Below are 72,089 nucleotides of genomic sequence, written 5' to 3' on the forward strand. Positions count from 1 at the left end.
TTGTCTGATAACGTTGTAGAAGAAGAAAGTGGAGTCTATGCAGAAGAACCAGGGAATCGCAGTATTACAATCCGAATTCACAAGAGGTTTGGACGTCATGAGATCGAATAAGGCAGAAGGGTTAGATGACATTTCATCGGAATTTCTGAAATGATAGTCGGAAGTAGCAACTAAACGACTATTCACGTTGGTGTGTAGAACGTAGGAGGCTGGCGACGTATTAGAAAATATCATCCACACAGTTCCAGAGATACCAAGCACCGACAGGTGCGGAGATTATCGCAAAATCAGCTTAACAGCTCATGCTTACAAGTTCCTGACAACAAATATACACAGGAAAATGGAAAAGAAGATTAAGGTCCTGTTAGACGACGATCAATTTGGCTTTAGCAAAAGTTAAGACACCGGCGAGGCAGTTCTGACGTGGCAGGTGATAATGGAAGGAGGGCTGCAGAAAAATCGGTTAACGTTCGTAGGATTTATCGACCTGGAAAAAGCGTTCGACAAGGCAAAATGGTGCGAGATGTAGGAGTACGCTACAGGGAAAGACGGGTAATACACAATATGCGCGTGAACCAAGACGGAACAATAAGAGTGGGAGACCGAGAACGAAGCGCTCAGATTGAAAGGGGCGTAAGACAAGGATGTTTACTTTCGTCCCTACTGTTCAGTCTATACATCTAAGAGACAATGACAAAAATAAAAGTTTAAGGGTGGGATTAAAATTCATGGCGGAAGGATGTCAATGGCAAAATTCGCTGACGTCATTTCTATCCTCTATGAAAGTGAAGAAGAATTAGAGGTTCCTTACAATGGAAAGAGCAAGCTAACGGGTACAGAATACGGACTAGGAGTAAATCGAAGAAATAGTGAGAAACAGCAGAAATTAGAACTGCGAGGAACTTGACATCAGATATCGGGATCATACCTGACAATCTTCAGGAATTCTGCCATATAGGCAGCGAAATAACTCATGACGGACGGAACAAGGAGAACATCGGACTAACACTGGCAAAAAGGGCATTCCTGGCCAAGAGAAATTTACTTGATCAAATATAAGCCTTAATTAGAGGTAGAAATTTCTGAGAATATACATTTGGAGAACAATATTGTTTGGTAGTGAAACACGGACTGTTCGAAAACCGGAACAGAAGAGAATCGAAGCATTTGAGATGTGGTGCTACAGAAGAATGTTGAAAATTAGGTGGACTGATAAGGTAAGGAATGAGGAGGTTCTCCGCAGGATCGGCGAGGAAAGGAATATATGGTAAACACTGACAATAAGAAGGGAAATAATGGCAGGGCCTTTGTTAAGACCTCACGGAATGACTTCCATGGTGCTGTAGGGGAAGACAGACATTGGAATACATCCAGCAAATAATTGAGGACGTAGGTTGTAAGTGCTACTATGAGATGAAGAGGCTGGCACTGGAGAGGAATTCCTGGCGGGCCACGTCAGACCAGTCGGAAAACCGATGACAAAAAAAATCTCTAATCTGTGTCATCCTCTACAGTTTTTATGCTCTACATTTCTTTCAAGTAATACGCAAATTTTTTCTTGATGTCTTAACACATGTGTCATACTGTATTTTCTTATATTTACCATGTGTTGCTCTCGTCGGCGATTCTGCGGAGAATCTCACTCCTTATTAGTCTAACTACTAATTTTTAAAATTCTTCTAAAGTACTGTATCTCAGACATTTCGATTCTCTACTTTTAACCACAATCGTTGAAGCACTACCATACGAATCCGCCCGCTGGATTAACGACGAGGGCCAGTGTGCCGGCCAACCTGGATGTGGTTTTTAGGCGGTTTTACACATCCCTCTAGGTGAATACCGGGCTGGTTCCCACGTCTCGCCTCAGTTACACGACTCACAGACATTTGAAACACATCCGCACTTTTGCATGATTTACACTAGACACAGACAGATGGGGTACTCTGATTCCGTCCTGGGGGGTACGGGGTGGCGGCAGGAAGGGCATCCGACCACTCCTTCAACTTAACATGCCAAATACGATTTAACCACGCCAACACCGCACAAAATGCGGTACTAAGGCGCAAGCGATAGAATAGTTGAATCACTACCATACAACGCTGTTCTCCAAATGCACACTCTCAGAAATTTCTTCCTCAAATTAAGACAGCTGTTTTAAAAAAATAAACTGGTAGCCAAGATCGCAGGAATTCTTTTTATTCCACGATTACCGGTTTCGGCGAAACTAAAGCTACAATCATCGGATCTTAGGACACATACAGGTTACAACATCAAGGCTAACAATGGTGATATTAATAGTTCACGCAGGCACTACAAAATTGTCATACGTAGCACTTAGGCGTCCAAGAGAGATGACATTATAAATGTTAAGTGTCTCCACCACACACAAGCGCAAACTAGGTACTACTTGCGATTGTGTGTGATGGAGACACTTAACATTTATAATGTCATCTCTCTTGGACGCCTATGTACTACGTACGACAATTTTGTAAAGCCTGCATGTTATAGGCAACTATTAATATCACCATTGTTTGCCTTGATGTTGTAACTTGTATGTGTCCTAAGATCCGATGTTGGCAGCTTTAGTTAAGCCGACACCGGAAATCATGGAATAAAAAGAATTCCAGCGATCTTGGCTACTAGTTTATTGTTTTACAACCAACTAGATCGCTCCCACATGAGCACAATGTGCTCCATACAATATAAGACAGCTGTTTGATAGTAGATTACTTCTTTACCTTTCTAGTCTGCTTTCTCCTTGATTCGCCCGTCACATCTTATTTTGCTTCTAACGTACACTTCCTACGTCTGCTTTGTTGTCTCAAATTTTGTTGTACAGTTTATCACTAAACTCATTTTTCCTGCTCTCCATTTCGCCTTTCTTCGCTTTAATCTCAATCAACAGCTTGCTCACCAAACGATTCTATTCAAGATATCCTGCAACACTTCTTTATCTGCGATGAGAATAGCAATTTCTTTCAGAGAATCTTATCATTGATATCCTTTCACTGTGGATATAAATCCCACTCCTGATGTTTTTTTTTTTTTTTTTTTTTTTTTGCTTCCGTCGTTGTTTCTTCTATGTACAGACTGAGTAGTTGGGACGACAGACTATACCCTTTTTAATCCGAGCACTTCAGCCTTTGTCTTCCAGACTTATTTTTCCGTCATGGTTCTCGTACGGTTTGTATGTTACAGGCCTTTCACTATATCTTACACCTTTTTTCTTAAGAAGTTTGAACATGTTACATAACATTGTCTCACAAGTTATTGATGCCTTCGTGGCCTAGGGGCAGCGACTTTATTTAGTAATCAAACGGTCCTGGATTCGAAACACGACACCTCTTAAATTTTCATTAATAATCAGGCAGACTAATACTTTATCGATGTGATACGTGTTATCCATGATACAAACTTCCAAAATAATGTAAAAATTCACAATCCGTTATTTCTTCCATTTATTAATTTTGTTTCCTTTCTTAGTAGATTTTTTAATTTGTCTGCAAAGAATTTTCAGTAACTGTGTGATAACTACTTAGTTATGAAAGAAGAAGATTATTATATTCCCCTAAGAAGACCACTGCTTTGAGTTTATTTTTGTACCTGAAATATCCTTCTCTGTCATTTATAGCATTTAAACTGCTTTTTGTTCCATTGTACTGCGAACAGTTTCTATTATTTTTAATGTCTGTATGAAAATTATTTCGTAAACACAATGACGTATCAATAAAGTGTTCATTAAAATATTCATTAAAACACTGTTGCCCTCCAACTCTCTCTGCGGAAGGTCTCGAGGTACCGGTGCTGGTCAGATGAGTATAAGGTAATATCAGCAGCAGCAGAAAGTGCGAAAACGGGAGTGGGGGATACATTACGTAAAGGGAGATGAAAATCTAATAGTCATGGGGGACTGCAAGCAATTGTACGGTACGGGGTAGAAGAGAACGTCACAGGAGAATTTGGGCTTGACACAAGGAATGAGAGAGGAGAAGGACTAATTGAGTACTGCAATAGATTTCACTAGTATTACTCTGTTCAAGAATCACAAGAGGGGGTGGTATACTAGGAAAAGGTCGGGTAGTACAAGAAGATTTCATTTAGATTACATCATGGTCAAACAGAGACTCCAAAATCAAATACTAGATTGTAAGGCGTACCTTGGACCAGATATATACTCAGATCACAACGTCGTAGTGATGATCAGTGGGTTGAAGTTTAAGAGATTATTCAGAAAGAATCAATATGCAAAGAATAGAGATGCGGAAGCACGAAGAAACGAAGAGATACGCTTGAAGATCTCTAAGGCTATAGATACAGCAAAAAGGAATAGCTCAGTAGCCAGTACAGTTGAAGAGGATTGGATTTCTCTAAAAATGGCAATCATAGAAGTTGGAAAGAAAAACATAGATACAAACAATGTAGCTGCGAAGAAACCATGGGTAACGAAATACTTCAGCTGATCGATGAAAGAAGGACATACAAAAATGCCCAGGGAAATTCAGGAATACATAAATACAAGTCGCTGAGGAATGAACTAAATAGGAAGTGCAGGGAAGCTAAGACGAAGTGGCTGCAGGAAAAATGTGAAGAAATCGAAAGAGAAATGATTGTCGGAAGGCAAACTCAGCATATAAGGAAGCCAAATGGTAACATTAAGAGCGTAACGGGAATTCCACTGCTAAATGCAGAAGGCAGAGAGGATAGGTGGAAAGAGTACATTGCAGGCCTACATCAGGGGAAAGATTTGTCCGACGTTATAGCAGAAGAAAGAGGAGTCGATTTAGAAGAGCTAGGGGATCAGAAGTTAAGACTGCTTTGGAGGACTTAAGATCAAACAAGGCAGAAGAGACAGACAACATTCCATCAGAATGTCTAAACTCATTGGGGAAAGTGGCAACAAAACGACTGTTCAAGTTGGTGTGTAGAATGTATGAGTCCGGCGACATATCATCTGACTCTCGGGAAGTCCGCAGCTCGTCGTCGTGCGGTAGCGTTCTCGCTTCCCACGCCCGAGTTCCCGGGTTCGATTCCCGGCGGGGTCAGGGATTTTCGCTGCCTCGTGATGACTGGGTGTTGTGTGCTGTCCTTAGGTTAGTTAGGTTTAAGTAGTTCTAAGTTCTATGGGACTGATGACCGTAGCTGTTAAGTCCCATAGTGCTCAGAGCCATTTGAACCACTTTTTTTGACTCTCGGAAAAATATCCTCCACACAATTAAGAAGACTGTAAGGGCTGACAAGTGCGGGAATTATCGCACAATCAGCTTAATAGCTCATGCATCAGAGTTGCTGACAAAAATAATACATACAGGAATGGTGAAGAAAATTGAGTAGGTGTTAGATGACGATCAGTTCGGCTTTAGGAAAGGTAAAGGCACCATAGATGCAATCCTGACGTTGCGGTTCGTAATCGAGAAAAATAGTGGTAAGCTACAGGGATAGACGGGTAATATACAATATGTACAAGAGCCAAGAGGGAATAACAAGAGTGTACGACCAAGAACGAAGTGCTTACATTAACAAGGGTGTAAGACAGGGATGTAGTCTTTCGCCCCTACTGTTCAATCTATACGTCGAAGAAGCAATGATGGAAATAAAAGAAAGGTTCAGGAGTGGAATTAAAACACAAGGTGAAAGTATATCAATGATGACATTGCTATCCTGACTGAAAGTGAAGAAGTATTACATGATCTGCTGAACGGAATGGACAGTCTAATGAGCACAGAATATGGATTTAGAGTAAATCAAAGAAAGACGAAAGTAATGAGAGGTATCAGAAATGAGAACAGCGAGAAACTTATCAGGATTGATGGTCACGAAGTGGATGAATTTTCATGAATTCTACTACCTGGGTAGCATAATAACCTATGACGGACGGACCAAGGAAGCCATCAAAAGCAGACTAGCACTGGCAAAAAGGGCATCCCTGGCCAAGAGAAGTCAAACATAGGGTTTAGTTTGAGGAACAAATTTCCGAAAAATGGTTCAAATGGCTCGAAGCACAATGGGACTTAACATCTGAGGTCATCAGTCCCCTAGACTCAGAACCAGTTAAACCTAACTAACCTGAGGACATCACACACATCCATGCGCGAGTCAGGATTCGAACCTGCGACCGTATCAGCCGCGTGGTACCGGACTGAAGTGCATAGAAATGCTCGACCACAGCGGCCGGCCGAAATTTCCGAGAACGTACGTCTGGAGTACGGCATTGTATGGTAGTGAGACATGGACTGTGTGAAAACTGGAACATAAAAGATGCGAAGTATTTGAGATGTGATGCTACAGACGAATGTTGAAAATTAGGTGGATTGATATGGTAAGGAATGAGGAGGTTCTGCGTAGAATCGGAGAGTTGAGGAATATGTGGAAAACACTGAGAAGGAGAAGGGACCGGATGATAGGACATGGTACTAGAGGGAGCTGTAGAGGACAAAAACTATAGTGGAAGACCGAGACTGGAACACATCCGGCAGATAATTGAGATTGTAGGTAGCAAGTGCTATTTTGAGATGAAGAGGTTGGCACTGGAGAGGAATTCTTGGAGGGCCGCATCAAACCAGTCAGAATGCTGATGAAAAAGAAATAAAAGCCCTGACATTGTCAGTATGGGGACAATATGCAACGTATGATAATTGAAGAAAACTTCTCAAGCCAAGATCGCTAAATAGCATTTCTTTGGATGACCCGTTATCCTGACATCACTGAATCTTATGCTTTAAAATATTACATCATATCGTCCATCAGTGTTTCAAGTCGTTTCACATTGCATATTCACTCCACTATAATGAAGATCACCGTAAAGCGGCACGTCAAATGTAAACATAACTACTTGGCACCGATTATGAGAGCTCATGTGCATCACCAGCTGGTGACTGTCAGCGAAGTGACGTTAACACAACGACCGCCACGTACGTCCGCCGAGTGGCACTGTCAACTACCCCTCTGATTCTCTTACCTTTCAAAAAGTCATAATTATTACTCCATTCTTCTGTAATTTTCTATTTTAAGAAACGGGTTGTTGTCACATTTGTACGCCCTTGTTCTCTTCAGGGCTTTGTGGATGATTTTTTCTGAAAGTGATACACTCTATTTAGACGTTTAGTATTCACTTCCCCCAATTACTTCAGGAATTTTGAAGTTAATCAGTATTAAACAGTGTTGACGATAGGTCCTGACGAATTTTAGTGCAAGCCGAAAACTACGTAGAAAAATGACATCAAATGAAAATTGGGCACAATTATTGGCCGTTTTAATGCGGACACGAAGTGAGGGTTAGAGTTGTTAACGAGGGGGTGGTGGGGGTGGAGGGGCGGCTCTGCAGCAGCCGCATTAAGCCCTGCAGGATACTGGCAGCCTGGGGCAGCCGCCCTGCCAAGTAGGTCACGCCAGTTCCACCGTCGCAGCTGCTGCATACTGCCCTTGCGACGGCAGCCCACAGGAACCTCGGAACAGCGTCTTTGCGGGAGTTGGTAGTGCAAATGTTATTCTTTGGTATAAACTGCGAAACAATGTAACTACACGAGGTTTCGTGGTAAATGTACCAGTCTCGTTACACTTTATCATAATTAAGGCGAGGCCAAATCCTGCGACCCACTGAATTTGTCGAACTTGGGCCTACTAGGCGGGAGCAATTCGAAAGGAGCTCCTGTGAAGTTTTTTTTGGAAGAATCGAGGTCAAAAATCATGACGCAGGATACGTTTCGGACCAGGTGAAAACATTAGAACGCTCGAAAAGAAAGAGTATTATTTACTCATACCAGACCCGAAGCCTAATATTTTCAGAAAAATCCAAGAATCTGTGATTTCGATTCGTTGCAGACATAATCAGTCCGGACAAAAAATTAGTCACACGAATCATGATAGCCTTGATAATGCCGCAATTTCTTCGAGTAGACCACATCCAGATGAAGTCATTTTGGGAAACAGGTCCCGAACAGCTTGTAAAGTTCGGGAATGTTAACTGCTACGTTTCATTTGTTGTTCCAAGTTCCAAATAGCACCAGACGGCCGGCCGCTGTGGGCGAGTGGTTGTAGGCGCTTCAATCCGGGACCTCGCTGCTGCTCCTGCCGCAGGTTCGAATCCTGCCTCGGGCATAGATGTGTGTAATGTCCTTAGATTAGTTAGGTTTAAGTACAGCAGTTCTAAGTCTAGGAGACTGATCAAATCAAATGGCTTGGAGCACTATGGGACCTAACTTCTGAGGTCATCAGTCCCCTAGAACATAGAACTACTTAAACCTAATTAACCAAAGGACATCACACACACCCATGCCCGAGGCAGGATTCGAACCTGCGGCCGTAGCGGTAGCGCGGTAACAGACTGTAGCGCCTAAAACGGCTCGGCCACCCCGTCCGGCTAGGGGACTGATGACCTCAGATGTTAAGTCCCATAGTGCGTAGAGCTATTTGAACCAAGTCGCAGACGCTTTCTACGAGAATCAGTGCGGCTGATTTAGCCGGCAAGTCTAGGTGCGGTAAGGTGTCCCATTGTTCGTCAAACCAGGAAAGTATGAGCGCAACTCCGTGAACACGACTGTTGTCATATTAGAAGAGAGGAGTGGTCACAGCGAATTCATCATGAAGATGTAGACGAAAGAGCAATACTTGGTCGACGACAATGTTGAAATAAACATTTCGGGTCATGTACTAGGTATCTAAATGAGTGGAGCGAAGTCATAACGCGGAAAATACCCCCAAAACACCACAGAACCAATTCTAGCTTGGACTATGGCCTCCACACACTGCAGATTAAATGTCTCATTGGACCATCGGTGCATTCGACACATTGAATCATTTGAATAAGAAGCTCAAATATTCAAATGGCTCTGAACACTATGGGACTTAACTTCTGAGGTCATCAATCCCCTAGAACTAAGAACTACTTAAACCTAACTAACCTAAGGACATCACACACATCCATGCCCGAGGAAGGATTCGAACCTGCGACCGTAGCGGTCGCGCGGTTCCAGACTGTAGCGCCTAGAACCGCTCGGCCACAACGGCGGACGAATAAGAGGCACAACGTACCTCCAACGACATACTGCCCAGCTCTATGCGAGCCTTTTTCGAGGTCCCTTGCATGCTGTCTGCTTTGTACCGTTCGCTTGAAATATGTCTGAAGTGGATCTGCATTCACTGACATTTGCTGTCGCGACTGAAACCGACTGTCGTTGACAAGGCGACCTCTCTTCTCCGCTCCCTGTGGTTTCGTTCTTCTGACGAGCCGCGAGGAGTGGCCACGCGGTCTAAGGCGCCAAATCACGGATTACGCGGCCACTCTCGCCGGAGGTTCGAGTTCCCCCTTGGGCATGGGCATGGGCATGGGCGTGTGGGTCGGTCTTAGCGTAAGTCTAGAGACCGGTGACCTCAGCAGTTTGGTACCTTAGGAATTCACACACATTTTTCTTCTGACGATCACTTTACTTACCCCATATTACATGGCTGCGAGTGGTACATCCTGCCTTGCAGACAAACATTTAGCAGTCCGCGGTGACACTTGAAAAACTGCAGAGCTTTAGTCAGGCCGTGATCATGGGCACATCCATACACGGCAGCTGCTTCCTGTCACTCTGTCACGTCAGTTCGTCAACCCAGCGAACGAATGGCACATAGCCGACACACTACTTCACTGCTTTGAGTTACGTCAGCAGTGGACAGTCGCACGGCCGTCTGCTACGAGTGTCGTCCAGTAGATAGTATCACACAATGTTTTTCTCGGAACATGTTTATTCTTAAAATAGAAAATTTTATGAATTAAGTTATATTGCAATATAATAACGGGACAAGTTTTCAAACGACAGCTAGTGTCTTAGTACAGTACTACGGCCTATATTTACGAATAAAGAGCAGACCGAGTAAAACTCCGAGGGTAGGGAACAAACCAGAAAATAATAAGGAGGGCAGGTAGACAATGACACAAATCACCACGAGGATTAAAGAATGTTACTCCCCTTTATTAGCAAATAGTTCAATAGATCTACGGTGCATCGCAGCGGTTACTGAGTGGTGCCGATGAAAGCCAGGTAGAAGAGGGCATCCAGGCCATCAGCGGTCGTCCAACACGAATGTTGCCAAACAACCGATGGGATGTCAGCCTGTTGCTTGTAGCCGGCGCTGACCCCGGTGAAGTACTCCTTTATCTTCGCTCTGCGCAGGCCCTCCTTGGCGCAGCCCGTGGTTTCGGCCGCTCGGACCTCACGACCACCTCTTGTCGCGACGCTACCACCAATCCCCAAACTTCGTGCCCCCACTATCGGACCAGAAAACGCTGTATATTGAAAGACGTATACATTGCCAGCGATGGGCGAGGCATGACAGAATCTCTGACCAGAGAGTAGTTTATCGTTAGCTGTTGCTAGTCTGCGCTTGACCGCGCGAGTCGACAGCAGTAGTAGTAGTAGTCTTCAGTCCAGTAGTAGTCGTCAGTCCGTGCTAGTCGGTAGTAGTCGGCAGTCGGCATGCGTCGGCTGTGTGCTCTGCTCGCGACTCTGGTCAGGACTCTGGCGAATGAGTATTGTTGTAGAAGGTAAAGAAGCAGCCTTGCGCATATTTAATGATGTATGTTAATTGTAATTTAATTTGTTCCAAAAAAATGCCCCAATAATAATTTTATAACATAAAGCAACTCTTTTAAAGAAAAGCATTCATTTCAATTTAAAGAATTTCCAATGCATTATCATTGCATTCAAAAATAAAAAACATAAAATATACGCCAGCATTGCACGTAGCTGTGTCGAAAAATGAGTAATTAAGAGCAGATGTAGTTGCAGTTTTGTTGAGGTAAGAATTTTTGCTTTTTTATTCAGAATACAGGGCCGAAGGTCAGCGCTGCTGTCCTTATAAAATTTATCAGGTTACAGAAACTTTTTTATTATTTTTGGTGTTTAGGAATTTTTCTATTTCGAACTTGACATTAAATGAAAAAAAGAATTTTGTGGGAATATTAAGTGTGAATGCATTCTTTGCATAGAGACTATAAGTCGGAGCCAATTTTGTTCAGAGGTTACATTAAAATCAATTTTGTTCAAAGGTTACAATATTTAAAAATTCATTTAATTTTATAATTGTATTGGGAGGTTACATTTGGCTCACATTTTCATTTTTCTTACTTTGTGGGGAGGTTACACTTGGCGACATCCGGCCAGGATCGTATTTCTTTTGGAATCTTCTGAGAAGTAGTCATATATCTGCTCTTATTTACTTAAACGTAGTTTGTATCTGGCGCAACGCATTTACTAATTTGTCACTTTTTCTTTCACAGATCATCGGCAATTTGTTGCTCTTTGTTGTATTTTTGTTTGTTACATTTTTGGATTGTCTTTGTTTCATTTGTGAATAATTTTGATTTGTGAAAAACGCCGCGAAAAACTGTTAACAGTACATCGCGATGTATAATGAGTGAAATAGCCGACTCGAATAATTTCACCGATAGTACTTGCAACACTCAGTGTAATAGTGACAGTCCTCCATTTACAGACAATCAGTGCGTACCGACCACTAATAATGATTTTTATCTTAACGATGAACAAACGAATTCAATTGTGTCCTCTGTTAATTTGACGACAATTGATGACGCGGGACGTTCTGTTACAATTAACGCTGCCCAGCTTGATACACCCGGTTTGCAAAATTTACGTAATGAACAGATAAATTTTTCCAACGAAAATGAACAATGTACTCAAAGTACGGCAGATTTATTTGATTCCGAGGTAGTGACTAATAGTGCACATCCGATTAGCAAACATTTTCAAGAATCACAGAATAACCAAATGGTAACCGGTACAGAAAACGTGACAAATGCACATACACAATCACACAGCACAGAGAATGCAGCAGCTACTTTTGGCTTGGATAAAATTATGGCAGTATTGCTACAGTTTAAGAAGGAACAAAACGAGAATTCCAAACAACAGAATGAAAGACAAGAGAACAATCACAAACAACTTAGTGAACAGATCAAACAACTTAATGAAAAACATGACAACCTTAATGAAAAATTAGACAATAATTCCAGACAGCTTAGTGAACAGATTACAGCCGTTGCCGCGCAGTGTCATGATACTAAAGAACAATTACGTGAGGAAATTGAGGCTTGTGCTAGGAAAAGTAGTGAAGAAATTACATCTATTGCTCAAGAATTAAGGGATATGCAAACAGCTACAACAGAATCACTTAGAGGCGAAATTGGTGCAGTCGGTAAACAATGCTCTGAAAAAGCAACACAGTTACGCGACGAGTTTAAATTAATGACAGCAGAACTTTCGCGCACACTGGATGCAAAAGTAGACGCGAAATTCGACCAACAGAACAGTCAAATTGACGAACGTTTTAACCACCACCTACAAAACAGTGATACGCGTTTCCGTAAATTTATACAGGAACACAATAAAGTAAAACGACAAGTCATGGAAAAAATTACCGCACAGAGACAGGAAGATAAACGTAAATTGTTTACGAAAGCAAAAACATACGTAGACAATAATATTGCTACAGTTTCAGAAAAAATTAATACAATCAAACAGTTGAACACAGAATTGCGTTATGAAATTTCCGATCTTAAATCAAAAACAGATACACAGACAGTAGACTTTCAGACAGTGACAGACAGACTCGAACAATTAGAACTAACACAGGATTCCGATGTCATCAAAGCTGACGTTAAAAAATTGAGCGAAACCACACGTAAAATACAAAAACAAATTAATGCTTCTGACACTAAAAACGATGATCAGGTAAAAATACTGACTGAAAAATATGATGAATTGGCCAGTCGTATTGACGTTATTGAAAGTAATAATGATAGCAAATCAGACGATACTTCACCGATTTCGTTTAATCAAACACCTGAATTCCAAACTTTACAGCAGACAATCAGTGAGATAGATTCGTCTAATAATACATTACGTAGAAAATTGTCAACTTTACAGCAAGAGGTAACACAGATGAAAAATGTTTCAGCGTTTAATACATCACAGCAGACGCTACTTTGCGAACATTTGTCAGACTCACACAGCCAGTATAATTTAGGTAATTTACAGAGAGTACGTGAGTTAGATACCGAACAGTCACAGACAAATAGATTCTCATACAATCGTGAACCTGTTCAGACGTACAGAGACGATAATTTTGATTACAAACATTTTCTATCAGTGAGAAAATTTAAAGTATTTAAAAATGACAGAACACAGATCCACCCTTTGGATTGGATACAACACTTTAGCTTTGCTTTTCCACCGACTTGGCCCGTAACACATAAACTTGAATTTATTTGCAGTTTTTTGGAAGGCGAACCGGCAACTCGTATGAGACCGATCGCGAGGCAATGCTATTCGGTAGAAGAATTTCAGAATGCTTTTCTGTCAGCGTATTGGTCGAAGACGACACAGCGCGGAATTAAGGATCAACTAATTAGTTTACCGAATTATGAGAACTCAAATTTTCCCAGTGTCACGCAATTTTTTGAGCACATGGTCCAACAAAACCAGTATTTAAGTGAACCATACAGTGAATCTGCACTTATACAATTATGCATTACTAAATTACCACGATCATTACGAGTGTCTCTTTTAACGGGTCAGCAAAAAGAAAATATTTCGGCATTCAGAGACCTGTTACAGCTTTTGGAAGTGCAGCAATCGGATTATTCCTTTATAAACAAAAATTTTTCATATAATAACCAAGGTCAACAAACATATAGCAATTACGATCAGCCACGCAATTTCAATAGCAAAGGTAATAGACGCTTTAGGAACGATAACCACCAGAACTTTAATAACAGACAAAATTTTAATTATCAGTATCGTCAAAATTATCAGCAACAACATATTATCATGAATGAACCAGATAGTAGGTATCATCCAGAACGTAATACGTCAGGAAGAAATAACAGAACAGTACAAATAGTTGAAATGCCACAGCATCCTCCTGAAAATAATAACACGTCAGATAGAATTTGACTAGATACAGTACAGGTTGCATCTTCCAGCAACGTAAGCAATACTTCAGATACACAGAATCTTGTTCACGAAAATGTTATTACTTTTGACGACATCCGAGACACTCTTTTGCAGGAAAGACCAGTTGTTCAAAAAACCATTTCACACCCTGTTATCGAACTAAAAATTGGATTTCAGCAGTAATCGATTCTGGATCACCTATGTCAGTTATAAATGAAGAAACTTTCAACGAGTGTAACAAACAGAATACCTATCCTACGCTACCAGTAGGCAAAACTAAAGTAAAAGGAGCAGTATCTAGTAAAGGAGTAGATTTAAAATTACAGACACATTTATCATTTTGTATTGCAGGTCATACATTTCACTCAAATTTTTGGATTGTTCTCTTATTGACAACAGACTTTATTTTAGGTACGAATTTTCTGGTACAACACGACGCGATTATTGACTTTCAAAATTCCTATTTCATGTTGAAGGATGAAAATGAACAACTGGCTTTAGAATTTCGGCACTCATTATCAGCAGAAGAACGAACTATTAATCGTACAGAGGTCATTTCCGCATCACGTAACTTAGACTGTCATTCCACATTGTTCACAGATACGTACGTACACAATTATAATACTCCAGACGAAGCTGACTATGACGTTACACAGATGATTTCTGATAAAGTTAAACAGGGCAGTGCAAATACAGACGACGAACGCACGCAACTACACAAAATTCTTTTACAGCAAGCTCCAGTTTTCGACAACATTCCTGGTACTATGTCCGGTTTTATGTATGAATTTCAAGTTAAACAGCACGACACATTTAAAGCCAACCATTATCCCATTCCATATATTCACAGAGAACAAGTTAAGAAAGAATTGCAAGCTATGCTTGACCAAGGAATTATTGAACCGTCAGTTAGTCCGTACATAAACCCGCTCCATATTCTTAAGAAAAAAGATGGTTCACTTCGCCTCGTACTTGATTCGCGTCTCATCAATGACATTATTATTAATGAAACAGATCGCCCACAGACACTAGAAGAACTTCTACATAAATTTCATGGTACTGCTATTTATTCCACATTAGATCTGAAATCGGGATTTTGGCAAATTCAACTCCATCCAAACGGCAGAAAGTACATGGCTTTTCTCTGTTTTGGTGACTGTTACCAATTTTGTAAATTACCATTCGGTTTAACTATTTCTTCAGCAGCTTTTATTCGCGGTTTGAATACAATACTTCCTACAGAACTTAAAGACAGAATCACAACGTACGTAGACGACATTCTTATTGCAGAAGCTAACTGGTCTGAACACAATCTGATTCTTGAACAACTGTTGCAAACTTTTCGTGCACAAGGACTCACAGTTAATCTCAGTAAATCGCACTTTGGTAAAACTTCTATAAAATTTATTGGACATGTAATTTCAGCAGAGGGCATTACGCCTGACCTGGAAAAACTTCAAGCTTTACGTGACATTACTGTTCCTACGACGAAGAAACAACTACGCAGCTTTTTGGGAGTAATTAACTTTTTTCGTAAATTTATTCATTACTCTGCTTTAGACACGCCTAGATTATGTCAATTGACAGGTGAAAACACTATTTGGTCCTGGGATAGGCAACCACATTCTGAATTTGTGAACCTGAAAGAAGCCTTGTTGAATGCACCACTTTTATCGCACGCAGATCTTACTAGAAATTTTTCCATTGCCACCGACAGTTCTAACACCGCTTTAGGCGTACATATTTTTCAGGAAATTGAAGAAGATGGTTGTACAGTAATTAAAAACATCGCTTTTGCAAGTCGCATTCTGTCACCTGCTGAACGTAATTATTCTGTTACAGAACTGGAAAATTATGTGTTGTTTGGGCATTTACGAGATTTCGGCATTTTCTTTATGGAAGACACACTACCGTTTACACAGACCACAGAGCGATACAGTTTTTACTTTCGGCTAAATTTACACACGACAGATTAAGTAGATGGAAACTTTATTTGCAGGAATTTAATTTCACAATTGTTCACATTACTGGCACACAAAATATTGTAGCAGACGCACTATCCCGTCCTCTCAGCAACAATCAGCAAGACATCGCAACCAACTTCTGCAAAGCAAATTTCAGCGTCATGTACATTCAACAAGTTGCATTTGAAAATTTCATTTCGTCGTCATTACACGACATAGCACAAGAGCAAAGTAAAGACAACGTGTGGGAAGAAATTAAACACCTTTGGCAAGATAAGAATAATGTTACCATTAGAAACCATTACACTTGTCCGCAATAATATTCTGTTTTGCCGCTCACATCCTGACAGCAACAATTGGTTATTATGCATTCCTGATGAGCTTGTTAACAAATTAATCTGGTATACTCATTTAAGTTACGCACATTACGGAGTGAGAAAATGTTTTTTTATACTGAAACAGAACTGTTATTTTGCCAACATGGAGAAAAAGTATTCGACGAGTTTTAGCGTCATGTAAAATCTGCCAGAAAGCTAAGTCAGACACGACTTCACATGTTCCTCCATTACATCCCATTGTACCTGTTAAATTGAGACATATGGCCGCTGTAGACATTTTTGGTCCAATTCCCAGAACTAATAGAGGTTTTTGCTACATCTTTGTCGCTGTTGAACTCACTTCAAAATTTGTTACCTTCACTCCGTTACGCAAAGCTACTGCTAAAACTGTTTCGAAAGCATTTGTAAAACATTTTCTATTTCATGTAGGGCATGTGTTGAAAGTAATTTCCGACAATTGATCACAGTTTCGATCTGCTATATGGACACGTATGTTACGAGCTAGAAACATTTCTCCGATCTATATATCCAGGTACCATGCTTCTTCGAACCCTTGTGAACGATTAATGAAAGAAATTGGTAAACTGTGTAGAATATACTGCCATAAGAAACATATTGATTGGGACACACACATACTCTCATTCCAGGATGTAATTAATTCCATACCAAATGAATCTACTATGCTATCTCCGTCTGTTATACTGAAAAATGTTGAACCACCTAACAAAATTAAAGAATTAGTAACCTTTCCTACATCTCGTCGACTACGACACCATGAAATAATTGATATTGCGCTGAACAACATCAAACGTGCCGCAGAGCGCCGGAGAAGACAGCAAAAACAGGTTTGTACACGTCGTGACTTTCACATTGGACAGAAGATATTAGTACGTACACACTATTTATCCAATAGAGGAAAAGGTAGGTGTAGTAAATTTGAGCTTCTATACGCAGGTCCATATCGGATTCGCAGCATTCCTCGCCCCAATGTAGTACACGTAGAAACTTTGAGAACCAGAAAAAGGAAGGGCAATAACCATGTCTCCAACATCAAACCTTTTATTGAATGAACATACTTTATGATTTATCACACTGTAATGCCATTTCCTAATTTTTTTATGACCACTTATGCAATTATATTCACAAGAACACTTACTGATGATTATCGTATTTTTTCTTGGCAAGTGCCCGGCAAGGTAAGGTTAGCAGGTCGCTCTTCTTGTCGTTACACATCAGACCGTGCATATTTTTCCAGATGAATTTATACATTTTATGACCACTTATGCAATTATATTTATGTGACTTCTTACTGATGATTGTCGTATTTTTTCTTGGCAAGTGCCCGGCAAGGTAAGGTTAGCAGGTCGCTCTTCTTGTCGTTACACATCAGACCGTGCACATTTTTTCAGATAAACTTACGTATCTTATGAATAATTATGCAATTTTATCTAGTGACATATTAATTTTATTAAATTCTCTCTCCATTAAAGTCTGCAATTCTCGCCTCTATTAACTACACAACATACAAGCTGAACACAAAGAAGGTCACATTTCTTGTCATCATTTTTTATGTATGTATGATTGTTTTCCTGTTTTGTTTGTATGCACTATGAAATATTTAAGATATAACAAACACCAGTTGACTTTAATATTTTTGCCCTATGATATCTCAACAACGCGACTACTTTACTTTTTTTGCTGCTACATTGTGATACACTGTGTACAATTTTGCCTCAGAACACTGTCTATGTTTTTGACATGTTACTTTTCTGTCATGCTATGCTGTATGCTCAATTATGTTACTACAAACCAGTTTTTATTTAATGGGTATATGATTTAAATGCAAGACATTACATTAATCTTTGTTCATGATTTTCAGAAAGCAATAACGTATATATATATATATATATAGGTTAAACAGACATGGGAATTTCACCTTCGGAATGAACGAAAGAAGATGCAATAACTCGTGAGGAAGAGTAAATGGATCAGAATTAACGAGCATTAACAAGAATATACTATACACATCGTAGAATAGCAGTCTTAACTAATTTTTTCTTTCAGAATACGAGGCGATTGATGCAGGCTGTCAGACAGAACTACACATCTTAGTTTTAGTGAGGAAATATGCTAGAAATAAGGAATAGTTGTATAATGAATAATGAAGTGACTTTTTGCAGATGATAATGAATGGTGATGAATAATGATGAAGAATATGCTACTATGGATAATGAAGTTTTTCTTTACAGGTGATAATAATAATGGAGTTATGATAATATGGATAATGAAGTTTTTTTTTCTTTACAGATGAGGATAATGTTGAAGTTTATGTATTTATGCTATATAGTTATTTAAGTATTTGTTGCAGTTCGTTTTGACAGTATGTCTTATATCGCATAGTATGATGACTGAAGGTTTTGGAAAGGACAGCTAGAGAACATATATATTTTTTATACACATTTCACTATCTATTAATTCGAAGTTCACTACTTTTCAGCATAATATGCGTTTCTTCTTTCAGTTTCATAATCCGTTTTTGTATATTTTGCAGGAGAAATTATTCATGAAATTAATGTGCTATAAGCAGTTGTTCATTAAACCTATGTCATTTATGTATGTGATCACATATACTCAACTTGTTTCATAACCTTGCTACAGCTGACTCATGACGAATGACGTTACACATCTTCATTTGCAGCAACAACTCAAAAGCAAATATTGTTATTAATTATCGATCCCAACGCAATGCATTGCTAGCACAAAAAAAGGTGCTTTGTAACTGGCCAATGAATGCCACTGATTATTGTAATAAAATGACCTATGATGCCACTGATTACTATAATTAGATTACTTATGTATAAATGCTATGCCAATAATTAACTCATTTTGAATGATGACCTCTGAATAATACACAAAAAAATGCTTTGTAACTGGCCAATGAATGCCATTGATTACTGTAAAAAGATGACCTATGATGCCAATGATTACTATAATTAGATTAATTATGTATAAATCCTATGCCAATAATTAACTCATTTTGAATGATGACCTCTGAATAATACACAAAAAAAATGCTTTGTAACTGGCCAATGAATGCCACTGATTACTGTAATAAGATGACCTATGATGCCAATGATTACTATAGTTAAGTGAATTTTGTAATACTATGCCATTTATTAGCTCCTGTTTTGAATGATGATTTCTGATGGTTTGTAGCTAGGCAATGAGTGCCAATGTTGTGTGTAAACAAACGATTTATGAACATTATTCTGTAATACTACATACATGGTACAGAAATGTTCAGTAACTGGGCGATGAGTGCCACCAATTACTCAAATCAGTTGTTAGACTAGTGTAATTCTCAATGAAGACTAGTATGTGACTTAATGTCCTTCACCTTCTGACCTAATTACCAGAAATTACTGCAATATCCATTTGTCCTGTCTATCCTCATGATCATGGAGCACTATACTTGGTTTTTGCACTAATTCTACGTTGGTGTACTTTACAAGAACGTGGTGTTGACACGACATGCTGTCTACCACCTTGAGCGATGGAGATATTATAATAGTCCCACTGTTTGGTGTACCTAATGTACTACCAAAATGATAACATGGAATATTACTACGACATTTCAGTTTCTTGGCTACACTGATTAATACTTCAAGGAAAAGAACTTCAGATTGTCTCACTTGGTGTTGTGCTTCTGTAGAAAGATACGGACTTTCAGTGCAGCTGCGTGCAACCTAAAGTGCTACAACCATGATGCGATCCTTCCCTTTCCTATCCTAATTCTTGTAACATTTGTTAACATGATTTCTATTCATTGCATATACATTTTTGTGATTTGCTGATATGTTCTGAACTACAGTGCATGTGCACTTTTTATGTCATTTGCTAATATGATTTGTACTCATTATGTTTATTCATTGTCTATACATTTGTGATTTCCTGATATGTTCAATACTACAGTGCGTGTGCACTTTATGTCATTTTTGTTAACATGATTTCTACTTATTGCCTATACATTTTGTAATTTCCTGATATGCTCTGAACTACAGTGCGTGTGCACTTTTTATGTCATTTGTCAATATGATTTGTACTCATTATGTTTATTCATTGTCTATACATTTGTGATATGTTCAATACTACAGTGCGTGTGCACTTTATGTCATTTTTGTTAACGTGATTTCTACTTATTGCCTATACATTTTGTGATTTCCTGATATGTTCTGAACTACAGTGTGTGTGCAGTTTATGTCATTTTGTTAATGTGATTTGTACTCATTCTGTATAAATTTTGATGTGTTGGCATTTGTGCCGACACCTTGAAGATAGAGGAGGCTGAAATGCACGCTAACTAACGCAGACGGGCGTGAAGTCTGGAACAGGATAAGTTGTGAAAGCTATAGAGAAAAGTATGCAGCGTAGGTTATACTTAACTTTTATTCCATCATTGTGGTACATCGCTATTTTTGACGATACAAGTGAGACTATCTCCAGATATGGTTAATGGCGCCTTGCTAGGTCGTAGTCATGGACTTAGCTGAAGGCTATTCTAACTGTCTCTCGGCAAATGAGAGAAAGGCTTCGTCAGTGTAGTCGCTAGCAAAGTCGTCGTACAACTGGGGCGAGTGCTAGTCCGTCTTTCTAGACCTGCCATGTGGTGGCGCTAGGTCTGCAATGTCTGACAGTGGCGACACGCGGGTCCAACATGTACCCGCGGCCGATTTAAAGCTACCACCTAGCAAGTGTGGTGTCTGGCGGTGACACCACACTGGACCGCGGCCGATTTAAAGCTACCACCTAGCAAGTGTGGTGTCTGGCGGTGACACCACACATTTTGTCATTGCTTGATATGTTATGTACTCAGTGTATGTGCACTATATTTTATTTCATGTTCTGCACTTATATATATGTATATATTCTGTGATTGTAAACTTAGTTAAGAAAAATTTGTTGCTCATGGCAAATCCAATTGACTCACCATCGCTGCCAAATTTTTGCCCCCCCCTCCCCCCCCCCCAGTGGAGGGTTATGAAAGACGTATTGCCGGCGATGGGCGAGGCATGACAGAATCTCTGACCAGAGAGTAGTTTATCGTTAGCTGTTGCTAGTCTGCGCTTGACCGCGCGAGTCGACAGCAGTAGTAGTAGTAGTCTTCAGTCCAGTAGTAGTCGTCAGTCCGTGCTAGTCGGTAGTAGTCGGCAGTCGGCATGCGTCGGCTGTGTGCTCTGCTCGCGACTCTGGTCAGGACTCTGGCGAATGAGTATTGTTGTAGAAGGTAAAGAAGCAGCCTTGCGCATATTTAATAATGTATGTTAATTGTAATTTAATTTGTTCCAAAAAAATGCCCCAATAATAATTTTATAACATAAAGCAACTCTTTTAAAGAAAAGCATTCATTTCAATTTAAAGAATTTCCAATGCATTATCATTGCATTCAAAAATAAAAAACATAAAATATACGCCAGCATTGCACGTAGCTGTGTCGCTAATTGAGTAATTAAGAGCAGATGTAGTTGCAGTTTTGTTGAGGTAAGAATTTTTGCTTTTTTATTCAGAATACAGGGCCGAAGGTCAGCGCTGCTGTCCTTATAAAATTTATCAGGTTACAGAAACTTTTTTATTATTTTTGGTGTTTAGGAATTTTTCTATTTCGAACTTGACATTAAATGAAAAAAAGAATTTTGTGGAAATATTAAGTGTGAATGCATTCTTTGCATAGAGACTATAAGTCGGAGCCAATTTTGTTCAGAGGTTACATTAAAATCAATTTTGTTCAAAGGTTACAATATTTAAAAATTCATTTAATTTTATAATTGTATTGGGAGGTTACATTTGGCTCACATTTTCATTTTTCTTACTTTGCGGGGAGGTTACAATATACAGGTGTTACAAAAAGGTACGGCCAAACTTTCAGGAAACATTCCTCACACACAAATAAAGAAAAGATGTTATGTGGACATGTGTCCGGAAACGCTTAATTTTCATGTTAGAGCTCATTTTAGTTTCTTCCACCTAAGCTCAATGGAGCACGTTATCATGATTTCATACGGGATACTCTACCTGTGCTGCTAGAACATGTGCCTTTACAAGGACGACACAACATGTGGTTCATGCACGATGGAGCTCCTGCACATTTCAGTCGAAGTGTTCGTACGCTTCTCAACAACAGATTCGGTGACCGATAGATTGGTAGAGGCGGACCAATTCTGTGGCCTCCACGCTCTCCTGACCTCAACCCTCTTGACTTTCATTTATGGGGGCATTTGAAAGCTCTTGTCTACGCAACCCCGGTACCAAATGTAGAGACTCTTCGTGCTCGTATTGTGGACGGCTGTTATACAATACGCCATTCTCCAGGGCTGCATCAGCGCATCAGGGATTCCATGCGACGAAGGGTGCATGCATGTATCCTCTATAACGGAGGACATTTTGAACATTTCCTGTAACAAAGTGTTTGAAGTCACGCTGGTACGTTCTGTTGCTGTGTGTTTCCATTCCATGATTAATGTGATTTGAAAAGAAGTAATAAAATGAGCTCTAACATGGAAAGTAAGCGTTTTCGGAGACATGTCCACATAACATATTTTCTTTCTTTGTGTGTGAGAAATGTGTCCTGAAAGTTTGGCCGTACCTTTTTGTAACACCCTGTATATCGGCAAGCAAAGACCTTCTAAGTGGACAGCCTACAGATACCAACACTTCCTCCTGGATATTGGCAATGGAGCCGCATAAGGAGTAGTCTATACTACACCTGAGGCAGAGGCGCCAGACAGAACAGTCTACTAACTCAACGGCGCCACATCTCAAATATCAGTCAACATTTCTTTACATGTACTATTTTTCTACACCCTCTTCAACATGTTCCATGCACTTATGCCACGCACTTACGCACGTTGGTAAAAGCTCTTGCCCATGTTTTCACTACATGAATTGTGTTTCCGAAACTTTGAACATCACCATCTTGACTTCGTGTTTCGAGAAAAAAAAGTACACTTGCAACATATAAGCCCCAGTAATGTACCCAGTGCGAAAATTTGGCCCATAATACTGATAGGACGCAGTTATGGCCTTCCGAATGTACAGCTTTCAAATTCTGCAGGTGGCGGTCATCGCCAATTTTCAAATTTCTCCGATACTACTTATATCTGGTAATACTGTCCGTAAATTATAACTGTCTTATTGGCCAGATTGTGTGCGCCATTAATTAGAGCAACGTTTCAAGTAAGAGTTCTCATGATTATAGCAAGCTTGATCATGGTGCTCTGGCATATGCATACCTTTTAAAATTTTTTGGCTAATTGTACTTATTTTGGTGGGCAGCACTCTGTAATTTTGTTATAGCAGTTGTTTTAACGTTACTAGGGTATCTGGGAGGGTCTGTTACCTGTTTTTGAATTTTTCATGTTTATTGTAACGCCTTGGTATTTTCGTGCGATTGAGAGGCTGTCAGTTTGTCACTGAATTACCTTCTATTTTGTAACGCAGTGCTCCTTTAAGCTTTAACATAGATCGTAAAATTATTTTTTCTAATGTGTTAATAAATGAAAGTTTTAGTGATTATGATCACTCACAGCTCAAATCAACTCTACTACTCCATACCGCGTATATCTGGTAATGGCTGTAAAAAAAAAAAAAAAAAAAAAAAATGAACATTAGTTATTGTATGAACCTCGCACTTCTACATAATCTGCAGTGCTCCAGATTTTAAGGGTATGACAAATATTTTTTCCATTGAGTTTACTTGAGGACCAATACCTTTGCAAACCTTATTGGTGCTCGATTGGTGGAAGTCTTGCGCTTGGATCAGTTAACTTCCGTGTAGATGTATTTGAATGGCACTTCTTGCAATATTTTTTTAATCTTTGGCAAGAGAATGAATCGAAATTTATAGGTATTTCTTTCAATAAATTGTATTGTGAATAGATAACGTGCGTATGAACTTAGACGGAACGTGTTTGGTCTCCGGTGCAGACTGTATGCTTTTATCTGTGCTTTTGCCACAAGACACATTCTTCCATTTTAGGGAATGTTAAGGTGGAAAAGGAATAAACGGCAGGTCTAACTAACACTTTGGCCGGTATGTAATTTTCGATTCCTGTAAAAATTGTATGAAAAAGTATGAGACATAAACATAAAAAAATTTATTCTTATCTAAGATTAAAAAGTATTGCAAGAAACGCTACTCGAGGCAGCGTGTAGGGAAGATGGGTTTGATCTGAAAGTAGGCCTCGTAGAACTTGACCGCTGCTCCAGATAACAAGACCTTCCCAACTCATCTACATCAGATAGAAATCTAATCTAACTTTTTCGACTTCTCGGAGACAATTTCTGTTCGGTTGCGGGTCTAATATATATTGATAAAATTCCCTCATCTTCCAGTGTTCTACCGATTCCGCCTGGTCCGAAAAGAATGACGCGATATGATATACGAGTACGATTTTTCGGAAACGAAAACGTAGTTCCCTACACGCTTTCTCAGGGTTATTGCCGAGTGATATCTGGCTGGTTGTCGATGCACAGCGCAATGGCTGGCTTGCAAAACCATCCTCTCCTTGTTAGGCTGTTTGCGAGACAAATATTCAACATACCCGTTAATGAAGTGCAAAATTATTGAAACAGATGTCGTCACTGGTTGCGAGCGACTAGAAAAATTCATACGTTATGATTGTACAGTTAACTTCGTAAGACATTTCCAGTCTTGTAACGTATGATTGTGGACTGAGATTCGTGCACCAATTGACAGACTATATTGAAGAACAGGTTCAGTACTTTGTATACGTCTCTAGGTACAACGCATTCCTGCAACTGTGCATAAAAGCGATTGTCGATGTGTCGGATGTCATCTTCGGAGATCCGCTCTGCTCCCACGTGTAGCAGATACTCAAGGTATACTAATAACTATACAGAGCAAACCAGCTGCTGCCTCATAATGGCTTTAGTCCGGGCCAAGTGTTGACGTGTGGTGAGTGCGCGTAGCTCTTAGTTTTGTATGTGATCTCGACGTGAGGAACTTTCTGGTAGACTGAAACTTTGTGCCGACTACTAGTAGAACGAAAAACCTTACATTTCGCAGGCAATCCTCTTACCCACTGAGCTACCCAAGCAGACTGATAGTGCCATCACACCAAGTTGATGCCCCCCCCCCCCAAAAAAAAAAACACCCGCCAAAAAAATATTCACTCGTTACTGAATGGAAATACGTAAACTTAGTTCCTCAGTTTAAACCAGTAACCATTCATACTGCAAGTGCAGCCGAACTAAAATGCTTCATTACTTCGAAAGTAGGGGTTTTCCAGGTAAAAGTGATGATCTACGTGTAGTCTTAAAAATGTAACACTTTCTGTTCCTTGTATTTCATTGTTTTTTTTCTGTAGCGTTTGGAGTTCTACGAGAAATACTTAAGCTTATGTATTGAGTCTTGTTAGAATCTAACGATAATCCATTTGTCTTGAACCGTCTGTTTCTAACGTTTCTTTAGTTGCGCTTTCAGTAAGAAGATTGGCACTGCCTTTCATTCCTGTGTTTGTATCATCTGCAAAAAAGGAGAAAATTCTGATAATATAAGTGGAATATCATTTATATCCGAGCCATCCACTACATTTGCACTGATATGGTCCCGAACTATGTCACCTTTTCGTGACAGGAATATGCATTTCACCTCATTGAAGAGAAGAAATAAAACATGTTAAGACAAATTATACCTGATGATGGACCTACAGGGTCCGAAATGCATCGTGTATTTAATAAAATACGAAAAGTTGTGACTGAAAAAGTTTTTTGATTCATACCTCCAGTGTACTGAATACAGTCACGCTTGAAGCTGCAAAATTTGGATAAAACTATGTAATCACGGGCACCATAAACGTATAGCGATACTGTGTAAAACCGTTAGACCACTGTGGAAGTAGGGTGCAAAGATGAAACGTGTTTCGTATGCGTTTGTGTCAAGGGACGCAAGTATACCACTTGTGTTTTCTAATTAGATTCCAGTCATTAATTGTCTAGTTTTTTATTCATCCGCAGAAGATTTCTTCAATTGTATCAGCTTAGCGCAAAGGGTATAAAATTTAGAAAAACTCATACACACAGACACTTAATTAGTTATTTATCTTGTTTCACAAGGATTTATATACTGTTTACGGCCCTGTTTTTATATTTTTGCTCAAAGAAGTTAGTTGATAATGACAAAATTAATGGTTCACTATTTATTCGCATCTCTAATCGGCACATGAACACTTGCCGCGCGCACACGCACTCGCGCTCTCACACGCACACACATTTATAAATTATATAAGAATCCTTACGATACTGCTGCCTTTCTAGTTTGGCCTCTGGCCGAATTTTTCATTGCCGTATTTTCTTTTGGAGTCATTTTGACATCGGCTATGAGGGAAATGCTTTTAATGGAATCTGTATCTAAAATGCAGCGAAAAGATTACGACTTCCTAGCAGCAACGCAAAAACTATTAGATCAAGCTTTCATATCTCTCGATACTGCTCGGTTAACTGTTTTCCATATATCATTGGTATAGGGTAAATAAAATACGTCGAGTGTATCTACGCGAATGGATTTACGCGACAAAATGGGGGAGGCAAGTAAACTGGCGCCTCTGAAACTACCGTTGTTTCCGCCAACGTCCTGTTAGGACTAAACGAAACAGCATTTAACTAGTGATTTGGTTCTGGAGTTGCGTAGTGTCATCAGCAAGTACACACTTGTAGTGGTTCTCAACTAGAGTAAAACTGGTGGTGGTGGTGGTTAGTGTTTAACGTCTCGTCGACAACGAGGTCATTAGAGACGGAGCGCAAGCTCGGGGTTAGGGAAGGATTGGGAAGGAAATCGGCCGTGCCCTTTCACAGGAACCATCCCGGCATTTGCCTGAAACGATTTAGGGAAATCACGGAAAACCTAAATCAGGATGGCCGGAGACGGGATTGAACCGTCGTCCTCCCGAATGCGAGTCCAGTGTGCTAACCACTGCGCCACCTCGCTCGGTAGAGTAAAACTATTGGATTTATACTCTTCATTATATTCAGATTTCATCGTGTAAATATCACAAAGAGAACTGTCAGCTGGCAGTTTCGTGGGATTACGTATTTCTTGACTGGAGCCCGGGACGTGGTATTTCTTACTTTAATTTCGACTGACACTAAGCTTTGTTACCAGAACGATTAGTTCACAGGATTTGGTTTTTGATGATTATGGCAACTAAAACTTGTATTCACTTATGCAGAAGGGCCACGGAATTGTGTCATAAGTGTGGTGCCTGATGTACGACACATACTCAATCACTTGAAAATGGTTTATGTTGTGGGTTGGCAGGAGAGCCAACACCGGTTTTGAGAGGAAGCCGAAAGGCACGCGTTTTAGCTCACGCAGGCTGGCGTGAGGTCTGGAACAGGTCAAGGAAATTAGACTTTAGCAAAAAACGTACGTAGCTGCTGGAATACTTAACTTTAATCCATAAATGGTGACATCGCTCTTGAGGGTACATTGTTCATAATCTCAATAGTAACTGGTAATGGCGCCTTGCTAGGTCGTAGCAAATGACGTAGCTGAAGGCTATGCTAACTATCGTCTCGGCAAATGAGAGCGTATTTTGTCAGTGAACCATCGCTAGCAAAGTCGGTTGTACCACTGGGGCGAGTGCTAGGAAGTCTCTCTATACCTGCCGTGTGGAGGCGCTCGGTCTGCAATCACTGATAGTGGCGACATGCGGGTCCGACGTATACTAACGGACCGCGGCCGATTTAAAGTCTACGACCTAGAAGTGTGGTGTCTGGCGGTGACACAACAATTTAAAGCCGTAATCAAATGATCATAGATCATGACGCCTTTTTCCCGATACATAAAACCGACGAGAAAATGAATGTGTCTGTTACACAATTAGTATCTACGCCTTAGACTCTTGTAAGAGAAAATAAGAATCACTTGGTATAATGTGTATACGACGGATTCCTTTTCGACCTGTTGCTACTGCTTTTGTAAGGGTCATGGTATTTTCCTTTAATTCTTTACGGAAGAAAAAAAGATTAAACTGTAACGTTTAGTCCACAACCAGATTTCAGACACGGAACGAAAACTGGATTGGACAGAGATAAGTTAGGAAATCGCCCATGGGATTTTCAAAGAAACTGTTCCAACCTTAAGAAATCTGCGGAACCACTGACTGCCGAAATCTGTTATAGTCAGACAGGGAGATGAACCTTGCTTCTCCAGAATTCGAGTTTAATGCCCTAACCACTGTGTCGCCTCCTACGCTGTGATTTATGTACCCTTGGGCGGGCCGGTATCAGAGTACAAATGCTGTGCACACTCATTAACACCAATTAACCATACTTCCATTACCAAGTAAAGAGCGGAAACATAATGAAGTACTTTTACAGAGAAACAAGGGTGCTGTCTCGAATCTTTGCTTCATTTGCTTTGCCGGTTCTAGCCATGTAATTACAATTGCGAATCACTGCTGTCAAGTGTACATACATGATTAAGAATCCCAGTAGTGATTGGTGTCACTTGCAAAATCCCTATCAAAGGATATAAGGGTTGCTTGAGACCATCCTCCGACCATACTAACGACGTGGTTTGCCTAAATCTCTTAAGGTGAAGACCACGGCTCCTTATCTTACTTTATCTGAGCTATGGATCGCTTATAATAACTTATTTGTAAGAATGTAGCCCGTCTTGAAGCTACAGGAGTTTAAAATAAAATCTTCTCTCTAATCTATTTCCACCTATATTTTGGGTTTCTGGACCTGACTGTATTCAGTACACATGAATTACGAATAATAATGCCGTGAATCACAAAAATGTTTGTGTTTTATTAGCTCATAAGAAGCATTTTAGACCCTGTGCATTAGGTGCAAATCGTTCAACAAATTATTTATGTCTACTGTTGCAATGGCTACGTAGTTCAAACCAATAGTAATTTACACCTACAAACACACAAAAGTAAGACAAAAATTGACATAATAATAAAGAGGAGAAAATATATGTTAGTATATCTCACCTAGGGTGTATTTCACAAAAATAGCTAACCTGTTAAATAGAAAAAGACATTTACCAAATGCGTTCTGCAGCAAGAATAAGTTAGGACACCTATACGTCCACAACACAAAAGCAGATTCCCAAAAATTCAACAAAAGTAGGGTATGCAAAATATCACACGTCAGCTGTCCTGTCTGCTATGTCGTGAAAATAGGCAGGTTTCGGAACCCGATTTCAAGAACTTACGAATGCCTTCTGACTTAACCACTTTGAAAGATCAGCCATTACACAGTGTATGCTTGAACTTAAATAACTTATCAACAAGTTACAAAACGGTCTGGTAGTATTACACTGTGAACCCAGTGTCTGTTAGAGCAAATGAAATTATACCTACAGAAAATTATAAATCCTGTATCTACGGTAAATGAAAAGCAGATTTCCCTAGCCATAGTTATTTTAGTATTATTATTTAGTATTCTTAAATACTCATTTTATATTTACTACCTTACATATCTCAAATTATTTCATATCTCTCACATACGACAATACATAATAAACTTCGTCTTTGTTCGCCTAATATTATACTGGAGTATTATGCGTTTTGAGGTGCGCAAAGAACTGTGCGTCTTGAGTGACGCGATGTGCAATTACGGAATGTATAAATGAGCTTTTAATGCCATGACATCGTTAAAAACGTTCGTCTTGGACCTTTTGGTGAGGTTTTCATTGTTTCTCTTCTTATCTGTTGCCTGATTTGCAGATTTCTTCAGTTAACTTCTTCACTACAGGTAAGTACATTTCTCATCATCTCGCTCAAGAGCAGACGTTAAGGGCATATTAAACGATTTATGCCTGATGATGGACCAAAGGGCACAGAATGCATCGTGTCACTTAATAACTGAAAATAAATTGTGACTGGAAACGCTGTTGTTCATACTTCTAAATTCTTACTGTAACCATATCTAGGTTACTTCATAATGTCTAACGATGGAAACAGTGCCGCGATGCAACAGCAGTGCCAGCATCTGAGCCTTTATGTCGGAGGATTACGAGTGTGTGTGTGTGTGTGTGTGTGTGAGAGAGAGAGAGAGAGAGAGAGAGAGAGAGAGAGACAGACAGACAGACAGAGAGGGGGGAGGGGGGGGGGGATCGACGCTTGGCAGCGACCCGCGGCGAGCTCTCGACACCACTGAGGAACAACAAGTTTTTGTCGGCGTCGCATGGCCTGTGACGGAGGCGGCGCGCGGATGATTTATTCGCGCAGCGGCGGCCTCCGTCCCTTGCCGCAGCCTGCCATTAGCCGGGCGCTCGCGGATTTAACGGCGGCGCGCCGCTCAGATCTGGGTCAACGCGCGCCGCGCGTGCTCAAACGGCCGTCCGTCTGCCGGCGCGTCGCATCGGCCCTCCGGCGCAGATTCACTCGAGAGGGTATCCGGTCGCACGCCACGTGCCGCCGCTCTGCCGGTGCCGGCTCAAAGTAACCCGCCGGAGTCGCTCCCAACGTCCACGCCTATCTCTTACACCTCTTACCACTTTCTAAAGCAGCATACCTCTTACCTCTTTCTAAGCAACTTGTTAACAGCCGGTAAGCTGGGATGTTGGACAAATGGTTCAGATGGCTCTGAGCACTATGGGACTTAACTTCTGACGTCATCAGTCCCCTAGAACTTACAATTAGAACTACTTCAACCTAACTAACCTAAGGACATCACACACATCCATACCCGAGGCAGGATTCGAACCTGCGACCGTAGTGGTCACGCGGTTCCAGACTGTAGCGCCTAGAACCGCTCGGCCACCCCGGCCGGCGATGTTAGTCACAGGAACAACTTTTACATATGGCGAAATTGCGTCTGGTGGAAGATGCTGAAACGTATGTGTTACGAAAAGTTAAAGAATCCGTGAACACTAGAAATTGTGGGTATAGACTTGGTACAGCGAAACAGGAAGAAAAATATCTGTATCATAGGAACAGTCGAGCAATATGTCAGATAAATGGGAGGAGTCAATTCGTGGAAAGGATTAGAAAGGTAAATATCAACACATACAATTTGACGGATAGTTTTATCATACCAACTGGCTCCTTCTACAAGAGCATAGGATTTAGGGTGCATTTTTGGAAGCATTGCCAATAAATACGTCAAGTAAAGTTCAGACATAGTTGCCTAGACACACACGTGGTTTACGGGTAACGTCTTTGATTACTAATCAAAACGTTCTTGGTCGCGGGTTCGAAACCCCCCATCACTTAAATGCTCATTAATAATCAGCATTGGCGGCCAAAGACTTCCGGTATGAGAAGTTATCCTCATTCTGCCAACGGCCTTGTCAAAGAGGGCGGAGAAGCGGACAGAGGTTCAAGGCAATCTCTTGTCCTTGGGATCGGAACAATCAGCAACGATCAACGGCATGAAGATATAGAACGCAATGGGAACCACTGCATTACAGATATACAAGGTGGTCTATTGATCGTGACCGGGCCAAATATCCAAAAAAATAAGCGTCAAACGAAGAAACTACAAAGAACGAAACAAATCTACTTTGAAGGGGAAAACCAGATGGCGCTATGGTTGGCCCGCTAGATGGCGCTGCCATAGGTCAAACCGATATCAACTGCGTTTTTTTTTTTTTTTTTGTATAGGAACCCCCCTTTTTATTACATATTCGTGTAGTACGTAAATAAATATGAATGTTTTAGTTGGACCACTATTTTCGCTTTGTGATAGACGGCGCTGTAATAGTCACAAACATATGGCTCACAATTTTAGACGAACAGATGGTAACAGGTAGGTTTCTTAAATTAAAATACAGAACGTAAGTATGTTCCAACATTTTATTTCAGTTGTTCCAATGTGATACATGTACCTTTGTGAACTTATCATTTCTGAGAATGCATGCTGTTACGGCGTGATTACCTGTAAGTAATGCAGTACAGCGAGTAGTTCGCCTTCCGTAATGTTCGCACATGCATTGGCTGTTGTATATCAACAGCCATGTCAACCGGTCGTCAAAGCCTTCATTCTACGCACATGCATTGACAATGCTCTCACACATGTTGTCAGGCGTTATCGGTGGATCACGATAGCAAATATCCTTCAACTTTCCCCACAGAAAGAAATCCGGGGACGTCAGATCCGGTGAACGTGCGGGCCATTGTATGGTGCTTCGACGACCAATCCACCTGTCATGAAATATGCTATTCAATACCGCTTCAACCGCACGCGAGCTATGTGCCGGACACCCATCATGTCGGAAGTACATCGCCATTCTGTCATGCAGTGAAACATCTTGTAGTAACATCGGTAGAACATTACGTAGGAAATCAGCATACATTGAATGATTTAGATTGCCATCGATAAAATGGGGGCCAATTATCCTTTCTCCCATAATGCCGCACCATATATTAACCCGCCAAGGTCGCTGATGTTCCACTTGTCGCAGCCATCGTGGATTTTCCGTTGCCCAATACTGCATATTATGCCGGTTTACGTTACCGCTGTTGGTGAATGACGCTTCGTCGCTAAATAGATCGCGTGCAAAAAATCTGTCATCGTCCCGTAATTTCTCTTGTGCCCAGTGGCAGTACTGTACACGACGTTCAAAGTCGTCGCCGTGCAATTCCTGGTGCATAGAAATATGATACGATATTGATGCAGCATTCTCAACACCGGCGTTTTTGAGATTACCGATTCTCGCGCAATTTGTCTGCTACTGATGTGCGGATTTGCCGCGACAGCAGCTTAAACACCTACTTGGGCATCATCATTTGTTGCAGGTCGTGGTTGACGTTTCACATGTGGCTGAACACTTCCTGTTTCCTTAAATAACGTAACTATCTGGCGAACAGTCCGGACACTTGGTTGATGTCGTCCAGGATACCGAGCAGCATACATAGCACACGCCCGTTGGGCATTTTGATCACAATAGCCATACATCAACACTATATCGACCTTTTCCGCAAATGATAAACGGTCCTTTTTAACACGGGTAATGTATCACGAAGCAAATACCGTCCGCACTGGCGGAATGTTACCTGATACCACGTACTTATTCGTTTGTAACTATTACAGCGCCATCTATCACAAAGCGAAAAAAGTGGTCCAACTAAAACATTCATATTTTTTTACGTACTACACGAATATATAATAAAAAATATGGGATCCTATTTAAAAAAACGCAGTTGATATCCGTTTGACCTACGGCAGCACCATCTAGCGGGCCAACCATAGCGCCATCTGGTTTCCCCCTTCAAGCTAGACGAGTTTCGTTCTTTGTAGTTTTTTCGTTTGATGCTTATTTCGTGAGATATTTGGCCCGGCCAATATCAATGGACCACCCTGTATAACGTGTATCCACAAGATATGTGGCCTGTAATTCAGAAAGTGTCATGGTGATCTCTCCGTTAGCAAAATATTCCGGATAGCCCCTCTTTCAAATCTCCGGAAGCGGACTGCCAAGGGGAGTTGAGCATGAGAAAAGGACCGAATAACCAACGAAAGGATAACGATCTGTGAGTCGCGGCGTGGAATGTCAGAAGTTTGAACGTGATGGGAAAGCTAGATAATCTAGAAAGGGAAATGCTAAGGCCTAATATAGATATAGTTCAGGTTAGTTAAATGAAATAGAAAGAAGACAAGAATTTCTGGTCAGATGAGTATAGGGTAACATCAACTGCAGCAGAAAATGGTATAATGGGAGTAGGATTTGTTACGAATACGATGGTAGGGCAGAGAGAGTGATACCATGAATAGTTCGGTGATGGGGTTGTTCTCATCAAAATCGATAGTAAATCAACACCGTCAGCATTAGTTCAGGTACACACATCGAAAACGCAACCCGAAGATGCAGAGACAGAAAAAGCATTGAGGGTATTTACAGATAATTCAGTACGTAATGGGAGATGAAAATCTAATAGTCATGCGGGACTGGAATGCGGTTGAATGGGAAGAAGTAGATGAAAGGTTTATGGGAGAATATTGGGTTGATACTAGGAATGATAGAAAGACTATTTGAGTTCTGTGACAAATTTCAGATGGTAGTAACGTATATTCTCTTCAAGAATCACAAGAGAAAGAGGTATGATTGGAAAAGATGGAATGGGTAATAATCGATCAGAATTTCTAAAGTCAATGGGGAGGTGGCAACAAAAGGACTATTCACGTTGGTGTGTAGAATGTGTGAGTCTGGTAACGTACCATCTGACTTTCGGAAAAATGTCATCCACATAATTCCGTAGACTGCCAGAGCTGGCAGGTGCGAAAACAATCACCTTAACAATTCATGCATCCAAGTTGCTGACAAGAATAAAATACAGAAGAATTTCAAAAGAAAACTGAGGAAGTGATACATGACGATCAGTTTGACTTTAGGAATAGTAAAGGTACCAGAGAGGCAATTCTGACGTTGCGGTTGATAATGTAAGCAAGACTAAAGAAGTATTAAGACACGTTCATAGGATTTATCGACCTGGAAAAGGCGGTCGACAATATCAGATAGCGCAAGGTGTTTGAAATTCTGAGAAAAGTAGGGATAAGGTATACGGAATGACGGGTAATATACAACATGCACAAGAGCCAAGAGTGAATAATAGGAGTAGACGACCGAGAACGGCGCTCGGATTAAAAAGGGTGAAAGGCAGGGAAGTAGTCTTTCGTCCCCTACTGGTCAATCTGTACATAGAAGAAGCAATGATGGAAATAAAGGAAATGTTCAGTAGTGGAATTACAATTCAAGGTGAAAGGATATCAATGATATGATTCGCTGATGACATTGTTATCCTGAGTGAAAGTTAAGAAGAATTACATGCTCTCCTGAATAGAATGAACAGTCTAATGATTATAGAATATGGATTGGGATTAAATCGTAGAAAGAAGAAACTAATGAGAAGTACAAGAAATCAGAACAGCGAGAAACTTAACATCAGGACTGATGGTCACGGAGTTGATGAAGTTAAGGAATTCTGCTATCTAGTCAGCAAATAACCAATGACGGACGGAAAAAGGAGGACATCAAAAGAAGACGAGAACTGCAGAAAGGGCATTCCTAGCCAGGGGAAGTCTACTAGTTTCAAATATAGGGCATAGTTTGAGGAGGAAATTTCTGAAAATGTACGTTTGGAGCACAGCATTGAATGGTAGTGAAACATGGACTGCGGCAAAAGCGGAATAGAAGAGATTCGAAGCATTTGAAATGTGGTGCTACTGGCGAATGTTGAAAATGAATTGGACTGATAGGGAAAGGAATGAGGCGGTTCTGCGGAGAATCAGATAGGAAAGGAATATGTACAAAACACTAACGAGGTGAAGGGATACGATGATAGAACAGGTGTTAAAACATCAGGGAATGACTTCCATGTTACTAGAGGAAGCTGTAGAGGGCAAAAACTGTAGAGGAAGACAGAGTTTGGAATACATCCAGTAAATAGCTGAGGACGTTCATTGCAAGTGCTACTCTGAGATGAAGAGGTTGGCGAGCCGCATCAAACCAGTCAGAAGACTGATGACTTAAAAAATAAATAAAAAATAGTAGCTGAAGTCATAGCAACTGCGTTAGCATTAGAAGAGATAGACACAATTACCGGAGTTCAGTAAAGTGAGCAATTTCTACTGTCGGTGTTAAATGTTACAGGTGTGGACAAACAACCACATATAGCAGAAATTCCATGACCCATATTGTAAGAAATGCAGGACTGTAGGTCATCCAGAACAGTAGTGCGAAAAAGCCTAACAAATGATGTCGGCGGAAATAAGGTGGAGATAACTGTTAACGACAATTGGCACTCCAGAACTGCCACACGGTGCTCCCAGTGAATATAAGCACAGACAAAATGTGTGCAGTGGTGGAATTTTGCTTATACTCCTGAGTGAATGGAACAAGCATAATTTTTTATTGGACACTGGTTTACGGGTGTCTGTGGGATGTTTGAGCCTCAAGGGGGAAGACAGGTTTTGTCTACCATTTGTTGATTAAGTACCGTGAATGAAAATGATGTACATTCACTGAGCACAGCACTACTGTGTTTTCATACTGATACGAAATATTTCAGGTTTACATGCAAGTTTTGTCTCATACAGGTGGGGTTATTGCACACTCTTAGGTTTAGTTTTCTTGGTTAAACATCACGTTAAAATTGCCCCTGGATGGTGCATGGTGTAACTTGGTGGACCATGTTTCCACGTGAGGGAAACAGCAGACAAGTGCCATACTGTCCGTTGGTGCAAGGTGAACCACTTAGATTACATGCTGAACCACTAAGCATCAAGAATGAGAATGAGATTTTCACTCTGCAGCGGAGTGTGCGCTGATATGAAACTTCCTGGCAGATTAAAACTGTGTGCCCGACCGAGACTCGAACTCGGGACCTTTGCCTTTCGCGGGCAAGTGCTCTACCATCTGAGCTACCGAAGCACGACTCACGCCCGGTCCTCACAGCTTTACTTCTGCCAGTATCTCGTCTCCTACCTTCCAAACTTTACAGAAGCTCTTCTGCGAACCTTTCAGAACTAGCACTCCTGAAAGAAAGGATACTGCGGAGAAATGGCTTAGTCACAGCCTGGGGGATGTTTCCAGAATGGCAGAAGTAAAGATACTGGCAGAAGTAAAGCTGTGAGGACCGGGCGTGAGTCGTGCTTCGGTAGCTCAGATGGTAGAGCACTTTCCCGCGAAAGGCATATGTCCCGAGTTCGAGTCTCGGTCGGGCACACAGTTTTAATCTTCCAGGAAGTTTCACTAAGCATCAGTTTGCTAGATGAACTGTAAGGTACGAGAAACCTAATGTGGATCAACCCAGAACTAATCTCCCAGTAAAAGTAGTGTATGTGTGTGTGTGTGTGTGTGTGTGTGTGTGTGTGTGTGTGTGTGTGTGTGTGGGTGTAGTAAAAACACCACAGGAAAACAATCAATTACATGAAACACCAGTCCCTGGTCAAGACCATTTGTCATCGACAGGAAGAAAAGAAAGAATGGGATAAAGGTTTATCGTTGCTGACGTGATTATCAGCATCTTAACAACTGCATGGTTACAAATACTTCTCCAGTCACGAATATAACGGAAACTTTGTATAATTTGAGACAATGCAGATATTTTTCTACTACACATCTATAAAGTGGCTGTCATCAGATATAGACCAGAGAATTGGCCAATGAGAGCATTCACATTCCTGTCAGGACTGTCTAAGTATTGGCTTACGCCGTTTGCATTGAATAGTGTACCAGCCGCATTTAGCACCTCTTGACAGGTTTTTTGAGACTGAAATCTAGACAATGTGTGGCGTATTTAGGTGAAAAAATCATCTTTGCAAAGAGAATAGAATAGCACGTATTTGGGCTAATGGAAGTGTTTAAGAGATTGCACGTGGTGCACTTGACATTCGGTTTAGAAAAGAGCCACTTTGCACTAGAAAATGTGTAGTATTTACGGCATGTAATTTGTCACTAGATAGTCTGGAAAACGCAGGATAAGAAAATCCACTTTCTGGCATCGTCAATAAACAAGTGGTTGCAGTCTTTCTTGGGCCTCGCGAATTATTATTAAAAGTTTGTGACAATATTTGAGAATAAGCTTGGCCTCTCACTCATCTTTTGATGAAAGGAGGTTCTCTGGTCATGGAGTGGGGAGATGTGTTCTGTCAGTTGAAAGAGTTGTTGAAAACCGCACCGACATTGGTTTTCACAAATTGTGACAAGGAATTTGTGTTGTCATGCAAAGCGAGCAATCATGTGTTTGGCTATGTATTGAGTCAGGAAGTAGCCAGGGCAGAACATCTATTTGCCTATGTCTCACATCTATCAGACGAAACAGAGAGGAAATTATAATTGGGAAAGAGATACTGGGTCTCATATACGGTGTAACATATTTTCGTTGTTATTTATATGGGACGAAATTTAAAGTCATAACACATCATGCTGTAACAGATGACGGTTAGCTCTGAAAGACCCATCGAGCAGATTAATGTACTGGATGCTAAAACTCAGTTAATTTGATTTTAAGATAATTCTTCAATCTGGAATGAATCACAGAAATGCAAATGGGTTGAACTGAAAAGTGCGTGCAATCTGAGTAGGTTCCACCACTGCAGAAAGTGCAAGCAGCTGATGATTACTGCAAGCTATTTGCTACACAGCCACAATCTGTTGTGCATGACAGAGTGCTACGTAAGCATACAAAGTCTGAACCTCATGTCCTGGTACCAGCTGTGATACAAAATGAAATATTAAAGCAGGCACATTACTTATTACGGTTTAGCAGGGCATGGTGGGCATAGAACAACAGAACGACACATGGCAAACATGTGACCAGGACATAGAACAGTATGTAAAGAACTACGTACCATATGCACAGTGAGCAGAATTAAGTCATCAGCTTATTCCACTGCAGGCGTGAGCAGAAGCCAGAAATCTATTTGATATGATCGTTTACGGTAATCTGAATCTTTTTCAGTAGACAGTGGCAGGAGTTCTTGGTGTGTTATCCATAACAAATCACTTTTCACGCTATGTAGAAATGACATCTATTCCGAAACAACGAGCCAAAAGAGTGGCGTAAGCTGTAGTCGATAGCTGGATAGCTAGAGGTGTTGATTATGGGCAAAGATCATCTCAGAGCTGGTAAAGCAGCTTTGTCATTTGTTAAAAATTCATATGGAATAGATTCAGCAGATGATAGAGAGTATGCCAACAGGCATCATGATGACTAGGATATGCTAATATCTTATGTAGCCACTGCTTACAATTCGAAAATTCACAGGTGTACGGGTCTATCACCATACGAGATAGCGTATGGACAGAAGATACCATCTTTATTTGCAATAGTGAAATCCAGAGTGAGAGGAAATGGTGCATCAATGCAGTATTTCGTGAACCTTACAGAAAGTGTGGTGGCAAGTGCAAAAATCATATGTGAAGGTCCTATATTGACAGGAGCAAAAAGGACAATGGAATGCCAAGATGCCTACAAGATGCCTTCCCCGAAGCAGGAAGAAAAACAAACATCATCAAGGATCATACCAAGTGGTGAAGATGACCCCGCTGATAAATGTGAAATTTCATCTCGGACAGCAGTCACCCTTTTCAGGGCGCACTGAAGGCTTTACCTTCATTACTGGCGCCAATGCCCAAAAAGAGAGACAGAAGTGTAAGAAAGAAAAGGAATACAAGAAAGTGAGCAAACCACCCTGACACAATCTGTGTGCACCTTCCCATATTCGCTACGATCGAGAATTAGGCTGACAGAGAGAAGAGATTGGACTAGCAGGCACTAACGGCATATGTTCAAATGTGTGTGAATTCCTAAGGGACCAAACTGCTGAGGTCATCGGTCCCTAAACTTACACACTACTTAAACTAACTTATGCTAAGAACAACACACACACACACCCATGCCCGAGGGTGGACTCGAACCTCCGGCGGGAGGAGCCGTGCAATCCGTGACATTGCGCCTCCAACCACGCGGCCACTACGCGCGGCTAATGGCAGATACAAATACTATATGGTACACCCGTACTCGATGAAAAAGACTTGAGGAAAAATTGTGCATAGCAGAATAAAGGGGATTCTGTTAGTTACGCTGGTTAAGAGGACTAATGCGTTGATGACAGCAGAAAAGCTGCGCCAATGCCATAGGAAGCAACTTACGGTATGTCACTTCAGGTGTTCCAAACTGTCATTATGGCATTCAAAATGGAACTATTCCTCAGGGGAACAGATGCGGGAGGATGCCCAGGGGACATCCTTGCAACCACCCACACTTTCAGAAAGTAGGACCTCGCTGGGTTTGCTCAGTGAATGACTCAGTCGCAGCTTTTACCACCTGTTATGAGCAAGGATTGAAGTTACAGAACAGCGGGATACTGCTAAATTGGACTCAATGTGACGTCCCGCAATCGACTTCTCGTCTTCCAATAACAGTAATATTGACAATGGCTCTGAAGTGGTGTCCTCTGGTGTATTGTCCTCTGCTGTATCTACCTAATAATCCTTTCGAAATACTGCCAGCGAAGAACCAAAGCTAACTGAATAATACCCTCGATTCCACCATACGTTATTGACTCGACAAGTTTTTAGTATCACAGAGCGGGTGTTCCAACGTATTCGAAATACCATAGTAGGTACCAACGGCGAGCCATGATAATAGGAATTTCGTTCATCAGGTCGTCGCTTGTGTTGTCTATATCCATCGTCGGTGGAGAGCCGTCCACCCGCTCGATCTCCCAGTCCATTACCTACCAAGACAATGTACTGCGCACTGAGTCTACTCGAAGTGACAGAACCATGTGGGTGTAACACTGTGTGAAGTGTGCAGAGAAGAAGAACAGGCAATGTGCTAAATGTAAATATTTGTGTGAGAGAGACTGTAAAATTTGTGGAGAGGGGAAAATGTTGACACATTAGTACCATGTTTTAGTTGTTCACAAGTTCAGTAGCATCCTATAATTCTAGAATTCGGAGGATCGATTTGTCCCAAAGTGGAAAGGGGGAGAAGACATGTTGTGCCATCGGCTTCAGGCAGGCTATCGCAACTAGCCAATGTCTATTCAGGCCAGACACCTACATAGTTCTGCGCCTGAGTGCTGAAACAACGTTGGCACAGTGTTCTGCGGTGCAGCGTGTTGCCACGTCAGTGAACTAGATTGCTACATGCTGTAGCATAACGCAGCGCTTCCACAGCCACTGACATGGTGGGTGACTATCTCTTGTCATACACACGGCCAGGGCGATAATAAATACTCCCAACCGAGAGCTACACTTCCATCAGCGCCGTGCATTTGACCAGCGCAGTCTTCACACCACACATTTGACAAAAATGTAGCCTAGCAACAACAGACTCTTCGAGCAGCGTCAAAAAATGGTTCAAATGGCTCTGAGCACTATGCGACTTAACTTGTAAGGTCATCAGTCGCCTAGAACTTAGAACTAATTAAACCTAACGAACCTAAGGACATCACACACATCCATGCCCGAGGCAGGATTCGAACCTGCGACCGTAGCGGTCGCTCGGTTCCAGACTGTAGCGCCTAGAACCGCACGGCCACTCCGGCCGGCCGAGCAGCGTCAACAACTTGGCAGCTAACCCAGATGGTTCCATGGCCCATTGGGTGATACTGCATGGCACTCCAGCCAGTCTCTGAGAGTCGTGGGTTCAACTTGGGGCATCTACCCTTACGTGTTCCAGCCAGCTGCCTTGGGCTGCACGCGGTGTACGCCGAGCTATCTGTCTAACCCTGCTGATTCGCCTCCAGCCATTTTTATGGTGTCACAGCGTCCCGCTGCCACAGAGAATTCCCTCGCTGACTGCTAGGCAAGGCTGGCTCCAGGCCCAGAGTCGTCGACCTCCGATTAATAAGGAATGTTATTATTGAGTGAGAGTTCTTGATTCCGCACTCGTCGCGGTACATTTTTTTTTGTTTTTGTTTGGCTTTAGGGCGCAAAAAACAACTGGGGTCATACGCGCTCAGTCGCGGTACTGTAAGATCCCATCCCACAGCTTCTCACACACGTCACCTGGAAGCCAGAAACGGCCCCCGGCCACAATGGTGCCAGCGTAGAGGTCACAAGATGACAGGGCGAGTACAACTTGTTTGACTCGAGTAGAGATTGCACTAAAGCGAGTAGCTAACGCATTTCAAATAGAATTTTATTTTTACTGTTTTTGAGAAGTTGGAGTGAAAGAAAAGAGTTAGAAGGCAGTTCAAGATGCCAACCCCAATGGTTGACTCCACATCAACACTTAAATACAATTTACAACGTTGCAAGGCGAAATACTAGCAGCACTACTTGTAATACTGCTCCTAGTGTATCAATTTCTTTTCTCTTTCTCTCTTCACTCGTAACACCATACCATAAATTCGGGCTGTATTTCAACAAACTTTGTTTTTCATTGTACAATTTTCAGACTACTTATGATAACTGTATAATCAGTATATATGTTTTTTCTTTGTGTTCTGCCTCACGGCAGGTCTTGTCATGGGTGAGCGTGGCCCACCGCATGAGCGTCTTGGGAGGTGATTCCAGTGGTGGTTTCCCGTTGCCTTCCACTGATGATAATGAAATGATAATAAGGACAACACAACACCCAGACCCTGAGCGGAGAAAATCTCCGACCCAGCCGGGAATCGAACACGGGCCCCTTGACGTGACAAGCCGCCGCGCTGACCACTCAGCTATCGGGGCGGACAATTATTATACATTGAAACATGTTATTTAAAGGAAAATTTACAAATTTATAATCGTGTAAACCATATGCATTTATAAATTTGACCCAGATAATAATTATTTGCTTTAGAATTAACGTTGTTTCTATTAAAAATTATGCCCTAGAAAGTTTGGATGATAAAATGTAATTCGCTCCTAAACCTAGTTTTATAGTGTTGTAGCCACAATTTTTCTAATTCCAGAAATGTGTAACTGTACCGGAATAACAAGTTGGTGAAATTTTCCAGTTAGAAGTTATTACAATTCCCAGAAAATTCTTGGCAGGATTTGGAAATGTTAGTATACATTAAAACTTCCATCTCATAAAATCGTACCGTACCAATTACTTTTGCCTTTTTTAGATTACATAGCTTATAATTATACCAATTTACTTAATTGTCATATGTGTGTATTTATTATACATTTTCCCTGTCTTCTGCATTAGTACTGAAAATAAAATTAGTGCGTATTTTATTTTTTTGTAGTACCTGTACCGCATGCATCTGTATACACGTGTCGCGTGCGCATTCAGAATTGCTTGGCAGCTAGCTCTCCAAATGCGCAGTTACGTGTTACATTGACAAGTGAATACACTCACAGTACGTCGTTAGCAGTAAAATATGTATGTTAGTCAGTCACTTGTTTAACTACGAACAGCCACTGTTAAATTTTGTTAGACTACATAGTGTATATGCGGATTACTAACCTTCATCATTACATTTTTACAGTTAAATTATGTTTACAACTTTGTTACAATGTACAGCTGTATGTTATGTGTCTCAGCATATGAAGAACTGAACATATTATAAAATGTAGTGAAAATCTTACATCCTACATATTTCTCCAATGTGTGACGTGTTTACTATGAACGTATCGTTATACCTAGTGGCACACTATGCAATAAAAAAGTCTCTTTTGCCTAAAATATTGTTCCACAACTCATTTATAGGCCGTAAAAAAGGTAACACAGGTATAGAATACTTTGGATCTGAGGAGATTATCTCTGGTTTCGGGCGGCTAGCGGAAATGGTAAAGACTGCCAGTTTTGCTTACAAGATTAAGGCGGAGCTTACCATCTGCAGCATCGTCAGTAGAACCGACCTGCCGCGCGGGAGTAGCCGAGCGGTCTAAGGCGCTGCCGCCATGGACTGTGCGGCTGGTCCCGCTGGAGGTTCGAGTCCTCCCTCGGGCATGGGTGTGTGTGTTTGTCCTTAGGATAATTTAGGTTAAGTAGCGTGTAATTTTAGGGACTGATGACCTTAGCAGTTAAGTCCCATAAGATTTCACACAGAACCGACTTTGGTTCTGTGGTGCAGAGCCGAATGGAGGGTCTGAATCAGAGGCTTAATTGGTTCTGTGAGCGTGTAGGCTGCAGATTCCTTGACTTGCGCCATCGGGTGGTGGGTTTTCGGGTTCTGCTTAACAGGGCAGGAGTCCATTACACACAGGATGTGGTTAGAGGGGTAGCAGAGGCTGTGTGGAAGGGATTGGGTTTTTTTTGGGTAAGAAGGTCTCAAAAAACCACAGAAAGGGCGTCCGTGTAAAAGGGGCAGGTAAAATATAAGAAGGTAGTTGTAGGGACAATCAGTATTGTAGTTGTAAATTGTCGTATCTGTGTTGGGAAAGAACCAGAGTTCCAAGTCCTAATAGAAATCACTAAAGCTCAAACAGTTATCGGTACGGAAACCTGGCTAAAGCCGGAAATAAGTTCAGCCGAAATCTTTTCAAACGACCTAACAGTTTTCAGAAAGGATAGGTTAAATAAAGTCTCCACACTTTCCGAGCTGATCATGTAAGCGTATAAAAGATGTGGATTGATATCAAAGAGATAGTTCGATGGCAGTTGAGAGATATATACCACATAAATTAATAAGTGGTAGTACTGATCCCCCAGGGAACACAAAACGTATCATATCGCTGTTGCAGAAGCAACGAAAAAAACATGCCGCATTTAAAAGAACGCAAAATCCCCAAGGTTGGCAAAGTTTTGCAGAAGTTCGATATATAGCGAGTACTTCAATGGGACATGCATTTGATAATTTCCATAACGAAACCCTAGCTCGGAATCTGGCAGAAAACCCAAAGAGATTCTGGTTATACATAAAGCACACGAGTGACAAGACTCAATCAATACCTCCTCTGCGGGATAACAACGGTGAAGTCACTGATGACAGTGCCACTAAAGCAGAGTTATTAAACACCGTTTCCCGAAACTCCTTCACCAAAGATGACGAAGTAAATATTCCCGAATTCCAATCAAGAACAACTGCCAAGATGAGAAACATAGATATCCTCGGTGTAACAAAGCAGCTTAAATCACTTAATAAAGGTAAGGCCACCGGTCCAGATTGTATACCAGTCAGGTTCCTCTCAGAGTATGCTCATAAAATAGCTCCATATTTAGCAATTATATTCAACCACTCGCTCATAGACAGATCTGAACCTAAAAACTGGAAAATTGCTCAAGTCACACCAATACCGAAAAAGGGAAATAGGAGTAATCCTCTGAATTACAGGCCCATATCACAAACGTCGATTTACAGCAGGGTTTTGGAACATGTACTGTGTTCTAACATTATGAATTATCTCGGAGGAAACGATTTATTTACACATAGTCAGCACGAATTCAGAAAATATCGTTCTCGTGAAACACAAATAGCTCTTTATACTCATGAAGTAATGAGTGCTATTGACAGGGAATGTCAAATTGATTCCATATTTTTAGATTAGAGATGAATACACTAAGCAGATTCAGAAGGATGTAGGTTGCAGTAGGTACTGGGAGATGAAGAAGCTTGCACAGGATAGAGTAGCATGGAGAGCTGCATCAAACCAGTCTCAGGACTGAAGACCACAACAACAACAACAACATTTTTAGATTTACAGAAGGCTTTCGACACCGTTCCTCACAAGTGTATTCTAACCAAACTGCGTGCCTACGGAATATCGCCTCAGTTGTGCGACTCTATTCGTGATTCCCTGTTGGAAAGGTCACAGTTCGCAGTAACAGACGGAAAGACAGCGAGTAAAACAGAAGTAATATCCGGAGTTCCCCAAGGAAGTGTTACAGGCCCTCTGTTGTTCCTGAGGGATTACAATTACAAATAACCTAAATTGGAACGACCACATAGATAATGCTGACGATAGAGAAAACTGGCTGAACACTTAGAAGGTGCAACAGGTCTACTAAAGACACTGCTTATAGCACCCTTTTCCGCCCTATTCTGGAGTATTGCTGTGCTGTATGGGATCCGCATCAAGTGGTACAAACGGATGACATCGAAAAATTTCAAACAAGGGCAGCTCGTTTTGTATTATAGGGAAATAGGGGAAACTCACAGACGTGATACGTGAATTGGAGTGGCAATCATTAAAACAAAGGCGTTTTTCGTTGGGACGGGATCTTCTCATGAAATTTCAATCACCAGTTTTCTCCTCCGATTGCGAAAACATTCTGTTGGCACCCACCTACGTAGGGAGAAATGGTCATCACGATAAAATAAGAGAAATCAGGGCTCGCACAGAAAAATTTAAGTGCTCGTTTTTCCCACGCGCCTTTCGAGAGTGGAAGGTACAGAGACAGCTTGAAGGTGGTTCATTGAACCCTCTGCCAGGCACTTTATTGTGAATAGCAGAGTAATCACGTAGATATAGATGTAGGATGACATATCGGTCGCACTGGAGATGTCAGAGATTGCTAAAACGCTTCTTCTTAAAATATTGTTTGTAGCACGACCACACACAGTTTTAAGTAAGAAAACGGTTTTGACCTTCACTAGCTATCTTCAGACTGATTATACGACGTATGCAGTAGCTCATTTCAATCGCTAACAAAAACCCCGTTGTCAATAAAACGACTGGACTACTGCATCTGTCTCAGAATCTTAAGGTAGACAGTAATTTCTTATTGAAATTGTGTGTGATTGTGTCGTAAAATATATTTTCGAAAGAAGCATATGGAGTACTTTTTGTAGTGATACCAGAAAGATCCACCAGACCAAATACAGTGCCCTTCCTAGAACCCCACGGGCCACAATTCACGCCGGTGTGGGATTCTGCAGAGTGGCGAGTGAGCGCCGCTCTGTTCGTCGAACCTGTACGATCAGGGTATAGTCCAATCTTATTACCACCTCTACTGTTGGCAAATGATGTTGACAGCTGCCACTAGGAGCAATTTTCTGCCACCAGTGTCGCATCCTGCACGTTCCTATCCCCCATTCCACATGGCGTCAGCAGCTCACGGTCTACTGGTTAGCGTTGCTACCTTGGATCACGGGGTCCCGGATTCGATTCCTGGAAGGTCGCGGATTCTCTCCGCCTGGGGATTGGATGTTTGTGTTGTCCTCACTATTTCATCATCATTCAGGAAAAAGGCGAGACTGGAAAGCGCAAAGATTGGGAATTTGTAAGGGCGCTGATAACCACGCTGCCGAGTGCCCCGCAAGCCAAAATAATCATCATCATCACCATCATTCCTCGAGGCACAGAATTCGACCAGAAAATTTCAGACCAGGAGCCGTCCTGGAATACCGCTGTCTTATCCGCGCTTGTCACAGCCCGCCCCTTCTTTGGACTAACTCTCATTGGAGAGGGTCTAACTGCTCGAAATTCTAGCTCATGCAGCGTTCAGTGTTTTATCTAGGACTTCGAACTCATGGTCTGAAAATCGCATTCCGTTCTCTGTCGCACAACACGAAAAAGTTTTGCGTGATTTAGAGTAAGATTTTATTGAGAATGATGGTGAAGATGACGATACCGTGTAAGTAGGCTGTTTAGGTTTTTATATTGGTAACGCCACGTAGCCCTCTGTATGAAAATCACTGGCTGTGCTGTGTGCAGTCTGTGGCTGGGTGGCATTGTTGTAACATTCGCTATTGTAGTGTTGGGCTGTCGGCTGTTAACAGCGAGTAGCGTTGCGCAGTTGGTGGTGAGCCGCCAGCAGTGGTGGATGTGGGGAGAGAAATGGCGGAGTTTTGAAATTTGGAAGACTGGATGTCATGAACTGCTTTGTATATTATGATTTTTCAACACTATTAAGGTAAATACATTGTCTGTTCTCTATTAAAATCTTTCATTTGCTAACTATGCCTATCAGTAGTTAGTGCCTTCCGTAGTTTGAATCTTTTATTTAGCTGGCAGTAGTGGCGCTCGCTGTATTGCAGTAGTTCCACTAACGAAGATTTTTGTGAGGTAAGTGATTTGTGAAAGGTATACATTAATGTTAGTCAGGGCCATTCTTTTGTAGGGATTTTTGAAAGTCAGATTGCGTTGCGCTAAAAATATTGTGTGTCAGTTTAAACACAGTTATGTATAATTTTTCTAAGGGTAAGTTTCAACCGACAATTCCTGTTGTACCCTTCACTTTGGGCAAGAGCAACTGTATCAAATTTCAAGTGAGCACTCCATTGTTTTGGTTTCATAAAATGTCTGCATGCATCACCATGTATAAATAAAGCGTTACATAAATCTCAATGATACTACGCACTGCATGTCGCATGTCAGATAATCTTGTAATTATCAGAATCTTTTACTTTACATATACAAAACCAGACATCCTACTCCATATTTACAACAGGAACACAGGTCAAAAAGGTTCAAACCCCGTCATATCACATAGTGATAACTCCAGGACGTGCATCTTGGCAACTAAAACAGCTGTTATGATGTTGTTAATATTAGAGGTTTGTGCTGTCCTTAGGTGAGTTAGGTTTAAGTAGTTCTAAGTTCTAGGGGACTGATGACCTCATATGTTAAGTCCCATAGTGCTCAGAGCCATTTGAACCATTTTGAACATTAGAGGTTTTGTTCAGAAAGCATGAAATATATTTAAATAACGATGAGTACTCTATTATTAAGAACATATAGATCAAGAGAAAGAAGACAAGTTTCAATTTAAGCTGCTGTCTCATATTTTTTGACACTTCATTCACATACTTATCACCAGCTATCACTGGAATATTTCAGTCTTCCCTCAAATCGCTAATTAAATTTTTCATAATTATTAAACGTAATAGAAGCAGTCTAGACTCCACAAAGCATTTTGTTTTAAAAAACGGTGGCCGGTTTCGATCAACCTCTGATCATTCTCACGTGTATAACACACACCTAGACCTCACGGTGGTCAGTTTGACGTCACATTTGTCCATTGTTTACTCTTCGTTAGGCTATGAAAATTCGGACAAAAATACATTGTGTAATTTCTGTGGAGTCTTCTTCTCACTCCGCTCAAACATTCGACAAAGAGTTAGAGAAGCAAGTCATTAAGTCTTCTCTGAAAGGCAACTCAGTGTAGAATTCTTATTCAACAGACTTGGTCCGCCTTTACAACAAACGCACTCTTTCTTTAATCGGTTTCCAGTGGAAGGAACGTCAAACAGCACACAAAATCTCCTCAGTATTTATCACCGCCGTCGACTCGAGAGCGTAGCGAGAAGAACGCGCCCACAGCTTGGGAGGAACAGCGTCGCGAAGTAAAGGGACGGGACGCGAAGGCGGGGTGGGTGTGTGGCGGGCAGCCGAGCGGCGCGCTGCGGGGGCGAGCCGTGTGGAGGGATGTGGGTCAAGTGGCGTCGCGACGCGATGCGCCGAGCACCGGTGCGTCGTCCGCGCGCGGCATAGGTGGCCGTGGTGGGGGTCGGGAAGAGGAGAGGGGGGGGGGGGAGGAGGCGTTTACGACGCGACGACGGCAACGAGGAGGTGAAGGGTGGGGAGGGTAGGGGCAGGTTACTGCGCGAGCTGATAGCGGCCCCAAGTACCGCCTGTCAGTTTCCTCACGGGATAAAAGCTGCTGAATAACTCGCCGCGCTAAACGTGACTGCTTTCCTCCCTCGTCGACGCAAAGGTCATTAGAGAAGGAAACTGTAACTCCACTTACGGCAGCCGACAGTGCAGTATTGGTCGTTAACTTACGTCACGTCGTATGAAGTGGCGTAAATGACTCACACAATTGTCTGTAGAGGTACTGATGAAGGTTTTATGGATTGAGGGGAGCACTCAGAGGCCGGTGTGTTCGGACCTTACGGATGTCTAGTGAATTACGTGTAGCTTAGTTGATTGCGATAATAATAACATTCGGTGGATTTCCTTAGTCCCGCTCTAGAAGTTAATTTATGGGTATCCAGCCTGGGAAGTTGATATAGATTAAACGTCTTTATCACTCACAAACAGATGCTCTTGAATGCAGTATTTTCAAACAATAACAGAGCACTACACGCACGAGGGGCAGGAATGTATTTAAAAGTACGTTATAATTTCTTTCATTTCCATAAAATGTATTTATTTATCTATTTATTTATTGTTCATTTAGCCTGATCAAATTAACGTCTTAAGGCCCCCTCTTGCATCTGACTAAGAACAATTCATACAAGAAAATATTACATAACAATCATGATAATACTTTGCATTATTAATAAAAATAATAATAGCAGTAGTAATAATAATAGTAACATTAACAATGATGATAAAATAATGTAGGAATTCAGAATGGTATTAATTAGTTATTACATAGCAAACTCAATAATAGTAATTTAGATTATTAAAGAAAAGTAATAATTTACAATAATAATAATAGTAACACTAATAATAACAAATAATGGGCGCATTACGAATGATACTGATTAGTTTAGCGCTTTTGAAGCCTTTTTGGTATTAGAAGAAATAGAAGGGATAATGAGACAAGAGGGGATTGAAGTGAAACAGACGATGGCTGGTAGAAAGAAGAGAATGACAATAGAGTGTAGACAAGGGGAGCGATAAGTAGTGGGGTAGGGAGGGTTGATGAGAATTAGCTGTTCAGATAGAAGGTGAGCCGTTAGCTACCTTTTGTAGTGTGAAAAGATTTTAATTTCTCTAATATTTTGTGGAAGATTGTTCCAAAGTCTGGTTCCTGACCCAGAAAATGATTTACAGAACACGGTAGCGTTGTGGAGTGGTATAGAGGGATATCACTTTATTGGGAACGAGTACTTCTGCCGTGTTGTTCTGATAGCAGTGTAGCGGTTGATGAAAACTAGGAAGGACTGCAATTATTGATAAGACGATATAGCAGACACAGGACACGATATTCTCTACGCTTATCAGCACATAGCAACGATAATTGTTCGTTTGGATCACGGCTAGATTCACTAGTTACCACTTTCAAAACATTTTTGTGAAATAATTAACATATTTCCATCACATGCAAAGACTGAAATGAAAACAATAACGCATCCATTCTCAAACTATCTCACGGTTGCGTTCCTGGATGTTAATCGGTACGTTGAGTCGAACAGTACATTGGCAGGTGGTTCAAAAAATGGCTCTGAGCACTATGGGACTTAACATCTTCACCTAGAACTTAGAACTACTTAAACCTAACTAACCTAAGGACATCACACACATCCATGCCCGAGGCAGGATTCGAACCTGCGACCGTAGAGGTCGCGCGGTTCCAGACTGTAGCGCCTAGAACCGCTTGACCACCCCTGCCGGCTTCGCAGGTGGGCTTTTACTTTAGTGCTTTAGTCCTTGTCTTTACAAGGACCTAATAAGTCTAAGTTATTATGTGACGTCGATGCTTTTTTTTTTTTTTTTTTTTTTTTTTTTTTTTTTTTTTTTTTTTTTTTTTTTGTCATCAGTCTACTGACTGGTTTGATGCGGCCCGCCACGAATTCCTTTCCTGTGCTAACCTCTTCATCTCAGAGTAGCACTAGCAACCTAGGTCCTCGATGCTACACCATGAGGAAAGCAGCCTCCAAGGGCAGGAGCCGATTGTGCATAAAAGGAAGCAAGCCGTCCACTGGTAATGACTGCAACTGTCAGTCCGGACCAGGTTAGTAGGAGACATAGCGCCTCACGTCAGGCATAACTTCAGTGTATCTGACACTAAGACTGTAGTTCCACAAAATATGCCCTGGATGCTTCCTTGCATTTTAGTGGTGAGTTGAGAGTGTTTGAATCACAAACCCCAATTCCATTACTGTTGCCGTCCGGGGTGGCCGAGCGGTTCTAGGCGCTACAGTCTGGAACCGCTTGACCGCTACGGTCGCAGGTTCGAATCCTGCCTCGGGCATGGATGTGTGTGATGTCCTTAGTTTAGTTAGGTTTAAGTAGTTCTAAGTTCTAGGGGACTGATGACCTCAGAAGTTAAGTCCCATAGTGCTCAGAGCCATTTTTGAACCATTACTGTTGTGTACAGACCTCCTTTCTTACACGAAGAATGTTCTTGCCTAAAATTATTCATGAGCTGTTTAGACGATATCCTTTTGTTCTTTGTTGACTAGTAAATCATCATCATGTCCACTAGTTCAATCACTGTGTCAGTATGACTGATCTTGCTGGCCAACAGCACTCTGGGCCTTCTGGTCACATCATAGCGCTTGGGTATACGTACTTGTGGTGGCAATGTCCAATAAGTCTTCGCACTTTCTCTATGTCTCTGTGTGGTCTAGGGTCCGCTTCTAGAGTCGTACCACGTAATGTTACGATGGTCTTGAGGGTATTTCTCCACGCTTTACGTTGGTGCTATAGGTTTGGTTGATGGAAAAATCTTTATAGAACAATTTTTTTGGTTCAGTAACTTTTATTTATCAATATTTATTGGTAGACGGGATTGGGCAGCATACTACCATCGTCAGGTGCTTTACAGTCACATGTACATTTTTTGAAAATCAAAAGTTAGAAACTTAAAAACACGTATTAAAAATGTATGTACACGTAACCGTAAAGCACTTTATGATGTCACCATGCTCCGAAACACGCCGTACTAATAAATACTGAAAAAATGACTAAAGCAGAGAATTATTTTAAAAATCTTTTAATACAATCGCAAACCTCAGGTTTCATACATCATGGATAAATCTGAGGCAAAATTAACATTTAAACAACAGCATTCTCTCCGTATCCTTCAATAGTTTGAGTCAGACATTTCCTGTTACGGTAAGACAATGTTCGTCTCCGCAATTTAATCATCGTTGTTTCGTAATCTGAAGGAAATTAATGGTATTTTATGGGATGGCCTACTCTATGCCTCAAAGCACATGAAGTATTGGTACGAACTTTAGTGATGGTTTTGAGCCAGAAGCATTTTGAACAAGTCCACCATAGCACAGGAAGTATTCCAAAGAAACCCGCCTTGGCTGCCTCTAAACTCAATAAAAGCGTTTCCCGAAGATAAAACTCTGCAGTAGTAGCAACAGGGGATTACGCGCACCTTTCGTTATATGACATGTCAAAGCGAAAAATATCCATTCAGAAGATACCGTTACCTAACTCGAAGTAAGTTCTACGTGGGTTTCCGCATTTACAGCGTAGATCAGTTATTGTGAATGTTGGCATACAAATTCCCTTTATAACAACGGTCCAGAAACCACCAACCACCTCGGAATTTGAGGAAAGCAGATTGGGAATCGTACCGGAAAGCAATTGACTCAAACATAAACTTGATAACACCTATAGCCAGCTGTAACAGAATTGTCAATAAAATTCTTCTGGGTTTGAGGCCGCATTGACATCTGTAAAATTCCGACGTTTCGGCGACTGTTGCAAGGCGCCTTTCTCAGAGTGTGTTGCTAACTCGAGTCCAGAATAGTAATCGAATCCCTCAAACCCAGAAGAAGTTTATTGACTGTGACAAGGGCCGCGGAAGCCTACGTTTACGTATAACAGAATTGTTGGAATGACTACAGCACCAGTAAAACGACATATTCCCCAAGGTCATAGGAGAGAATACACCCGCTGTTGGAAGAAGGAGATGTAATACCTGCATACGTAATATCGAAGCCCCAGGAGACAGGATCTTACACTCTATTAATAAATTGCGTTGGAAAAGGTGGATAAAAACTACAGAAAACCTAGATTTCTTTAACGGGATTAGGGAAGCATGGTCCCTTCTAAGGAAATTAGGTGGAGCAACAGAAATCCCGAATCAGGAATCTGACATAACTACTTCCCAAATAGGGTTACACATAAAGAAACGCACAGAAAACGTACAAGTTGATCCCGTTTCCGAAAAAGAAACGAAGAAGCAACTCAGGGACAAGAGAGAAAAAATAGAAGACCCTAATCTCTCGGCCGGCCCGCTGTGGCCGAGTGGTTCTTCGCGCTTCAGTCCGAAACCGTGTTGCTGCTACGGTCGCAGGTTCGAATGTCCTTAGGTTAGTTAGGTTTAAGTAGTTCTAAGTCTAGGGGACCGATGACCTCAGATGTTAAATCCCATAGTGCTTAGAGCCATTTGAACCATTTCTTAATGGAATAGAATTCACTTGTGGTTTCTCCAATGTTAACTTTAAAAGAGCGGTTTTAAGCGTAGTTTCCATTAGTTCACTCCTTACCCTTCATAGAGGAGGAACTTGACATAGTAACCGAATCCCTCAAAAACAGGAAAGCTGTCGGACTGGGTAGTATATTTTCCGAGTTCATTAAACAATTAGGAAGGAAAACAAGGCAATGCCTACCAAAATTTCACAATGAAGCACTGGACAGCGGAAAAATCCATCAGCAATTTAAAACTGCAAAAGCTGGGAAAATATAAAGATGACCCAGTGAGCTACCGTCCAATGGCATTACCAAGCTTTTTTTTGTTACAAGACGTTGGAAACACTTACATATAACCGAATGTATCAATAATTGATGCCAAAACCATGCAGGATTTCGTGCTAATCGAAGCTGCTGAGAGCAAGTTCTCGCCTTAACATCGTCAGCAGACGCAAGCTTCCAAGTGAAAAAGAAAATCTCAATGCCATTTATTGACGCCACAGCAGCGTATGACACCGAGTGGCTGGCTGGATTAACGTATAATCTAAATCAAACTGTTCCAAACTCAGAGATTCGTGAACTAATGGAAACTACGCTTAAAACCGCTCTTTTAAAGTTAACATTGGAGAAACCACAAGTGAATTCTATTCCATTAAGAAAAGGCTCCCACGGGGCTCGGTTTTGGCCCCGCTTTTGTTTATGTTATATACTTGTCCGCAAGATATTCGAGCTAGAAAGCTCGACCAGTAAAACAAAAAGTGGAGACTTTGCCCGAACCAATAAATCAGACATTGTCGACATCCTAGATACTTGGGTGTGACTCCCGACAGATGCCTGACATTTAGGACAGAAGCTAAAATCGAGGAATAACATATTAAGGAAAACGGCTGGTACTAGCTGTGGATCTAACGCAAACACGTTGAGAACTACAGCGCAAGCAACTGTGTCTCCTGTTTGGAGTTGCCATGGCAACAAAATAGATACCATCTAAATGATGCGAGGAGGATCGCAACGGAAACTCTTGAAACCACACCAACACCAAGGCTGTCGATACTCACAAACAATGCTACCCCAAATCTCATACACCAACAAGCAGTAACACTGGAGTGGATGAAGCTCAGAAAATCCGGAGACTTTCCTGTTCATGAATCATTGAACAACTTACCGCGCACTCGACTAAAAACTAAATAATCAATCTCGGTAAACACTGGCCAACGCGACCCAGAAAGCTGTAAATTACGAGATGAATGTTGAAATCAATGGCCGTCCTTTCATGGTCGTAGGCAACTTAGATCAGACCATCTAACTTCCGAATGCGAACCAACCGAGGAAAATATGGAGCTCCTTCAATTGTATCAGAACTGGCCATGCCGTGACCAAAGCTACGCTACACAAGTGGGGAATTGCCGATGATGACCAACGTGACTGCATAACATCTGAACAAACACTGGAGTACATTTTGAACGACTACCCGAAAACAAAATTCATGGGCGCCTGGAAAGACTTTGTAGACGTAACACCTGCAGCAGTTAACTGGTTGGAGTCTTACGATATTCAACTACGGTGAAAAATAGATCTCACAACATCTTTTATCAGCTGCCGGTTCTCCAGCTTCCTCAGTTACCTATTCATCGAAGTGCGACAATAATGTTGCTTATCGTTTTAGTAAAGTTTAGTGTTGTTTCCTTCAAAGTAGTTCCCTTCTGACTGCACACACTTTCTCCAGCGCTTCTGCCATTGATGGTCGATCTCATCTTCTGTAATGTCCTCCAAGACCCTCATCACAGCTTTTTGGACAGCTTGTGTTGTTTGAAAATTGTGTCCTTTGACCGTCGTTTTGACTCTTGGAAATAGAAAAAAGTCGCATCGAGCGATATCTGGTGAATAAGGTGGCTGTGATAGTACTGAAATTTGTTTTGAGGTTAAAAATTGCTTCACTGACAGAGCAGTATGAGATGGCGCATTATCATGATGCAGAATCCAATTATCAGCAATGTTGATACGAAGAACTCTTTTACCAAATCTTACTAAAATTTCTTTGTAGTAATATTGGTTAACTGTTTGTCCAGGAGGCACCCACTCTTTATGAACAATTCCCTTGGAATGAAAGAAGCACACAAGTATGCATTTCAGTTTTGACTTTAACATGCGAGCTTTTTTTGGTCTGGGTGATCCCTTTGAGGACCATTGCGATCTTTGGCGTTTTGTCTCTGGATCGTACTGAAAAAACCACCTTTGATCACCAGTGATAACATGGCTCAACAATTCTGGATTGATTTCCGTTTGCTCTAACAGATTGGCTGCCACATTCTTCCATGTTTCTCGCTGTTGTGGTGTGAGGTTTTTGGGGACCATTTTTTGCAAAAATCTTTCTCATGCCAAGATCTTCAGTTATTATTAGACGAACCGTTCCTCGATTGATGTTCAGTTCTTCTGCAATCATTTTCACGGATAATCTTCGATCATATCGTACGAGTTCACGCACCCGGCCAAGTTGACATCCGTCGCTGAGGTTGATGGTCGTCCACTACTGTCTTCATCTTCAACATTCGTTCTGCCTTCACTAAACATTTTATGCCAATGAAAAACTTGAGGTCTTGATATAACGTCCTCTCCAAAATCCTTCTGGAGCTTACCGTAAGTTGTCGATGCTTTTTCACCCAATTTAACGCAAAAATAAATGGCACACCGTTGCGCAATATCATGAGCTTCTATTTCTGTGACGAGAGACACAAACACTGTTAACTTATTACAGCACAACTCACGTCTGAACAGTTGCATTGATGTGCCGCTTGGACTCGAAGCAGCCTATTGACCAAGGTCAAAGATATTGTGCCTTCGCATGCCTGCAGGGTTGCCACATCTTGCAAAGAAAATCAGTCTCATTATTGTCACATCTCGTACATATATATTGTAACCTCCCCACAAAAATATTAATTAAATGAATTTTTAAATATTGTAACCCCGGAACAAAATTGGCTCCCATTTATAATCTGTGTGCAGAAATGCATTCACATTTAATGTTTCCACAAAATTCTTTTCTCATTTAATGTTAAGTTCGAAACAGAAATATTCCTAAACCCAAAAATAATAAAAAAAAAGGAAAATTCAGTAACCTGGTAAATTTTATGGCGACAGCAGCGCTGCGCCCTGTATTCTGAATAAAAAAAGCAAAAATTCTTACCTCAATAAAAACTGCGAATATATCTGCTCTTACCTAAAAAAATTTCGGCACAGCTCCGTGCAATGCTGGCCTATGCTTTGTGACTCGTGAAAGGAATTAATTATTCATTGGATAAAATCTTTAAATTGAAATTAATGCTTTTTTTATTTTATTTTTGTTAAATTACTTTATATTATAAAAATTATTATTGGGGCATTTTTTGAAAGAAATTGGATGACAGTTAAGATACATTACTAAATATGCGCAAGGCTGCTTCTTTACCTTCTACAATAATACCCATCCTCCAGAGTCCCGACCAGAGCAGACTGCACACAGGCGCAGACACGCGCCAACTACTGCCAACTCACGCAGACTACTGTCGACTACTGCCGACTCACGCAGGCTACTACTGCCGACTAATGCCGACTAGCGACAACTAACTACATACTGCTCTCTGGTCAGAACTCTCCTAAGTCTTGCCTGTTGCAGGCAGCGCATACATCGCATACCTCTTACAATATATAGTTGTATCTTGCCAGAATGAAATTTTCACTCTGCAGAGGAGTGTGCGCTGATATGAAACTTCCTGGCAGATTAAAACTGTGTGCCCGACCGAGACTCGAACTCGGGACCTTTGCCTTTCGCGGGCAAGTGCTCTACCATCTGAGCTACCGAAGCACGACTCACGTCCGGTACTCACAGCTTTACTTCTGCCAGTATCTCGTCTCCTACCTTCCAAACTTTACAGAAGCTCTCCTGCGAAACTTGCAGAACTAGCACTCCTGAAAGAAAGGATATTGCGGAGACATGGCTTAGCCACAGCCTGGGGGATGTTTCCAGAATGAAATTTTCACTCTGCAGCGGAGTGTGCGCTGATATGAAACTTGATAAAGCTGTGAGTACCGGACGTGAGTCGTGCTTCGGTAGCTCAGATGGTAGAGCACTTGCCCGCGAAAGGCAAAGGTCCCGAGTTCGAGTCTCGGTCGGGCACACAGTTTTAATCTGCCAGGAAGTTTTATAGTTGTATCTGTTTGCACTGATTCATATCCTTTATCTTATCTTATATCAAGTTATTTATATGTACTTTTAAAATATAATTATGTAATCCACACGCTAAATAAATAAACTGGCTTCACTGGAGACTCGTTGTCTCATGGTGTGGACACTCAAGGTTACAGGACGGCAGTGCCAACGGATCAAATGGTGACAGATCGTGCAGCGCATGTAGCCGTGCCACGTCAAAATAGTCCCTGTCACGTGATTTCTTTCACGTCAAATTTCGCGACGTTCGCTGTATAGCACGCCTGCTGAACAATAGCTGCGCTTTCTGAAAAGAATCTCAATACCCTTAAGAAATGGTGTGCCCGCTCGCTAGCGCCGAGTCGGTAATCGATGGTTCACTGAGACAGCCCGTGAGACAGCCAGCAGCCCGTGCTGTTTAAGGAGTAATACGGAGGCTACGACGCGCCCGCGCAGGGAGTCGTCCGTATCGCAGGAACGCGGCTACGAGAATGTCGGTCAATAGCATTCGCAGAGCCCAAACACGCGGTCGGCGCTCCGCGTAACGTGGCAGGAAATCAATGGTCCGCGACGGCGTAGGGGGCGGTGCACGCGAGCTGGGCCACCGAACCAGCCGCAGCGGAGGACACGGCACGGGCCGGCCGGGCGCCAATGTCACGCGGGCACCAGTAGCAGAACAAGTCGCTGCCTGCACGCGGAAGACACGCACTCTGCTCTGCGGCTTGCAGGAAACACAGCATACGAGCCAATCACATACACTTCTGGAAATTGAAATAAGAACACCGTGAATTCATTGTCCCAGGAAGGGGAAACTTTATTGACACATTCCTGGGGTCAGATACATCACATGATCACACTGACAGAACCACAGGCACATAGACACAGGCAACAGAGCATGCACAATGCCGGCACTAGTACAGTGTATATCCACCTTTCGCAGCAATGCAGGCTGCTATTCTCCCATGGAGACGATCGTAGAGATGATGGATGTAGTCCTGTGGAACGGCTTGCCATGCCATTTCCACCTGGCGCCTCAGTTGGACCAGCGTTCGTGCTGGGCGTGCAGACCGCGTGAGACGACGCTTCATCCAGTCCCAAACATGCTCAATGGGGGACAGATCCGGAGATCTTGTGGCCAGGGTAGTTGACTTACACCTTCTAGAGCACGTTGGGTGGCACGGGATACATGCGGACGTGCATTGTCCTATTGGAACAGCAAGTTCCCTTGCCGGTCTAGGAATGGTAGAACGATGGGTTCGATGACGGTTTGGATGTACCGTGCACTATTCAGTGTCCCCTCGACGATCACCAGTGGTGTACGGCCAGTGTAGGAGATCGCTCCCCACACCATGATGCCGGGTGTTGGCCCTGTGTGCCTCGGTCGTATGCAGTCCTGATTGTGGCGCTCACCTGCACGGCGCCAAACACGCATACGACCATCATTGGCACCAAGGCAGAAGCGACTCTCGTCGCTGAAGACGACACGTCTCCATTCGTCCCTCCATTCACGCCTGTCGCGACACCACTGGAGGCGGGCTGCACGATGTTGGGGCGTGAGCGGAAGACGGCCTAACGGTGTGCGGGACCGTAGCCCAGCTTCATGGAGACGGTTGCGAATGGTCCTCGCCGATACCCCAGGAGCAACAGTGTCCCTAATTTGCTGGGAAGTGGCGGTGCGGTCCCCTACGGCACTGCGTAGGATCCTACGGTCTTGGCGTGCATCCGTGCGTCGCTGCGGTCCGGTCCCAGGTCGACGGGCACGTGCACCTTCCGCCGACCACTGGCGACAACATCGATGTACTGTGGAGACCTCACGCCCCACGTGTTGAGCAATTCGGCGTTACGTCCACCCGGTCTCCCGCATGCCCACTATACGCCCTCGCTCAAAGTCCGTCAACTGCACATACGGTTCACGTCCACGCTGTCGCGGCATGCTACCAGTGTTAAAGACTGCGATGGAGCTCCGTATGCCACGGCAAACTGGCTGACACTGACGGCGGCGGTGCACAAATGCTGCGCAGCTAGCGCCATGCGACGGCCAACACCGCGGTTCCTGGTGTGTCCGCTGTGCCGTGCGTGTGATCATTGCTTGTACAGCCCTCTCGCAGTGTCCGGAGCAAGTATGGTGGGTCTGACACACCGGTGTCAATGTGTTCTTTTTTCCATTTCCAGGAGTGTACTTACAACAATTTACATATACAGGTGTCCATTATTAAACTTCCAGTTTCAAAACGCTGTGGAAAGAGAACCACTACTCGGAACGACGCCAAATTTCAACGATTTTTTACTGACCCTGGTGAAAACGCTATGGAAAAAAAAACCTTGACGAAAATTTTACCAATAGATGGAGCTGTAAGCGTCTTAAGGGGCTCCGGCAAGGCTCAAAATCATGAAAAGTTCAATTTTTACTTTTTTGCGTTTTCTGAATCTGCAGACTATTACCTTTTAATATATATATATATATATATATATATATATATATATATATATATAATTTATTCAATTCCGAAGACTACAACTATTTTTAAATTTTTTTTAAAATGTGTTCTACATGTAGCGCTGTTAAACTGCTGTCAAATGGTGTTATTATTAACGTCCGTGTTCATCAGGTACATTTTAGTGATGTGAGATAAAGTATGTGTTGTGGCTAACCTATTTTCAGAGACTTAGCAGCAGCTGAACTGTTGAAAAAGTGTATTCACGGAAAAACTCAAAACCCCAATGAAAGTGTAAATAGTGTTATATGGTCGAGAATCCCCAAGACTGTATTTGTTGGAATAGAAACACTTCACTTTGGTGTGTATGATGCTGTTGCGACTTTCAATGATGGCAACATTGTAAGGTGCAATGTATTTAGAAATATGGGAATGAAGATAGGTTCGAACATGGTACGAGCGATGCTTGCTTTAGACAAGGAACGCCTTCGGGCTGCAGACAGGGCTGTAAAGAGTCTAGAAATACAAGCAAGAGTAAACAGGAGGAGGAACAAGACGAAGCTGGAGGAGGAGTTTGCAGAGGATGAAGATAATCCATCCTATGGACCTGGAATGCACTAAAAAGTTAATCCAATCTTTGTCGCTCGATTCCCAAAACTTTTATTTTCTCATACTAATTACATGTTTTCTAAGGATCTTCCAAACATATTTGTTTCAAACTTTCAGTAAATGTTACACAGTAACTTCTGCATAATTTAACACAGCCTTTTTCCAAAAAACTGTATATTTTTGAATATATAAATAAAAAATTGCAAAAAAATATTGTGAATTTTCATTACAATTGAAAAAAAATCATCTTTAATAACTGAACTAAAATTTTGTAAAATCCCTGTGTTAAGTTGTAGCCCATATTCCAATAAATAATCTGTAAATAGTTCAACTTCCTACCTCAAATACTTTGTGAGTAAAGATGTAATTTATAAGCGTTATTTTAACATTGCAAGTATAAGGCGTTCCGGAGCCCCTTAACGCAAATGGGGTCTGCTACAAGTGACAGATGAATCGCAGTACGATGACCATGGTTTGAATTGCTCATTACACCATGTGTACTGTTCAGTGTGCATGACTGCACAAGTTCGGCAGTCAACAGTTGTGGCACTGTTAGGTAAACCCACCCACCACGGCAAGGTCGTACCACATGGGATGAGAAAAATCGGTTTTTAATTGTCCTGAGGCCAAAAACCTCACACAAAGCGAAATGACGGATTTCTGTGACACTGGTGCAAGACATGTTCACTGTGAAACTTCATGGCAGATTAAAACTGTGTGCCGGACCGAGACTCGAACTCGGGACCTTTGCCTTTCGCGGGCAAGTGCTCTACCATCTGAGCTACCCATGCACGACTCACGCCCCGTCCTCACAGCTTTACTTCTGCCAGTATCTCGTCTCCTACCTTCCAAACTTCATTAGAGCAACAGCGCCATCTATTGGTCAAATTCCGAGTTTGAGTCTCGGTCCGGCACACAGTTTTAATCTGCAGGAAGTTTCATATCAGCGCACACTCCGCTGCAGAGTGAAAAATCTCATTCTGGAGACATGTTCAGTGTGCTAGCCACCGTTTTCTGCCGTAAGTTTAAAACGAGAAACAGCATGTTCCACAACAGATCGGAGTGTCCCTGGGGTAACGTTCAAAATTCGTTGCGCAATGCGTGCCTTCAAATCAGCTAAGCTCGCAAATGGAGCAATGAACAAAATCTTTCAGATAACCCCACAGCTAGAAGTCACACGGATTAAGATCATGTGATTAGGACGGCCAAGCTGTAGGGAAATGACGGTTGATAATTCTGGTATATCCGAAAGGCTTCTGCAGCAGCCGCTTCACTGGATGTGCAATGTGTGGAGGAGCGCCGCGTTGCTTAAGAATTATCCTAGCCTCACATCCTCGGTGTATAATGGCTGGAACGACGTTCATGCGCAAAACTCTCATAGCGTTGAACAGTGACGGTACTGGCAACAGGACCCGCGGGTCTCATCTCCATGAGAAAATAGGGCCCTACAATAAACGATGCCGTCAACCTGCTCCACACAGTCACCTTTGCAGAATAAAGTGGTACCGATTGATATGCGTGCGGGAATTTCCTTTGCCCATATTCTGCAATGCTGCATATTGACACGTCCCTCGAAATGGGATTTGTATGTCCACAGAACATTCCATAACATTCATTGTCTACTTCCATGCGGGCAAGAAATTCCAGAGCGAACGTTTGTCTTGCTGGCAGGTCAGCAGGAAGCAACTCCTGAACGTGGGTGATTTTATATGGACAGCAATGCAGGATATTTCGTAGAATTTTATGCACCGCACCCGTATGTATGTCCAACGTTCGGTCAGTTCCCCGTGCACGGCATATTTGCACACCACCGATCAGCCCCTCCTGCAATTCTCTGGCCATATCTTCGATAGACGTTGGATCAATTGCTTTCTTTCCTCTGCCACATTGCAGGCCAAAAGAATCTTTCTTTTCGAATTTTGTAATCATTTTCTCTACCCCCTTAGCAGGCATCAGACCAACGCCTTTTTCATACGCTTGAGTGTCCAGAACTTCTGCACGGCTACTGGCGCAGTCATCGTTGTTGTAAAAGATCTTTACCAGCAGCGCACAACCTTTCATGGACAATGATGTTGAACGTCTCGTGCGCAAACTGAGACATAGCCATGTGCCGCACGTCTGTTAGTCTGCATAGTCTGACCCTTACAGCGGCATCTATTGGTCAAATTTTCGTTAATATTCTTTTGTTGTTGTTGTCGTTCCATGACATTTTCTCTGCGTCTATAATATTCTATTTAAATCTGACATCATCCTAAGCAGTGATTTTCGTCCTACAGCATTTTGGAACTTAAGTTATGGACAAGCTGAAAACATATACTCCGCAAGCCGACTTGTGGTGTATGGCGGTGGGTATATTGTACCACTACTAGTTATTTCGTTTCTTGTTCCCCTCGCAAACAGGGCGAGGGAAAACAACTTTCTATATGCATCCCACGTCCTAATTTCTCTTATCTCCGTGATCCTTACGCGAAATGTACCTTAATGGCAGTAGAGCCGTTCTGCAGTCAGATGCTTGCTCAAAAAATTTTCTCAGTACTATTTCGCGAAAAGAATGTTATCTTCCGTCCGAGGAGTTGCATTTGAGCTCATGAGGCATCTCCGTAATACTCGAGTGTTGATCGAACCTACTAGTAACAAATCTAGTGGCTCGCCTCTGAGTTGCTTCGATGTCTTCTTTTAATCCAGCTTTATGGAGATCCCAAACACTCGAGCAGTACTCAAGAATGGGTCGTAATAGTGTTTTCTGTACGCGGTCTCCTTCATACATGAGCTACCACCCTTTCCTAAAATTCTCCCAATTAACCGAAGTCGACCATTCGCTTTACCTGCTACCCTCTCCCTCCGCCCCCCCCCACCCCCCTCCCTCCCCCTTTACGCGCTGCTCGTCCAGTTTAAATCTCTTTGCAACGTTACCCCTAGATATTTAATCGACATGACTGTGCTAATGTATAGGAACTTTGGAGGATTGTTTTCCCTGCTTATGTTCATTAACTTACATTTTTCTACATTTTGACATAGCTCCCATTCATCAGACCACAGTTGTCTAAGTCTCCTTGTATCCTCCTTGGGTCACTCAACGACAACACTTCCCGTACACCACAGCGTCATCAACACACACCCACAAACTGCTGCTCACTCTGCCCGTCAGAGCATTTTTGTGTACAGAGAATAAAAGCGCTGCTGTATTCCCTGGGGCACTCCTGACGCTACTTCTGTCTCTGATGAACGCTCGCCGACGAGGACAACGTACTAATTCTATTACATAAGAAGCCCTCAAGTCAAAACATATCTGAGAACTAATCCGTATGTTCGGGCCTTCGTTAACAGACTGCAAGCTGTATTCATCTTAAGGGGCTCCGGAACGCCCTATACTTGCAATGTTAAAATAACGCTTATAAATTACATCTTTCCTCACAAAGTATTTGAGGTAGGAAGTTGAACTTTTTACAGATTATTTATTGAAATATGGGCTACAACTTAACACAGGGATTTTACAAAATTTTAGTTCAGTTATTAAAGATGATTTTTTTTCAATTGTAATGAAAATTCACATCTTTTTGCAATTTTTTATTTATATATTCAAAAATATATAGTTTTTTGGAAAAAGGCTGTGTTAAATTATGCAGAAGGTACTGTGTAACATTTACTGAAAGTTTGAAACAAATATGTTTGGAAGATCCTTAAAAAACATGTAATTAGTAAGAGAAAATAAAAGTTTTGGGAATCGAGCGACAAAGATTGGATTAACTTTTTAGTGCATTCCAGGTCCATAGGATAGATTATCTTCATCCTCTGCAAACTCCTCCTCCAGCTTCCTCTTGTTCCTCCTCCTGTTTACTCTTGCTTGTATTTCTAGACTCTTTACAGCCCTGTCTGCAGCCCGAAGGCGTTCCTTGTCTAAAGCAAGCATCGCACGTACCATGTTAGAACCTATCTTCATTCCCATATTTCTAAATACCTTGCACCTTACAATGTTGCCATCATTGAAAGTCGCAAGCAAAATTTGAGGATTTCTAATAACTTTACTTTTACTCATTATGATACTTCAACAAAACAGAGACTCAAGAAACAGAATTAATTACGAATATTTTCGAGATAACGACAGAGTAAATAAACATGAAACAATCGACAATCACACCAGCGATATATATTGAACCATCACAGGTTAGCCACAACACATACTTTATCTCACATCACTAAAATGTACCTGATGAACACGGACGTTAATAATAACACCATTTGACAGCAGTTTAACAGCGCCACAGTGGGTCACGCCCATGTAGAACACATTTCAAAAAAAATTTAAAAATAGTTGTAGTCTTCGGAATTGAATAAATTATACACTCCTGGAAACTGAAATAAGAACACCGTGAATTCATTGTCCCAGGAAGGGGAAACTTTATTGACACATTCCTGGGGTCAGATACATCACATGATCACACTGACAGAACCACAGGCACATAGACACAGGCAACAGAGCATGCACAATGTCGGCACTAGTACAGTGTATATCCACCTTTCGCAGCAATGCAGGCTGCTATTCTCCCATGGAGACGATCGTAAAGATGCTGGATGTAGTCCTGTGGAACGGCTTGCCATGCCATTTCCACCTGGCGCCTCAGTTGGACCAGCGTTCGTGCTGGACGTGAAGACCGCGTGAGACGACGCTTCATCCAGTCCCAAACATGCTCAATGGGGGACAGATCCGGAGATCTTGCTGGCCAGGGTAGTTGACTTACACCTTCTAGAGCACGTTGGGTGGCACGGGATACATGCGGACGTGCATTGTCCTGTTGGAACAGCAAGTTCCCTTGCCGGTCTAGGAATGGTAGAACGATGGGTTCGATGCCGGTTTGGATGTACCGTGCACTATTCAGTGTCCCCTCGACGATCACCAGTGGTGTACGGCCAGTGTAGGAGATCGCTCCCCACACCATGATGCCGGGTGTTGGCCCTGTGTGCCTCGGTCGTATGCAGTCCTGATTGTGGCGCTCACCTGCACGGCGCCAAACACGCATACGACCATCATTGGCACCAAGGCAGAAGCGACTCTCATCGCTGAAGACGACACGTCTCCATTCGTCCCTCCATTCACGCCTGTCGCGACACCACTGGAGGCGGGCTGCACGATGTTGGGGCGTGAGCGGAAGACGGCCTAACGGTGTGCGGGACCGTAGCCCAGCTTCATGGAGACGGTTGCGAATGGTCCTCGCCGATACCCCAGGAGCAACAGTGTCCCTAATTTGCTGGGAAGTGGCGGTGCGGTCCCCTACGGCACTGCGTAGGATCCTACGGTCTTGGCGTGCATCCGTGCGTCGCTGCGGTCCGGTCCCAGGTCGACGGCACGTGCACCTTCCGCCGACCACTGGCGACAACATCGATGTACTGTGGAGACCTCACACCCCACGTGTTGAGCAATTCGGCGGTACGTCCACCCGGCCTCCCGCATGCCCACTATACGCCCTCGCTCAAAGTCCGTCAACTGCACATACGGTTCACGTCCACGCTGTCGCGGCATGCTACCAGTGTTAAAGACTGCGATGGAGCTCCGTATGCCACGGCAAACTGGCTGACACTGACGGCGGCGGTGCACAAATGCTGCGCAGCTAGCGCCATGCGACGGCCAACACCGCGGTTCCTGGTGTGTCCGCTGTGCCGTGCGTGTGATCATTGCTTGTACAGCCCTCTCGCAGTGTCCGGAGCAAGTATGGTGGGTCTGACACACCGGTGTCAATGTGTTCTTTTTTCCATTTCCAGGAGTGTATATCTATTAAAAGGTAATAGTCTGCAGATTCAGAAAACGCAAAAAAGTAAAAATTGAACTTTTCATGATTTTGAGCCTTTCCGGAGCCCCTTAAAGTTTTCTGCCTTCTAATTACAGTTATCCCTTACTAGAGAGGAATAGAAAACTGCAGTTAGTACCTGTTCATCAGTCGGAAATGGATCAAAGTAGTAGTATGAACATTCAGAAAAATGGGAGCATCAAATTCATTTGTTTAAGATCTGCAATGAAACAAAAATTAACGGTTATCATCACTGAACACGTCACGCTATTCTTTTCGATGGCACTGTAACTCTGAGACGGTGCAGTCAGACAGATGATGGGAGCTTCACTCCAGAAATGCATAACTGTGGATTACAACCCTCAGATTTGTGCATTGTATGCTAAATAGCGATAAAGAGCAAAATAATTGATTATGGCGGAAGTAGAGAGGATATAAAATACATACTGGCAATACCAAGAAAAGCGTTTCTGAAACAGAAGAATTTCTTAACATTTAAAGTACGAGGCAGGCCAAACATTAAGGCCTCCTGTGTCACAAAAAATTTAATAACAAACATATAACAGCGGAGTTACAACATATCATACCCATAACTGTCCTCTACAGAACACTGCCGTTCAATAATGTGTACATATTTGCATCATCGCTGAACCCATATATCTAATCTGGAAAAATTCAGGGATTTGCTTCCGGACCCAGATTTTAAACTTCTTTTAAGGTATCCATGAATGAAGTTACACACTATCTTGTATGAGGGACAAACGCAGCCATAAGTTGACATCTTGATTAATAACCGCTCGGTTGCTCTTGTAAATAATTTATTTAACGACCTGTTTCATAGCCTAGAAGCGACATCACCACATTAAAGTTGCAACACGCACGGAACTGAATATTCCTCGTCTGTGAATAAATAACGCAATTAGCGGATCGTCAGGTAAGCAGAATATACGGGTCCACGGACACTCAAGCACGACATGAATCCGGGACGGGCAACAGAGGCCGAACATAACCGGTTAACCATTATACAGGGTGAGTCACCTAACGTTACCGCTGGATGTGTTTCGTAAACCACATCAAATACTGACGAACCGATTCCACAGACCGAACGTGAGGAGAGGGGCTAGTGTAATTGTTTAATACAAACCATACAAAAATACACGGAAGTATGTTTTTTAACACAAACCTACGTTTTTTTTTAAATGGAACCCCGTTAGTTTTGTTAGCACATCTGAACATATAAACAAATACGTAATCAGTGCCGTTCGTTGCACTGTAAAATGTTAATTACATCCGGAGATATTGTAACCTAAAGTTGACGCTTGAGTACCACTCCTCCGCTGTTCGATCGTGTGTATCGGAGAGCACCGAATTACGTAGGGATCCAAAGAGAACGGTGATGGACCTTAGGTACAGAAGAGACTGGAACAGCACATTACGTCCACACGCTAACACCTTTTTATTGGTCTTTTTCACTGACGCACATGTACATTACCATGAGGGGTGAGGTACACGTACACACGCGGTTTCCGTTTTCAATTACGGAGTGGAATAGAGTGTGTCCCGACATGTCAGGCCAATAGATGTTCAATGTGGTGGCCATCATTTGCTGCACACAATTGCAATCTCTGGCGTAATGGATGTCGTACACGCCGCAGTACATGTGGTGTAATGTCGCCGCAGGCTGCCACAATACGTTGTTTCATATCCTCTGGGGTTGTAGGCACATCACGGTACACATTCTCCTTTAACGTACCCCACAGAAAGAAGTCCAGAGGTGTAAGATCAGGAGAACGGGCTGGCCAATTTATGCGTCCTCCACGTCCTATGAAACGCCCGTCGAACATCCTGTCAAGAGTCAGCCTAGTGTTAATTGCGGAATGTGCAGGTGCACCATCATGCTGATACCACATACGTCGACACGTTTCCAGTGGGATATTTTCGAGCAACGTTGGCAGATCATTCTGTAGAAACGCGATGTATGTTGCAGTGCTCTCCGATACACACGATCGAACAGCGGAGGAGTGGTACTCAAGCGTCAACTTTAGGTTATAATATCTCCGGATGTAATTAACATTTTACAATGCAACACCGGCACTGATTACGTATTTGTTTATATGTTCAGATGTGCTAACAAAACTAACGGGGTTCCATTTAAAAAAACGTAGGTTTGTGTTAAAAAACATACTTCCGTGTATTTTTGTGTGGTTTGTATTAAACAATTACACTAGCCCCTCTCCTCACGGTCGGTCTGTGGAATCGGTTCGTCAGTATTTGATGTGGTTTACGAAATATATCCAGCGGTAACGTTAGGTGACTCACCCTGTATATAGTGACACAATTCACCCATAGTGCCATAAATACAGCACACCGCAGTGCATGGAGATGCAAACGGGAAAGTGCCCAGCTATATAAAATGGCCTTTTTGTTTTGCCAGGGAGTTTGTTACACACTATTTTGTATGATAGACATATATAACCTGATGATTTGCCTTCTGGGCTACGAAACCGGTCCCTAAACAAACTTTTTACAAGACAATCAAGCTGTTATTATTCAAGATGGAGAAAGTGTACGGAGGCGCTATAAAGAACGTAGCAATGTGCATCGTTGGATGAATACGTTTGGCAGAGGAGAAACTGGAATTGCAGATAAACCTCACAGCGGCCAGCCGACAACATACGTCACAGACCCCAATGGAGGACGTGCTGATGAAGTGATACGAGGAGTCAGACGCTCTGGAGTTCTCAGTCACCTTCCAAACCTCTGTTTTTAAAATCATGGGTGAAAAAGCAGAACGCTGATTGTTTTTTCTCCTAGTGGTTTTGATGCCCGGGTTGAACGACGGCTCAAATTTGTACAAATGTTTGGTAATAGGTTGATTGTTAGTTTTGTTGGTTGGTTGGCTGATTTGGGGGGAGGTGACAAAACATCGAGGTCATCGGTCCCATCGGATTAGGAAGGGATGGGGAAGGAAGTCGATCGTGCCCTTTCAAAGGAAGCACCCCGGCAGTTTCCTTAAGCGATTTAGAGAATTCACGGAAAACCTAAAACAGGGTGGTCGGATGCTGATTTGAACCGTCTCCTCCCGAATGCGAGTCCATGTGCTAGCCACTGCGCCACCTCGCTCGATGTTAGTTTTGTGTAGAGGACTGTTCAGGCTATGATCTGTACTATTTCTGCTGTTACATGTTCATTACTGAAATCGTTACATATATCTCTGGATTGTAACCTTCTAAGGAAATGAAACGTGGCCGATAAACGGTTCAGACAAGAAAGAATAGAAGAATCTTAGCCTTGGTGCACTACAAGACTACTGATCACTAGATCGTCCAACTAATGCGAAGGCACTGAGTTTAATTGCGGAAAAGAGAAATTTACGGCACTTTTTGACTTGACGTATCAGTTGACAGGTGCTGGGACACCAGGAAATTGTCTGTCTGGTAATAGAGGGAAATTCTCGGAGTAAAAACTACCAAAGCTTGAATACAGTAACCAGTTTCAAATGTCCCTGTGAAAATAATAACATATATCTTCCTCCAGGTAGCACAGTGCTCACGGCTCTAGAGTTGCATTCACAATTAATGTGATTCTAATCTCTTCCCGACCTTTCTGACTTAGAGCTTCCATGCTTTCCCTTCAAGTGTTACAGGTGAAGACTGGGATATGTCGAACAAGATCATCGAGCTCAACAGCAAAAGGAAGGTTAGGCTTTTACGTACAGCCACTAGATCAGAAACTGATAGAAGAGGGGCGGGGAAGGACTACCTCGTAGTCAAACGCCTGTGACATACGCGACGAGCATTGTCATGGTAACCAACATCTAATAGCATCTTATATGCACAGTGTACATGCGATAGTGAATTGTAGGAGAGGGAAAACTAAAACCGTAATATTTGCACAGTGGAGTACAGACCTATACACGGCATCATGCTTCCATGTCATCATTTCTGGATTTCATATGGGCTTCTGTGTTTTAATATCTTTTTTAACGCGACATGACGACGCGTTGTACTTTACAAGCAACATAGGTACTGAGATACGTCCTACGCTAGAGTCTTGGCAGTGTCCACGAATTTGGATGCAAGGAACTAGTCAATATATTTCTAAAACCGAGCGAAAATACTTCTTCCGAAGTCACACTAGAAAGCTACTTTTATAGTAATTTCATACTTCACATTTTCACTGCATCATTGTGGTGGTAGTAGTAACCTTGTACCGAAAATGAACGACAACACTAACGAAAACGAATTCATCGTATAGTGCAACACGGCTAAACCGTTGTTCATACGTCATGAAAGATTTCATACATCGCACAATCCGGTTTATACTTGCGGTACTATGAAAGCGACTACGCAATGCACCAATTTTCGTTCTCCGATGTTTTTTACTTATTAATACTTTAACGCGTGCGAGGGAAATTCGTATCTGACATAACTGTCCAACAACAAGCTAAAAGTTTACACTAGTCACCGCTCATTTTGCCACCACTCACTTCTGCAGCACACATCTGCTAATTTTCTCCGACGATAGGCATGTTGAATGCTATGGCCAGTGCTAAGTCCTGCTTGAGAACATGTTACAGGTGCGTGCTGCGGCTCGTTATGAAGCCAGTACGCGGAGATAAGGATCGCAGACAGGCCGCTATCAGAAACTTTAACAGTTTCCGTCGCTCACCACTCGGCGTCCGTTCCCAGGCAGCACCGTCGGTGCCACAACTTGCGAAGTTCAAAATCTAGGCGGGAAAACTCGCGCTAACGCCACACGCCGGTCCGCCGACGGGAAAGACACCCTTCACCGCTTTAGTCATCTATCGCTCCACAAACAGGGTACGTACAGGTATTATACGCATCTCGGTACGAATATTTTAGTCTCAAAAACTGGACTGGATTCTTTAGCGGTGCTTCGTCATGTCCACTGCTGAACTTCATTGCATGGCTAATCGCCACATTCAAGAAAGTGTTTCTTTATAATTTGTGTTATAATAACACGCCTGGTGAAATGGGAGATCGAGAATTTTAAAAACGAATTTGGCACTGGCGATGGCATAAGAGTGCTACAGGAGTTTACGTTCGCAAGTGACGTACAGTGGTTAATCGCATACAAATGACAGGTGTAATTCAAATTTGTGGGTGATCACTTCGTTACGTGACAGTTACGGGGTGTCTAGAATACGGTGCACGTTATTAAATGTTAATGAGTGTAGTATCGCAGACTATTAGTTCGTCACAGGTTTCATCCTACCCACATACAGCCGGATTATCGGACATGGTATTCCGAGATAAGGCTCTATATATGCGCTCGCGGGGGTGCTCCTTGTACTAGATACAGAGGGGTTTTACTATCGGTCTACTGCTAGTACTACTACGCGCAGACCGGCGCCGCTGTGAATCAGCTGATTCGCTGCCGTC

Source organism: Schistocerca cancellata, chromosome 1 (genome assembly GCF_023864275.1).
Source record: "Schistocerca cancellata isolate TAMUIC-IGC-003103 chromosome 1, iqSchCanc2.1, whole genome shotgun sequence".
NCBI lineage: Eukaryota > Metazoa > Arthropoda > Insecta > Orthoptera > Acrididae > Schistocerca > Schistocerca cancellata.